Source organism: Myxine glutinosa, chromosome 13 (assembly GCF_964187855.1).
Source record: "Myxine glutinosa chromosome 13, kmMyxGlut1.1, whole genome shotgun sequence".
Lineage (NCBI taxonomy): Eukaryota > Metazoa > Chordata > Myxini > Myxiniformes > Myxinidae > Myxine > Myxine glutinosa.
Window position 1 is genome coordinate 33517729 of NC_136273.1, and position 57263 is coordinate 33574991.

The 57263-nt window shown below is 44.3% G+C and overlaps 2 protein-coding genes and 1 long non-coding RNA gene across 4 annotated transcripts; 2 read left to right on the top strand and 1 right to left on the bottom strand.

Annotated features, from left to right (window-relative positions):
• Positions 1–7746: 7746 nt before the first annotated feature.
• On the bottom strand, positions 7747–19187 carry LOC137438823 (syntaxin-binding protein 1). Its single transcript, XM_078767280.1, has 6 exons — positions 19040–19187; positions 18828–18937; positions 14331–14432; positions 13382–13458; positions 8172–8311; positions 7747–8014 (listed from the first exon to the last, which is right to left on the bottom strand). The coding sequence occupies exons 1-6, from the start codon at positions 19185–19187 to the stop codon at positions 7911–7913; spliced, it is 681 nt and encodes a 226-aa protein (XP_078623406.1). The 3' UTR covers positions 7747–7910.
• Positions 19188–27412: 8225 nt separating this feature from the next.
• Positions 27413–28673, top strand: LOC144888550 (uncharacterized). 2 transcript variants are annotated; one of them, XM_078766932.1, is made up of 2 exons: positions 27413–27786; positions 27919–28673. In XM_078766932.1, exons 1-2 carry the CDS (start codon positions 27418–27420, stop codon positions 28501–28503), a joined length of 954 nt encoding a protein of 317 aa, XP_078623058.1. In that variant the 5' UTR covers positions 27413–27417; the 3' UTR covers positions 28504–28673. The 2 variants fall into 2 exon arrangements, 1 of the variants encoding a protein (XP_078623058.1); XR_013621130.1 differs by lacking the exon at positions 27413–27786 and adding an exon at positions 27829–27852.
• Positions 28674–34471: 5798 nt separating this feature from the next.
• On the top strand, positions 34472–41436 carry LOC144888645 (uncharacterized). The gene is made up of 3 exons (XR_013621193.1): positions 34472–35469; positions 40962–41096; positions 41190–41436. It is a non-coding gene; the product is annotated as an uncharacterized LOC144888645 (long non-coding RNA).
• Positions 41437–57263: the final 15827 nt, after the last annotated feature.

The following is a 57263-nucleotide window of genomic DNA, read 5'->3' on the forward strand; positions in this document are numbered from 1 at the left end:
TGGGAAGTTCGACGACAAATTTGAGGGGTTAGACCACGGGATAAAAGAGGTAAAGAATGGGTTAATGGGGCTAGAAAATAGGATGGAAGACAAATTGCGGGAAATAGGGGAGCAATCCGCCCGGGAAATCGAACAGATGGGGAACCAGATAGAGGAGGTGAAAATCGGGTTAGAAAGTAAATTGGATGCTCAGAGGGATGAATTGGGACAGATGAGGGTAGCATCTACAAAAGAGAGGGAGGAGATGAAAGAGGAGATACGACGAGGTGTAAGTGAGGAGGTCTCGGGGGTACGCGAGGAGGTAAAGCGAGGCGAAAAGCGTATAGAGAAAGAGGTGAGAAATGGGACGGCAAAGTTACAAGGGGGAATAGAAGATCTGACGGAGGAGGTGGAACAGCTGACAGAGGGACAAACGGAGTTAGTGGAGCAGGTTCAAAGGAACACTGCGGTACTAGGAGGGTTAAAGGCGACACAAAAAGAAATTAAAAATGACTTAATAGCGACACAGAGGCAATGTCAGATGGTACGTGAGGGACTGACAATGAGGTTGGACGAGGTGACAGAGGTAATGGAGACAAAGGACCGGCAGGTGAGGATGCACATAGAGACGGTCACGGTAGCCTTAGAGGACGAACTTGAGGAGACGCACCGGGAAATAAAAGAGGTGAAGCAAAAATTAGAGGAAGTGGAAGAAGAGTTGAGTGAAATTAAGAAGAGACGGACAGAAACTAAAAGAGAAATCCAGGAGGAGGTGATGGAATATGTGCAAGGTCGGTGCTCAACTCATAATGATGTGCTCATTAACCAAATAAAGAGTTTGCAGGTGGCGAAAGAGGTGCGGAGACGAGGTGCCAAGGTGAGTGGCGATATACGAGGAAATGTACATGATGTGAGGGGAGCTTCAGTCGGCTTGGGGATTGATTTGGACCCGGGTGTTCGTGAGAGGCCGTTGGTGAAGTGTGCGACAGGTCTGGTGTGCGAAAAAAGAGGTGTGCGAGAATGTCCGACCATGGGGTGTGTGAGGAAAAAGTGCGTGCCGACCAGTGAGTGCGCTGTCGAGAGTGAGTCGGTAGTAGCGCGTGTGCGAGGGAGCACATGGAAGCGCGTAGTGAGGAGTGTTACAGAGGGTGTAACGGAAGAGTGTGCGCGAGAAAGGTGTGTAACGGACGTGTGCATGGGGAAAGAGTGCGCTGTCAAGAGTAGGGGAGAATGCATGCCTGTGGTGAGTGTTACAGAGGGTGTAACGGGAGAGTGTGCGCAAGAGTGTGCACGAGAAAGGTGTGTAACGGACAGGGGCATGAGGAAAGAGTGCGCTGTCGAGAGTAAGGGTGAGTGCGCTGTCAAGAATGGAGGTGAAAGTAGTGAGAGTGACACGGAGCGTGAGTTGGTTGTGACAGGTGAGCGAGGATGTACACCTGGAATGGAAGGATGCACACCTGGAATGGTAGAGCGTGTGTGGGAATGCACACTCGAGTTGGTAGTGAGGCACGTGGTTGGGTGTGCGAGTGAGAGCACACCTGTGATTGTCACAGAGGAGGTGACCGAGAAGGGAGCGCGAAGAGGTGTGTTGGTGAGGTGTGCGAGCAACGAGTGTGTGCAAAGGTGTTCGGTGGTCAGGTGTGTGACCAAGTCTGTGAGTGGAATGAGTGTACCTGGGTGTGTAAGAGAAGGTGCAATGACCAAGAGCAGGGAAACGGCTGGATGTATGAGCAAGAAAGGGGTAGCATATGCGTGTAAGAATGCAGGCGAGGCACCGACGGTAACCGGGTTAGCGGTTAGAACGACAGTTAGCCGAATCGGGCCCTCGGTGCGCGTCGGGCAGTTTCGCGTGCCGCGAGGACCAGCGGGGATCCGAGCCACGGTGGGTTCGAAAGGACCGCCGTACATGATCCACGCTGGGCCTCGCTTGGAACGGCCGCGTCCGTGCTCCACTAGGCGGAGCGGGCAGCCCGATAGGAAGGGTCGTCATGGCGACCACTTTTTATTGAGACATTCCGGCAGGTCGAGATCGGGCAATTGGATGGCTCCGCGCCGAGGTGGTGCGTGGGATCTCGGCACGGGTAAGCCCCTGTCCCTGCACCGAATGTCGGACGCATCCAGCCGCCGGCACCAAACAACCCACATTCATTGCTCGGCGTTACGAAGCCGGCTCTAGACGTGAATTGGCGCACCGAGAGGATCTAATAAGTAGACGGGTGATGAGGTTAGTGTTTTGGACCCAAAATTAGAAAAAGGCAAAATTTGATGATTGGCAAAGGATTGGCAGAGTGATGATTGGTAATGGTACGGTGATTGGCAGATGATTGGCAAAATTTTTGATTGGCTGAAATTTGACGAGCAAAATTAATAGTGAGAGACCCCCGATGTGGTGGGATGGCCAATCCACCATCCCTCACAGAAGCGGGGGGGGGGCAAAGAAGCACTAGATTATGGGGTTGATGGCAGTGTAAGCTCGCCGAGGGAGGGTTAGGATATAAAGTGTAGGGCCCTAGAGATTGACATTAGGTAACGGTAAGGTTAGTTAGTGACAATGACACCAGGTAGCTGGGGACGCAGGTAGCTTTGAGTGGATGATAATGACGTGGTATGTGCTTAGTTTAAAGGGAAGACGGGGAGCACTAAGTTAGCAGGGCAACAGGTAGTTCAGATGATGCCGTGTGAGTGTGGGAGGTGTATTGAGCAGTGTGTGAGGATTGAACAGGTGTGATTGAACAGGTGTGATTGCACAGGTGTGCAACTGAACAGGTGTATGGAGCAGTGTAGGAGGGAGTAGTGGTGATTGCGTGTGGTGTTGACCAAATGGTCCAGGAAAAGGAGGAGGGTGCAGGTGGCACCAGGTGATTGCACAGGTGTGCAACAACAGGTATGAGGAACAGGTGTATGGAGAATGGTTGTGTGAAATACGTGGAGTGTGGAATATCTGGAGTATTGGAATGGATGGTCGTGGAGTGAGTATGGTGGAAACTATGGAGTGGAGTGGATGGTGCGAAGGTGTGAATGGGGGAAGGATGGACCCCCATCACGAATACCCGGGGAGGGTAGTGTAAGTGTTAGGTAGAGGGTATAGGTAAATTCTGGTTGGATATTGGCATCTGTGGTGCGGGTGAAAGAATGGTATTTGGATGGGTGCATTAGTGTTGTGGAAATGGCTGGGCGTGTAGCCTGTTAGTGTGTGTAATTGGTTTGGGCACTCCACCACTGTGAGGATGTCGGCCAGGTGAGGCCGCAGGTGGGCTCTGGGAGCCGGTAGAGTTTTGTGGATGGGGCCCGAGGATCCGGAGGACGACCCGGGTAGCCCAGTGCCAGAGGGCACCAAGGGGTGACAGAGCCAGGAGGGGCCTTCCGCAGTTAGTTAGGTTAGGGTGAGGAGCTAGGTAAGCTCGGGTGGCAACTGCAGTGGTGGAGGTGTGCAGGTGGGTAGACCTGCTGGGAGAGCTACACGTCACAGCCCAGAAATTGTGCAAGGGCACCGGGAGATGAATCGGGGGAGTGAGACCCCAAATTGAGAAGCACCACAGTCTGGTCAATGGGAATTGGTTTTTAGAACCCATAGTGTAAGTGGCCAATGGATTGGCAGGGAGAGACCCCGGGTAGTGTAAAGTGTGTTAATGTCATTTAGAGGATAGATAGGATGAAGGATCTCCTTGCACCATCTGCATCCACTCACCTGAGGTGACAGGTACTCCGCACCATGCCATGTTTAATTATTTTTTATGTGCAAATGTTTTGGATTGTGAGACGCATCATGACGTGGGTGTGACATTGTGCTTGATGTTCCATCTCTTCCTCCTTATGAGGATTGATGACGAATTTGGGTGATGGCAAATTTTGAAGTAGAGGGATTGTGGAGACGAATTTGGTATTGAAGAAATATGGGGAAGACGTGACAGTAGCGACGAATTTGTAAATGTGTAGATTTTGTAAATATGGGGTAAGGGCAAGGGTAGTGTAGGTGACAGGGGGGGTGACTACGGTAGGGACGAGCTTTCTCACTTCGCCCTCCGTACGCATTTCGCCTTGCATTGCCTTATTGATGTGTACCCTTGTGACCTTACCCCTCGCTCATTTGTCTCTTTTGTCTCCCACATGACCTGTGCGCCATTGTGCGCCGAGGGGAGCGTGCGTGGGTCGGCCATTGTGCGCCCGAAATTCCCAGAACCAGCTGTCTGCATCGATGCACTACATTATGGACCACATGCCTGTGGCCGAGCACCACTGATGGACCCCATGGGTTGGGGCATGGCCCCTCTGCTGGAACCGGCCATGAGGGCCCGAAATCTTGCTGGCGGACCTTGGCCACAGGGCACCGATGCCCCACAGGTGAACCACACATAGTCGGCCCCTGTGGGCCATAAATAAAATAAAAAAGGACACATTGGGTGCATTTTTCAGTTTGAATAGGCCGCCAGTAAGAAAAGCAATGAAAGAAAGACAACAACTGGAAGACAATAATAATAACCAGCAGAGGGAGACGAAGAGCAAGAGACCACCTGCAGGGTTAGGGGTTGTTGATTTATTTTTATTATTGAACATGCATTGAACATTGATGAACTGTGGTGACTGCACCGATTGGTGCTTGAGGGTGTATTGGTGTGTTTTTGGGTGCTTTCATGGTGCGTCGATGCAGAGCAGACTGTCTCCCCCCCAGAAAGAACAATTACAGGTCCTGGGTTAGTTTTGTAAATAAAAGCAGAGTCATTGTAAATAATGCTCCCCACCGTCAGTGTGTAGTTTGAAGACCATTCCACAATTCGGTTAACTGTGGGCGTAAGTCTGTTAGGCAGGGTGCAATGGAGCAGCGGGACACATTTATTTATGTTTTAAAACTGTCGCACTCAGGATCAGGTTAAAAGTAGAGGGAACTACACCTACGTGTCACACTAAATAAAAGTTGTAGGCCCGGGACGTGCCTAAGAGGAGGAGGGTGCAGTGTTGCGGTTATGAGGACTGTATTTTTTTTGATTGTGTGTATTATTATTATTGTTTATTCTGCGCCTCCTGCCTCCGGAGCTGTGTAAAGGTCAAAGGGCATCCCATAATTAGTCCATAAAGCATCCACACCACAGCCAACCATAGAATACCCCTGTTCAATAGTTATATCTTATTATGTGTTTTAGGGTAAGGCTGTGTCTCCCATTAATTGAAATACTCCATTGCACCAGTGAAAGAAATAGATTCCCTTCATTCCCACTCCCAAAACTTCCATTCCCCCTTTTCGTCAATTGCCATTCGCATTGCCAACCAACAATTGCCGCCATTGACCACGAGGCAGGGTTGGGGAAGAAAGGCGGGTCCCCACCTTGTCATAGAGGGGAGGAGTGAGTCAGCCCCACTCAACCAACCACGAACAAGGGGTTGGACTTGGAGAGGGTGTGGAGAGAAACATCGAGGAGGTTCGCGAAGGTTGAGGGGCGGGGCCTATATAACCCACAGCTAGGGCGTTTCCAAAAAGAGATGAGCTTTGACAGATAGACGAGAGGGAGTCCAAGCGGTTGAGTCCAAGAGAGGCGCTTTGAGTGAGTCCGAAAGAAGTCCAGGGTTGAGCTGCAGCTCGAGCCACTGAAACTGCATTTACTGCAGCTCGAGCCACTGAAACTGCATTTACTGCAGCTCGAGCCACTGAAACTGCATTTACTGCAGCTGGAGCCACCGAAACTGCAGCCACAGCAGCGTGAGGCCTGGACGGCAGTTTGGAGCAGGGCCGCGAAGGGGCGGCGGCTGCCCAACGAGTCGATCGGTTGCAGGGCCAGTTGGACTTCCCTATCCCGCCAGCCATCCATCTCCCGCCAGTCCTATCATCATTCCCCGCGTGAGTCTGTCCTTGTTTGTTCTGTCCCTGGGTTAATTAAGACTGTAGGTAAGCTAGCGTTGCACTGTGTATCTAATCTCGTCTGTAAATAAACGTGCCTGCTTTCTTCCTACTTATATGTGTACATAATAAATCCAATTACTCTTCTGTACGTCTTCTTCCTCTTTCTATTCGGTCGCTTTAGAGTTTTCCCGATTGAATAGCGGTGGCGCGATCCGGCCAAAGTTTGGGGCAAATCAGGTATTAGTCGGGGAATAACTGTTCGGTCGCGGTAATACCACCGCTCGGTCAAAATAACATCTTAACCGCGTCCGTAACAATATTATAGGTGGGAATAATGTGAAACACCATCTGTAATAATCAACCCCCTCTGCTTTCCCTTTACCTTCCCCGACCCCTCCTGCCCCCCCAGCCCCCCCCACACCCACCCCCACACACAAGTAGTATGAAAAGGGGGGTTCTGAGATAAGATATCGAGCAGGTGAGTGAGCGATGGCGAGGGAAAACTAGTGGAACGAGCGAGAGCGTGTGGAACAAGTGTAAGCGAATGTACATGCGAGTGGTCCTGTGGAGATGTTTTGCCTCAGGACCCCCCCTTTTCATACTACTGCCCAGAGTAGTACCTTGAGTAACTCTAGCCTGGACAGGAAGAGGAAATGAGAGGATTCCATTTAGAGCAACACGTTGACGACGACAGGTTAGGAAGTCCGCCAGCCATAAGTGGAGATTTCCAAGGATACCATAAGAGGAGACTTTGATGAGAAGAGCGGGGTGCCAGACAGTATCAATGGCATGATATATGTCAAGGGAGACGGTCCTGATTTCCTGTCTGGCATTGAGGACCTCCATCCATCGTTTTCTCTCTCTTTCTTTCTCTCTTTCTCCAACTCTGTCGTGGCCCTCACTTTGTGAATGCGGGGGTGCACCATCCTGGATGTGGGGAATCTCTGGGTCGCTCTTGCAAAATCTATCAGCTGTCTCCATGCCGTGGACTTGTTCGAGAGAACTGTCTGGCGGTATACAACAACAACATCCGACCACGAGTTTAGGAAAGTAGACAAGAATAAGGAAGCTTTTGCAGGGTTCATGCTTTATTTCCTGCAGACAGGCATCCATGCATTTCAGTGACCAGGTCACACAAACACACCTATTCATTCAACATCTACAGCCTTCCTTGTCTCAGCATGCCATTTGATGTATCCAGGAAGGAACTTCATGAATGGATAGGCCAAGCGAAAGTCCAGAATTTCAAGCAGTTAAGGGGCTGCCTTCGAGTTTAGCAACATGGCTCTCAACCAGTGAAATGCATGGTCAGAGGACAATCACTTTGGAAACAGAATATTTTCACAAACGTGGGCGAAAGCTTATGGTGGACAGATGGTGGTGCAAGCATGCCTCAACTACGAAATAAACATGCCGTGACAAGTGCACAGCAACATATCACAAAATTCTAAAAGAACAGGACAGACTAACAAGTAAAACCTTTTCTCTACAGGTCCAGCACTCTTTCCCAGCCTGCTCACATTTGCATAGCTCAGGGAATACTCGAGGATGGTACGTGGACAGAGGTTGAAATACACTCCAGGACAAGCATAGGTGTACAATGAGCATGCTGGAAAACATGAAACAGGAGACATACAGGAAGCCCGCAGAATTCTAAAATTGGCTTTGTCCACCACTTGTCGGACTTGTAACTCCTGAATTGGTGATGCAGCCCATTTTGGTCCGAAGTAACATGATGTGCTTACTGCCATGCTTAAAAGAAACGGGGTGCAACTTACATGAGCAGGTGAGTAGACCATTGATGCCGAGTACCAACTCACATGTAGTTGTGAAACTCATTGAAAAATTGGGCTAGATCTGAGGTTATTCTCAGGTAAACAGATATGCATTTTGGGGTTAAAGCTGTAAGACCAGGCGTTGAGCTGAAGTTTTTTGGGGGTTGGGTGAGAGGGGAATGGGTGGAAGCAGCGTCTCTTGTGTTAAAATATTGAAATACGGGAATGTCAGGAAAGACGGAAAATGCTTCGGATGAAGCTTGCACTTAGGCCTCGGCAAATGACCAGGACTTGGATGCCCATTGTGCCAAGTGAGGGGGAGGTTATGCTTGACTAGAGTCTGAAAAGCCAACTCGACTTCCTGGCCTAAAATCTGGGTGTCGAAGATCGGTTATCAGGTCCTTGGGAGTCATCAAGTGGGTGGATCCTGATGAGGAGAATAGGGAGGGATACATGGATAAGAGAAATCAAGATCAGCATTACATTTCCCAGGAGGTGTATGAGGAAAGGCAAGGGGTGTGATGGTGAGATTAGTAATGAGAGTGCTATTTTATTGAAATAAAATGTAAAGGTTAAAAACCCACCCATAAGGACCTCCCAGTTTCCATTGGTTGCGGTGACCTCGTAAGCGCAACGCGTTTCTGCGTAGGTTGCTCCGCCGAGAACAAAGAGCAACAGTCGTGGACCGCTGCGGCCTTCATGCCAGCGGCCATACATTCTTCCACTGGAGGGGTCAAATAGGCGAGATTTCAGAGGTCATAATAAATAAGGAAAATTGCCATAAAGTATGAACGCTCAAGAAAGGTCTTCAAAGAAATTCTTAAAGGTCACGTGGGTTTGTGCGTGGGATCATTTAAATATTACTTTTACAAAATGGTGGAATTTTTCCCCCTCCACTCTTCCCTACCCCTTCTCAATGTTTTCATATACATTATTTACCTTTTCTTCTTTACCCCACTGTCCGAGTTTTTCCTTTTCTAAATTTTGCAACCCCTTCTCCATTCCCTGGACCAAGCAATATCGATATCTATATTTCCTCTTGGAAGGCAAATCCAACTGAAGGCAATCTCAGTTCCTTCCACCAAGCTTGGAACAAGTGTTTGTCTACCCTCAGGAGTGCCAGGAAGCACTATCTCTCCACACTCAAGATTGAAATCTCAAACCTGTCTCCTTCCTCCAAATCCTGGTGGCGTCTTGTCAAATCCGTTTCTGGTGTTTGTTCCCCCTCCATCCCCTCCCTTACCTCAAATGGCGACACATTTGACACCGCACGTGACAAAGCCGAATGCCTCAACTCTGTGTTTGCGTCAAAATTTTGTGTCCCAAACCCATCTCTCTCTGTTCCCACCTTTCCCAGTCGAACCCAACTGCTCCTGGACTCTGTGTCCTTCTCTCCTGACAAGGTGAAGAAATTTTTGTCAAACCTCGACTCTGATTCTGCAACTGGACCAGACGGCATCAGCCCACGGGTCCGAAAATCCTCCTCTGCCGCTCTATCTCAACCTTTCTCTGGTCTTTTCACCCTCTCTTTTGCTCAAGGTCATCTGCCAGCATCTTGGAAATCAGCAAACATTACCGCTTTACACAAAAAATGTGCAAAAACAGATCCTTGCAACTGCAGACCAATCAGCCTGCTTATCAGCAAATTATCAGCAAAATCATGGAATCCATCATTGCTTCGGATATCAAATCCTTCCTCTTCTCCAATGGCTTGATCTCTGATCATCAATTTGGATTCAGACCAGGCCATTCTACTCTGGACATGCTGCTTCTGCTGTCTCAACGATGGATGGAGGTCCTCAATGCCAAACAGGAAATCAGAGCCGTCTCCCTTGACATATCACGTGCCTTCGATACGGTCTGGCACCCAGCTCTGCTCACCAAACTCTCCTCCTGTGGTATCCATGGAAAGCTCCACTCATGGCTTGCGGACTTCCTCTCTGGTCGTAGGCAACGGGTGGCCCTGAATGGATTTCTCTCATCTCCTCTTCCTGTTCTGGCTGGAGTTCCCCAAGGCAGTGTTCTGGGCCCTGTGCTATTTCTGGTCTTCATGATGATCTCTCTGACTCTCCGGAAAATCCTCTCTATCTCTTTGCTGATGACTCCACTCTCTGCCGCTCCATTCCTCATCCCTCAGATCGGCAGTCTGCAGCCTCCTCACTCTCTGCAGACCTGGATAAAATCACAGACTGGTCAAACAAGTGGAACATGTCTTTCAATCCTGACAAATCCCACACTCTTACTATGTCTCTCCGAAAAGACCGACTGGAAAACCCTCCCATCTACTTTCTCAACAATCCTCTCCAAAAAGTTCTGTCGCTCAAGCTTTTGGGTCTCACTATCTGCCATGATCTTTCCTGGGATAACCACATTTCCAAGCTGGCCTCCAAAGCCAGTCGCCGACTGGGCATCCTCCTGTCGTGCGAAGTCCTTCCTTGGCACACCTGAGCTCCTCACCACATACAAGGCTTTCATCCGCAGCTCAATGGAAGAAAGCTCTCCCCTCTGGGCCGGTGCTCCTGCCTCACACCGAGCTCGGCTTCACGCTGTTGAAACCAAAGCTTTTTTTTGTTTTTTTTGTTTTTTGTATCCTGAATCGAGGCTCGTGAAAGAGCTGACATTTACTTCACAAACAAATCAACCAGACAAATAAAATATATAAAAAGAGGGAGCGGAAGACAAGAGAAGGGGAAGCACACAAACACTTGAGAGCACACAACATTTAAGAGCAGGGAGATGTGTGGGAGGGAGAGGGCTTGGGGGGAGGAGGCGTGGGAACGGGGGGGAGTGGGATCATTTCAGAATCATTGGAATCTCCTGCGATGAAGCTAACTCCGAGGGCCTTTCACTCACTCACCGCAGGCTGGTTGGTGGTTTTTCTGTCTTCTACCGACTCCTCTCCAGCCTTGCTCCCCCAGCTCTCTCTGTGCTCTGTCCCCCTAATATTCCTACAGGTCGCACAAGATCTTCCAGCAACCCTCTTATGGTGAAACTGCCAAAATCTAGGCTCTCTGCTCACCTTCACTCTTTCATTCCCCTTTTTTCCCGCCTCTGGAATAAACTCCCCCACTCCCTTCAATCCCACTCCTCCCTCCTCGTCTTTAAAACAGCTGTTCACCACCATCTCTTATCTTCCCCCATCCAAAACCTTGATCTTTTCTACCCCTGTTAATTCACCCCAGATACACTTTTTTTGAAATTCCAACTTCTTTCCTGGAAGTCCTTGCAGTGTTGATGTGTTTTATACCTATCCCACCTCCCCGCAAGCCCTCCCCCTCCCACATTTCTCTCGATGTCCTTGCTCTCAAATGTTGTGTTTGTGTCCTTCCCCCTCTCTCCCCATCTTGTGTTCCGCTCCTCTTATTTTGTGTTTTATGTGTCGGTTGCCTTTTTGTGTGATTAATGTCAGCTCTTTCACGAGCCACGATCTTGTATACAAAAAAAAGAAGATCATTAAATTCCAAAATAATTTAGCTGGTGTCAATGATAGAATGGATCTTGAAGACGGACCCTTTCCTCACCCTATAAAATGACAGGAAATAGAGATCCCCACAGGGCTCGTGCAAATACAGGAAATAGAACAAATATATATTGAATCTGTTGATTTTTAATGCGGAACTTTTGAAATGACATATTCCGCCACAGAATACCTGGCATGCATGCGCAGAAACCTTAATAAATGGCGGCATTCACAGCATCATAAAGTATATAGTGTGTCGGAGATAAGGATTGTTAATTAAAATGGTTCACCAAGCTTCTAAAATAAGCTGAAAATACTTGTAAAAGTACCAGAGAGGAAGTGCTGTGCCTTTGTACAACGAAAGACTTGGAAAACTTTCTCAGCTCGCCAAACGGGGAGCTGCCCTTCATGAAAACTCCCGATGATGTAGACTGGGGCAAGGCCCAAGTGTAAATCCCCGAAGGATTGCTACCATTGAATGGACTGTGTATCTGGATTGATTGTTTATGAACACCAATGGGAAGGACATATCTAGGGTTTATGAATGTTTAAGGTAAGTTGAAAATAACGACATTTACTATGCATTATGTTGGAAAAGAGGGTGGGATTCGGCAGGTGGGATATACGGCCTACAGGAGCTGAGACGGCTGTCGTAAATACATTGTTTGTTTGGTTACGTAGCAACAAGAGAAATTAAACTACATTTTTGCATCAATGGCTAAAAGTTGAAGTGTCCGTCTATGTGTGTATATGTTTTTTTTTCGGCTTTCGTAGATCACGTGATTTTACCACGCCCCTCTCGTTCGCCAGACCTTTCGCAAACTGCAAGCGGGATGCTTCGCAGCCTTTCTCGCATATGCAGGAAGTGATATGTTGGAACAAGGAACTTTAGTGAACAAAGCAACTTCATTTATCAACATTATACACCTCCTAACCAGGCACTGCTTAGTTTTGTCTCCACACCAGTCACCACTACTGTGGCATTCGAGCGGCGACACTGGCGGGTCTTCTCTGTGCTGCTGCCGGCAGTTGAGGCTGGCCAGCCCGGCGACGCTTTAGGGCTGCCTGGTCCACGTACTTACCGAGCTGATCGTTGAAGGCCTTCTTCATGTTCGGCACTGCGTTGAGCGCAGAGAGTGTCCTGAAGGGTTCACCTGCATATGTGGACTCACTTGCTTCGCGCATATCTGGTTACCTTGAGAACGAGTTTCCAAGAACAACGTGAAGAACAAGCTTGCTGTGATCTTCCTTCCCGATATCCATGTTTTCACTGTGGGTCATCTTCACAATGTAGTCAAGGAATCTACTTGAACTTTCCTTCCCAGGAGCAAGCTCTGCTTATCCTTGATATAGAGCGCTTTTAGCTGCATGTGTTTTGTTTGTTCTTGTCATTTGTTGTATATTTTTGTGATATTTTTCATGTTGTTTTATTTTAATTTTATATTTCTTTATTTTATTATACTTTATTTCCTTTTTCTACATCAAATGTTGTCATTTTATTTATCAGTTTTCAAATTTTCATAACAATCGGCAACGGATTTTCATTAAATTTTCATAACAATCGGCAAACAAACTTTTTAACATTGGACGAACTTTTTAACAATGGACGCTATTTTGTTGAACAAACCAAATTCCGTGTTGACTTGAACATTTCGAAAAGGTTGTGACTCACTCGGAACATGCGCAGGCAAAACACAAAGAGGATCTCAGGGTGGTATTCATGAACAAAAGCAAATTAAGGTTCAGCTCAGTAATCAAAGAATGAAAAATCACTCATCGAGCGACGCTTGCCAAAAGATAATAAAGCAGAATGGCACTCAGTGGAGCATCCTTTTGACCTCAAAAATAATTGGTGGTTGAATTCAGTGACCTGATATGCAAATCGTCTTCAAATTTTAAGTTAATCAAATTAAAATTGACAATTTTAGAAATCTGAAAAAAGTGCTTGACCTTTGGACTATGTTGACCTTTTGACCTCAATAAATAGGATTCTGTGAGACCACCAAATCTACCATTTGGTGAAGTTTCGTGAAGATTGGTTTGAAGAAGATTGATTCCTTTCATTGATCTTCATTCAAACAATCTGTATAATGTAAATCAGATCATCATGTCTCAAGCTTCACAAAGGGTTATGTTGTCATAGGTAGGAGAGCTCCTTGATGGCTGGCGTGTACAAATAAAGAGTTTTCAGAAGGAATTGCTGTTTGTTTTTATAATCATGATGGAAGTTTCTATCATGCAAAATTGCTTTGGCATCATTTAACAGCTTCAAAATAATTTTGAAAATGAAAATACCATCACATGTCATGGCCTTAAACAGTGGACATAGCCTACCTTCCGGCAGCTCCTCCCGCAGTGCTACGCGACACAAAGGGCCACTGTCGAGCGTCCAGCTTGTCCTCGATCGCATCCTGAATGACGAAATTAACAATAACAGGAACAACTCAAGAGTTCATGGAATCCATTACACCAATGCTGTCTTGAGAAACAAGGACATGGGTGGTGCCGACGAGTGGCAAATTGAATTGGTCGTTATGATGTAAAATGTCATAATATTTTGTCAAAGTACAACTCAACGAAAGGGGTTTTGAAAGTGTCAACAAGGTGATTTGTGTTCTACATTGTTCGGCTTTATAGAATTTTAAATAAAATAAAGATTTTAAAGGTTGTAAAAAAAAAATTCCGGAATTTTACCGCTGTTGATGCAGTGTCTTTTACATCACCTGGGTTAACACATTTCATTCGGTCTCCGTGCCTGTTGTTTGTGTCCTTTATGACGTCCTTAAAAACAGGAAGGTTCCTGTTTGGAATGATTTTCAATTTTTTTGGACTGCCAGACAGGTAGACAGAGTAATAAACACTGACTCCTCTCTGCGCGTGCGCAATCGGGATTAATTGAAGCCAAAGACCTGCTAAACTGCAGGTTTGTTTTCCGATTCATGTTCCGATTAGTGTTCAAAACATAACATTCAATTGAAATCAAGTTGTTCCTGAATCATAAACTGCCGTTTGTAGATAGAAGGACAGACAGACAGACAGAAGTGAACCAATTGATTAACCCTGTTTTTCGCTTCACGTGCGCGGGGTGACAATATTGATATAACGAAAAAGAAAATAAATTATTATATATTCCCTGATTACTTCTTAATTTATTTGATTCTTTTCCAGCAGAGACAGCAGGGAGAAAAATAACAATAAAAGAGAAGCAATATATAGTGCAGACTATTGCAATGACCAGTGGTGGTCATTTCAAATGCAGGGTAAGAGGGAGTGGATGACTTGCTTGCATGACATCCTTGAGCAGAGGAACCCAGCGTGAAAGCTGATACGTCTTTTCACCTGGCCACTCTCGGCGTTCTGGTCCACGCCGGCGCCTGGTCGTAGACTAGAAAGCAGAAAGCAGTATTACAGGGTTTGAACCACCTTTAGAGGCCATTTTTTTCTGCAGAGCTTCCCTGCAGGGCAGGGGTTGGCCTTTTTTGCCTTTTTTGGGCACCGTGATCCCATTTTTAAAGCAATGTTTTATGGCAGGATGCTCTTCCTGCCGCCAACCCTGTTCGTCGCCTCTTGCAACACACAGGGAATTGCCAGTGAACTGGTACTCAATTTGCCGACCCCGGAAGGATGACAGGCTGAGTCAACCCCCCTGGCGTTAATTCAGCGATTGACCCGGATTTGAACCTCGAATCCTAGGATCCCCAGCCGGCACCCTAACCGCTAAGCCAACACCAGGCTCAGTATTACAAGGTGTGATGTCGTAAACAGAATTTGCTTTTCCAAACCCTTGCTTTCAAAAAAACATGATTGAGGGTCCATCTATCTTTTACTTGTGCAACTAGTAGGGCACTCGGTCGAGGGCATACCTCTGCCCGGATGAACAGTTTACATTTTGTATCCCACTTTTGGTGTGAGTCGTCGTTTTTTGACGAATCTCTTCCCTTCGTTGGCGTGCTCACTCAGCATTGTGCGACATCTGTATAGTCCAATGCGGGACCCACAGCGTCTACCACAAACATCACAGGTATAGCCTGGGCCTTGCAGAGATGGACATTGGCAGATTTTCCTTTCTTGCCTCCACCGTCTCGCGGTAGCAAGTGTCCCACATTCAAAGTGGCCCAGGTCTTTGCGGCAAATGTTATGGCAAGCTAACCTGTTTGTGGCCTGATGTTCACAGGTGGCAGCTGGAATGGCCCAAGACTTGAGTATAGTTGTCCAAATTTACCAAATTTACCAAATTTAAGTTGTCCATAGAAAAGCGCTCCTGGGATTATCTGGTCCTCCATGCGTGTGAGGTGTCCTGACCAACGAAGCTGGGCTTGCATCAGGAAATACTCAATTCCTTGGATGCGACAGTTGTCTAGGATTGTGGTGTTTGGTATTCTGTCTCGCCGGGTGATGCCAGAATCTTGCGAAGGCATCGCATATGGAATTGATCAAGGTGTTTCATATGGTGATGATAAGGATGTTCAAGATCCCACTGATAGGCCATATCTGGATCCGGACCTGAACAAAAATCTAATCGGCTTGTTCTCGTCACCGAACCAACTCATCCAACTTGTTTTGTCACGACTCGTCCACAACATTATGAGATACCCTGCTCACAGACAAACAAATAGACAGGGTTGAAAATCCAACCTCCGTCCATCTTTAATGGCTGGCAGAGGTAAAGATGGTGGGAGTGTTCACACCTTCTCATACTTTCCTTTCCGTGTCCTATCACTCCTCCCTCTCTTTCCGTCAATTTTACTTTTCGCTGTTTAGTGCCCCCTCGACCTCACTTAGGCATTTACAGTCACGTGAAAAAGTAAGTACACCCCATGTAAAGTTTTGACTTTCAACATATTTCAACATACAGCTATTTGATCTTCATTTCAACAATATTGATAGATAAAGGTGATATAATATAACAAATATCATGAAACATTTACATTTTGTAGTCCATTGTATAATTTAAATAAACATAAATGCAAATTTCACATGTGGAAAAGGTAAGTACACCCTTGGCTCTCATAGGTGGTATTGCCCCCTTTGGCAGAAACAACCTCAAGTAGGCGTTTCTTATAACTGTCGACCAGTCTCTGACATCAACTGGGAGAAATTTTTGCCCACTCCTCCATGCAGAATTCTTTCAGCTGTGCGATGTTTGAGGGGTTTATTGCATGCACAGCTCGTTTCAAATCCCCCCACAACATCTCGATGGGATTTAGAGCCGGGCTTTGACTTGGCCATTCCAGAACCCTCCATTTCTTTCTTTTCAGCCATTCCTTGGTGGATTTACTAGTATGTTTCGGGACATTGTCATGTTGCAAGGTCCACCTTCGGTTGAGCTTCAAATTTCTGCCAGATGGCCTCACATTATCCTCAAGCACCCTCTGGTACAATGAAGAATTCATAGTGGATTCTACGATGGTGAGCTGCCCAGGCCCTGATGCAGCAAAGCTGCCCCAAACCATAATATTTCCACCACCATGCTTTACCGTTGGTATCAGGTTCTTGTGGTCAAATGCTGTCTTTGGTTTTCGCCAAACATGTCTTCTGGTACTGTGGCCAAATAGCTTAACCGTTGACTCATCTGTCCAGAGCACATTGTTCCAGAAGTGCTAGTCTTTGCCTAGGTGTTCATAGGCAAACTTTAGTCTTGCCCTGATGTTCTTTCCGGACAGCAAAGGTTTCCTCCTGGCACACCACCCATGTATATCAAATTTGTGCAGCATCTGTCTCATGGTAGACTCGTGCACTTTGACATCAACAGTGGCAAGAGCTTGCTGTAGGTCCCGTGATGACATTCTGGGGTTCTTAGAGACTTCTTTCAGCATATTGCGGTCTGCTCTCAGGCTGTGCTTGCTGGGGCGGCCTGGCCTGAGCAAGTTGGCAGTTGTTTGGAATCTTCTCCACTTGTATATGATCTTCCGGACAGTCGAATGATTGATTTCAAATTGTTTGGAGATCTTTTTAAATCCCTTCCCAGACTCGTAGGCATCCACAGTCATGTGAAAAAGTCAGTACACCCCATGTAAAGTTTTTACTTTTCAACATATTTCAACATGCAGCTCTTTGATCTTCATTTCAACAATATTGTTAGATAAAGGTGATATAATGTAACAAATATCATGAAACATTTACATTTTGTAGTCCATTGTATATTTTAAATAAACATAAATGCAAATTTCGCATGTGGAAAAAGTAGGTACACCCCTCCATTTATCACTACTTCAAATACCTAAAATTAGAATCAGGTGCACCAGCTCAGGTGCAAATGATTAAAACATCGTCAGAGAGGATCTTGGAGGAACCTGTCTTATTTAAACCTCAGACATTTAGTTTGGTTTGCTCTTTGTTGTTGAAGTGTGCAGCATCACCATGCCTAGATCAAAAGAGCTCTCTGACCCCTTCAGAAAGAAGGTTATAGATGCCTACGAGTCTGGGAAGGGATTTAAAAAGATCTCCAAACAATTTGAAATCAATCATTCGACTGTCCGGAAGATCATCTCCAAGACAGTGGAGAAGATTCCAAACAACTGCCAACTTGTTCAGGCCAGGCGCCCCAGCAAGTTCAGCCCGAGAGCAGACCGCAATATGCTGAAAGAAGTCTCTAAGAACCCCAGAATGTCATCACGGGACCTACAGGTAGCTCTTGCCACTGTTGATGTCAAAGTGCACGAGTCTACCATTAGAAAGAGGCTGCACAAATTTGATCTGCATGGGAGGTGTGCCAGGAGGAAACCTTTGCTGTCCAGAAAGAACATCAGGGCAAGACTAAAGTTTGCCAATGAACACCGAGGCAAAGACCAGCACTTCTGGAACAATGTGCTCTGGACAGATGAGTCAAAGGTAGAGCTATTTGTTTGGCCACAGTACCAGAAGACATGTTTGGTGAAAACCAAAGACAGCATTTGACCACAAGAACCTGATACCAACTGCAAAGCATGGTGCTGGAAATATTATGGTTTTGGGGCAGCTTTGCTGCATCAGGGCCTGGGCAGCTCACCATCATAGAATCCACTATGAATTCTTCATTGTACCAGACGGTGCTTGAGGATAATGCGAGGCCATCTGTCGGAAAGTTGAAGCTCAACCGAAGGTGGACCTTGCAACATGGCAATGACCCTAAACATACCAGTAAATCCACCAAGGAATGGCTGGAAAGAAAGAAATGGAGGGTTCTGGAATGGCTAAGTCAAAGCCCGGATCTAAATCCCATCGAGATGTTGTGGGGGGGTTTGAAACGAGCTGTGCATGCAAGAAACCCCTCAAACATCGCACAGCTGAAATAATTCTGCATGGAGGAGTGAGCAAAAATTTCTCCCAGTCGGTGTCAGAGACTGGTAGACAGTTATAAGAAACGCCTACTTGAGGTTGTTTCTGCCAAAGGGGGCAATACCACCGATTAGAGCCAAGGGTGTACTTACTTTTTTCACATGCGAAATTTGCATTTATGTTTATTTAAATTATACAATGGGCTACAAAATGTAAATGTTTCATGATATTTGTTATATTATATCACCTTTATCTGTCAGTATTGTTGAAATGAAGATCAAATAGCTGTATGTTGAAATACGTTGAAAAAGTCAAAACTTTACATGGGGTGTACTTACTTTTTCACGTGACTGTATGTACTAAGTAGACAGCCTATTTTTTACAACTGGAATGAATGGAGGATTTTTTTCCCTTGATTTTCAGTTGCTCTATCAATGGAAGCCATTATGGATAAAAGACTCAAGGAAAGGAAGGTGGGATAGAACGGTAATAATCTCCAGCATAGTGAACATTTGATACCTACATTGCTGATGATGGGCACGCCAAGGTGGGCCATGTTGGTGATTATCTCAGCATCTTCCGGGGGAATTTTGGCGTGCTCAATCAACCGCTGAAGGTTCTCCTCCGTCACACCTGGTGGGACAAACGTTGCTTAACACTCACACTAGACAGCAACTTGTTAACGACGTAAACTGAACAGAAATTGAAGCTGTCGTTGTGCCCGGAGAGACTCACCATTTTTGTTCAGTATGTACAGCAGGATGACACGGATCTTGTCATGGACGGAGACCGTTCCATCAAGCAGGACGGGTACGATGAGCCGCATCGGGTCCTTAAGTTTCTCACCATCTGCGTCCGTGCCCGTTGCCAGGTCCTTTTTCATGGTAACATGATACAGCTCAGTTCAACAAGTGCCAAATAGTCATGTCATCACTCAATTTCATGAATACAAAAGTGACATCAAACATATACCCTTTGGCAATGATCATCTTATTGCTGGGAAATATTCGAATTGGTCAGTAATATCAAACAAATCTGTCAAACTTATCAAATATATTTACTAATTTCGAGATCATTTGAGGAAATCAACCAGGATAGAAATGTGGAATTTATTGAAATTTTTTTTAACACTTACATTCTTTTCCTCGCCAGAGGAGAGGGTATTGCATTTGAGCCCGTTTGTTACTTTGCAAATTTATTTTTTGACAAGTTCACTACATGGCCAAAAGTATGCGGACACCCCTTCTAATGAGTGAATTTGGCTGTTTCAGCCACACCCATTGCTGACAGGTATATCTAATCAAGCACACAGCCATGCAATCTCCATAGACAAACATTGGCAGAAGAATGGGCCGTACTGAAGAGCTCAGTGACTTTAAACGTGGCACCGTCATAGGATGCCAACTTTCCAACAAGTCAGTTCGTCAAATTTCTGCCCTGCGAGAGCTGCCCCAGTCAACTGTAAGAGCTGTTATTGTGAAGTGGAAACGTCTAGGAGCAACAACAGCTCAGCCACGAAGTGGTAGGCCATACAAGCTCGCAGAACTGGACCATCGAGTGTCGAAATGCGTAAAAATCGTCTGTCCCCAGTTGCAACACTCACGGCGGAGTTCCAAACTGCCTCTGGAAGCAATGAGAACTGTGGTCAACGGTAAGACTTAAAAAAAAACCCCACTGAAAACACGTCCTGGTGAAGGTCTGCAATCTCTGATTGCTCTTTCTCGTTTGCTAATTACTATCCCCACCCGGGTCATACTATCCTCTGCAGCTAAAGTATCAAACAAACCCGGCTACGCCATTGTTAGACGAGCAGTCTTGTTTTTTTGAAGAAGCAGAATGTGATGTGTGATGAGACCTGGGTCAATCATTTCACATCAGAGTCAAGTTGAGACAACATGCAATGGAGACATTGTTGGTTGCCACCACCAAAAAATTCGAGCTTCAGCCAATAGGAGGAAAGATTTGGGCAAAAGTGTTTTGGGACCTTCATGATCTCATTCACCTGGACACCCAGTTTAACGTACATCCAAAGGACAGCACACGCATATTGATGATTCAATCTACCTGTGAAACACCAGTATCATAATTCATAATTATTAGCTGGGTTGGGATTGAAACCCCAGCTGGACAGCTCGAAGGCCAGGGTGCATACCTCCAGGACCTGGGCAATCCTGTCAGCCCATTAATGTTTTTTGAATGAAGAAGACATCAAAGCACGAGTCCTGAAATATCTGCGTGCCCGTCCCATTTTTTACACAGATGGTATCGTGTGCTACAGTATCATTGGGACAGGTGTGACGTGCAAGAGGGAAATACCGCGAGAAATGTCGGATGTTTCATCAACCCTATGATACCTTTTCATTTTCGCAAAAAAAAATAATCCATATAATTACATACAACATGCGACACAGCGATTGTGAACACGATTATCGATCACGATTCGCGATCATCACGATCATAGGGTATCGATCACGATTTGAAACACGATGGAATAATATTTACCGATATGAACAGTGATGTGGCTTTTATTGAAATTCTAAAGATACTGTTTAGACTTTGATGATTTGCGTGTAATATGATTCAACGGATGTTTATATGAATCGTTTAAAATAAAGAAACCTTCAATTTCTGATATTTTGCCTTTTCATTTGGGCCTCCCAATTGAACCCCGCCCATGGGGCGGGTACCGTTGCTAGTTATTAATAATAACATCAATTAAATGAACAGGTGTCTGTCATGGAATGTCGGTAACTTGAGTGTCCCAACTTATGACCTGAACGTTTTAAAAATTCTCTACTCGGTGTAAAATATTTGAAAAATAGAAAACTCGTGGTGTTCAAACTTTGGACCACGTGGTTTTCACCGAAAGAGAGTAATCGGATCAATAAATAAATAAATGAATATACAGGTTATTAATATAAAAAATGCATAGGGGGCGTGGCCACAGTCCAATGTGACGTCACTTTGTTTGCTATTTGTCACAATGAGAATTCCTGCAATAGAGAACTCTTAAGACAAAGCTCTGTGGTTAAAGCTTCATTCGTGGATTGGTGTGGACGAGAGATGTGGTTCATTCCCATTGTGGTGTTCATGCTGGTTCGTTGTGCGACATCCCGACCACCACAGCAGGTAAGCCGTAAGCGGGGATTGTAAGAGACAACAGGTACACAACGTACGTGCTCGGACAAGGTACACAACGGACGCACTCGTTTTGGGTCGATGGGAAAGCGAACAGGTGGTGTGTTCCGTGTTAAATTTCTAATGTTTTCGATTGGAGAGGGAATTGGATTCGACGAAAAAACTGTGCAAAGGCCTGAGTGATCTGCCGCGGCATCATCTTGTCTTGGATTAGATAACATGCAAATATGGTCGAGTGCTCTGATCGAGGGATTTCCGGTGCCGGGTCAACTCTTACTTGGGTGTTTCTTGCCTTTCACCCCTTTGTCATGTATGAAGCTGTAAATATTCACCGTTGTATCCCTACACCGTGACCGCATGGTATCCCTCCGCCCCAGCTCGGATGGCGCTGCAGGTAATCGGGCCTGTATCGGCAGAGTCAATAAACGCATACCTGCGAACGTTTTTGAAAGAAAAGCGGTAGGCTGCCGTGCGACGCTAGTCCCTAGGGGGGTCCGGGGGCATGCCCCCCCGGGAAATTTTCAAAAAAATGAAGCAAAATGGTGCAATCTCCTGCATTTTGAGACCACAGTTTGCTGAAATATATCAACATATTTTTAGAGTGAAAAAGAGAAAACTTGGGTGAAAATGAGTGTCGGGTGAAAATATTTGCACTTGTTCAAACCTGTCGAACCAGACGATTCGTTTGTAGCATTCCGAATGGGTGTGAGCAGAAATTTATGAGGATCGAGTTACGTGGAAGTGCATTGGATCTTATGAGAGATTTTTTCATTCCCACATCATGAAAACGAAATTTGTGTGTAAGTGACCTGCCTCTGGTCAACCAAAGATATTTTCGATTCTGATTTAACATTTCATTACATATTTCCTCAGCCCCAATAAATGGAGGGTTGAGAAGAAGAAGAAGAAGAAGAGGTAGAGGTTGGGTAGCAGAGGAAGAAGAAGACATATTGCATTGAATCAGCCCTGGCAACGCCGGGTATTTCAGCTTGTAACACATAATACAGAAATTAATTGTAAACGAAGAGTGCGAAACAATTGGTTAAGAAACGAACTCGAAATTAAATACCATTTTGGTATCCAATTCGAACTGACAAGAAACCGTTTTTTTATCGTGACGTCACAAAACGGTGGAATCACGATTGTCGTGTCGCATTGTCGCATTGTTGTCACACAGTTGAAGTTTTTTCGACATGATGCGGCAGCAAGTCTTCATTCTCGCTTTGCTCTCGTCTTTATTTTTGATATACTACCTCGGCTATCTGACAAAACTTCCACAGGTGAGTTTTAAACGAGTAGGAACATTCAGATGTTCAAAATCAGAACATTCAGAACATTCAGATGGACAAAATGTCGGGGAGAGCGTTATTTTAAACTCAATGCTCTGACTTCATCCGTGCCTACTCCACCAATCAATAGTCCCATCTTAGCAGTCCTTGCGCCAATCAATCCCGGAGCAATCACTGCTCTTCGGGGCGTCGCCTCCCGGACCTCCTGTGCCTGTGTGCTCACCAGGTCGGTGGTATCAGCGGTAGTTTTTAATGTCCTGCTTCCAGTTCGTTTTTATTTCGTGTTATAAATGCGCGATTGCCTGGCTATCTGTGTGTGTTGCTGGTGTCATAAGAAACAGAGGAAAAATAACAGAGGGATTAATTACATACAAGGGATTAATTACCCATAATCCTTAACCAATTAACATAACCCCACCCCTCGTGATGGGAACGAAGATACGCTCTTGTACAACATACGGTCTACTCGATCCCTACTTATGATACATGGGGCTTCTTCTTCTTCATGACAATCAGAGCACACTACCTATGCAAATCTACCTGGGCAAAGGTATTGCCTACCGTCCCCCCTCCCCCCACAAACGTAACATTATTTTCAAAATAAAAACTTTTCAAGAATTTTCCCAAAACAAATTTTTTTAACACAATGTTGGGCTTCTGCCAATTTAGATGACCTTTTGACCTCTGTAGACATAAATTTAATTTATTGCTAAGCTATTATGTTTCTACTTTGTGCTTATACAACTTATTTCACACGAAGATTGTTAATAAAGGAGTATAAGTTGTGGGTGGATTGGTGCTGTAGCGGTTACCGCTGGATGCACACAATCGCCTTGCACCGGCCAGAACACGGCCAGACGCGCCTCTCCCGGGCATGCCCGGACTCACTGTTCCCGGGCACGCCCGAACCTCCCGGGCACGCCCGGTCTCGTCTTTCCCGGGCATGCCCGCTCTCGCCTTTCCAGGGCTCGCCCAGAGCGTCCGGGCATGCCCAGCCTCGACTTGCCAGGCCGCAGCCAAACACGCCCGGGCAGGTCCAGACTCGCCTTTCCAGGGCTCGCCCAGAGCGTCCGGGCATGCCCAGCCTCGACTTGCCAGGCCGCAGCCAAACACGCCCGGGCAGGTCCAGACTCGCCTTTCCAGGGCTCGCCCAGAGCGTCCGGGCATGCCCGCTATCGCCTTTCCAGGGCTCGCCCAGAGCGTCCGGGCATGCCCGCTATCGCCTTTCCAGGGCTCGCCCAGAGCGTCCGGGCATGCCCGCTCTCGCCTTTCCAGGGCTCGCCCAGAGCGTCCGGGCATGCCCGCTCTCGCCTTTCCAGGGCTCGCCCAGAGCGTCCGGGCATGCCCGCTATCGCCTTTCCAGGGCTCGCCCAGAGCGTCCGGGCATGCCCGCTATCGCCTTTTCAGGGCTCGCCCAGAGCGTCCGGGCATGCCCGCTATCGCCTTTCCAGGGCTCGCCCAGAGCGTCCAGGCATGCCCAGCCTCGACTTGCCAGGCTGCAGCCAAACACGCCCGGGCAGGTCCAGACTCGCCTTTCCAAGGCTCACCCTTGACACCCGGGCATGCCCGGTATAGCTTTTGCCGGGCAAACTTCCCGACATAAATGTGTATATATATTGCTGCCCGATAAACGGGCTTGAGAGAATACCTGAGCTGTTTTGTTTCAATAAAGCAACTCGGACGAATTCCGTCTTTGGTCGCGTCAATTCTTTCGACTCGCGTTGGAGCGCAGTTCCTTCAGTGCCAAACTTCATTTCCCCTACTCCTGAAAAAGGAGACGTTTTAAGACTCGATCCCGGTATTTTTAAAATACCTGTATATATATATATATATAAGACATGTTTAATGATGATAGAGTATTGTGATGCAGTTTCTGATTCAGGAGACCTTAAATCACCAGAAACCATTTAAAAACATTTTATGTGCACAATTTCATGTACCGATCTAAAATATATGCATCTGGCAACTGGACTATGAAATATAGGTCCCAGAATGCTTTGCCTCCATTCCCTTTGGATTTCCTCTCATCAAAACACAGTTAAATAGTTTATTCAGGACCTGAACCCCATATTCACCTAGGCAGGTCCATACTTCACTCGTATCTCATCAGGTCCTACTGATTTGCTAATTTTCATCACTCTTAAATCGGCTGTCTTGTCTTGCAGTACTTTTTTGTACAAATCAAAGATTCCAGGAGCAGCGTTTAAAAAGGAGTAGGTCAGTGAGTGTTGGTACACAGTTTAAATCCCATATCCAATCTTCCTTGTCTGACATTTAAATCGTTGCGATCCATCTTTGCCATGAGGATGTGATGAGCAATATAAAGAGATTTATCTTCAGTTGGAAACTTCAGGTTAACTTTCCCCACCAAGTGAAGTTGGAATTTGTCCCATCAAGGCAAAATCTTCTTCATGGTCGTGTCGATGGAGGAATCTTCATGGTGTACTTTTTCTGTAAATAGTAACACACATTGCACTCGTTTGTGTCGTGGAAATTGATACCGACAAACTACATATCAGGGCTGGCAGACCTAAGCAGTTTGTACACTCATCTCTGAGCTGTCTTACCTGTGTTCGAATCTCGAGCCACTGTGAATGCACTCTAAAACACTTCAAGAACATCTTGTTCTTACCTTGTCACGACCTTTTTGGTTTTGTAAAATAATTGTAAACATATTGTATCGTTTAATATACAATTAAACAACCATTTCTCCTTCCCCTGCCCTTGTCTAATTTCCATACATTTTCCAGAATCATGCTGTGGAGGAAGGAGGGATGTCCATGGTTCGTGATGTCGTGCTCGTCACGATCACCTTACTCTTGTTTATAGGAGTAATTATATTTGAAACATCACGTTGGTTCAAGAAGAAGAGTAACAGAAAAAAGCCCTGCAGTCACAGGTAAAGAACACAAGTGACTTTTTATCAATATTTATGATGATTTAATCCAATGGGACAAGATAGCTCAGAAATTTGAAACGTGTTTACATAAAAATTTTTATGAATAATCAAAGGTTCAGATGGTCCAAGGAGAGCAGAGGGCCGATATGTCGCTCTACCGTACTTGGGTGGAACGTCTGAGATGGTCGAGCGATGTGCTGGTACTTCCCTCATGCCTGGCACCGAATTGGCGGCACTTTTCATCAATATTTATAGTGCCTTCATCAAAGGGGCCAAGATTGTTCAGAGATTTTAAAAAGGAGTTTACATTAAATGCTTTTGCGTAATCAAGTCTTGGAATTACACAGGTTGATCACAGTATAATGCAGGAAGATATGGGATTCAGCGGCAAAATGGAATGGTGAAAAATTTGTATTATTTAAGAGAAATCTTGGAGGGCAATGAAGGAACAGGACTTGGATAAAAGTATCTTGGAATAAATGTGAAGAGTTTGGAGGTATCCCGACAAACAAGTGCATTTAGCCTGTATAAGGGCAGCCGTAGTGTATGGAAGTGAAACTGGGGCCATGGGGATGGAAGGTGAAAGAAGAATAGAAGGAAGACACAGGATGTCGAGAAGGATTTTTGGTCTTTCATTGAACGATAAATGGCGGAGCGTAGATCTTGAAGAAATACGACAACATTTCAAGTATGGAGATTGAATTGAGAAAGAGAAGGTTTAGATCATTAAGTCATGCAGCCAGAAGGACAGATGATGAAACAATTAAGAAGATTGTAAGTTTGCAGAAAGAAAATGCAAATGGAGATATTCCATGAATCGACCAACTGCCTGAAATAGGTGGAATGTGGTTTAAGGAATCTGATGATGAAATATTTGCTTGTTTTATGTTTTGGGTTCATCGTTCCACACTTGTTTACGAACCTTGTTTAAGTTACATCTGCACGCTTGATATTCCGTATCCCATAGCATTTCAACACTCGTGGAACATGTTTGTTTCTGTTTTACAAAAGCATGCATTCAATACTTTACATGTTGTGAAATACTTCATTTTAGCTTGAACTGAGAATCTTTGTTTTTATCTTGCAGTTTACGATGTGGACGCAAACGAAAAGGGAAAGAAGAATTGAAGGACGACCCACCATTGGTAAACGGGATTCAGGAAAATGAACACCTTGAGATGCAGAAAACAGAGGAAAAGGAAGAAGAGGTTCTGGAGATGAAGGAAACAATTGATTTCACAAAAAAACAAGACTCTGTTAATAAAGAACAAGCTGAAGAACAAGAAGAAGAAGAAAAATTGCGGGAAGAGGAAGAAAATCTGCAGGAATTGAAGGAGAGGTTGGTCCAAAACGAAATAAATCTGACAAAAAGAGAGCAGTTGGTTCAGGAAAAAGAAGAGGAGTTGAAGGAAAAGGCCGTGCGACTGAAATTAGGAAAAGTATTATGGCTAATGGAGGAAGAAGAACAGAAAAAAGACGAGGAAGAACAGCAGAGAGAGAAAGAGGAAGCAGAGCAGAGGAAAATAAATGAACAGGAGCGGAAAAAACAAGAAGAGCTTCGGATAAGAAATGAGGAAGAATGCAGACATGCAAAACAGAAAAAGTATTTTCAGGAAGAAAAAGTCAAATTCGGGATCTGGGAAACACAGACAAACACAGAACTTAAGCAGAGAATGATTGCTGTGGAAAAAATCGTTAAAAACAGGATGAAAAAAGTGCGGCAATTGAAAGATGTGCAGAAACGTACGGAACAGAAGCTGAAGCAAGAAGAGGGCTTTGAAACGTTGATGATGAAAACAAAAGATGAAAACCTACGGGAAAAACAGCTTCATATCGACAAAAAATCTGAGGAGCTCAAAGATCGAGAGCGCAACCTGCAGACATTAGAGGAAGAGAATAGTCGAAGAGAGGGAAAGCAACAGGAAGAACGAGGGGGATGTGAAATGGTATGGAAAACGAAAGAGTTGATTTTATTGAAAAGAGAACAAGAGATGAGAGAAAGAAAACACAATGTGGAGATAAAGACGCAGGAGCTGTTGGTGAGGGAGACGAAAGTGAAAAAACTAGAAATGCTTGATTATCAACAAATCCAAGAAGTGCTTGAAACAACAGATGAAGGGTTACAGCAGCAACAGAAACATCAGGATGTTCATCAGGTGCCGCCCGAACCAAAGCTTAAAGGTGACGACCGGTTGATGCAGCAACATCAGGATGTTCATCAGGTGCCGCCCGAACCAAAGCTTAAAGGTGACGACGGGGTGCAGCGGCAACATAAGGATGTTCATCAGGTGCCGCCCGAACCAAAGCTTAAAGGTGACGACTGGGTGGTGCAACGAAAGAAACAGAAGCATGTTCATTCGTTGCGCAAACTGAATCCTCACGGTGGTGATGGGGTGCAGCAGCAACAGCAGGATGTTCATCGGCGGCCGCCTGAACCGAAGCCTCTTCGCAGGGATGAACCAGCGGAGCTTGAAAACCGAAAAAAGAATCTCATGTTCCGAGGACTAAACGAAAGCAAAAATGACATGCAGCTTGTGGCAAAGTTGCTCAGCGTTATGAACTTGAACATCAAACCTGAATGTACTTTCCGCGTGGGATACCATGTTGGGAAAAGACCGGTGAAAGTTGTTTTCAGATCCGTCTCTGATCGGAATCTCGTTCTTTATAACAACAATAAGGTACGGAATTTCAATGATCCGTCTCAATGCTCCAAAAACATTTTTATCACTCCAGATTACACTTTTGTTGAAAGAGAAGAGCAGGCAAAGCTGCAGGATCATCTTCAGGAAATGAGGGAAATTGACCCAAACGGTCAATATACCATCAAAAGAGGCAAAGTGGTCAAGCAGGCCAAGGGCATCCATAGATGGTGACCCTCCCTCCTTATCTCCCACAATCCACTCGGTAGAACACATACCTCCGCCAGGCTGAACAGTTTATGGTTTTTATCCCACTGATAGGCCAAATCAGGATTCGGACCTGAACCACAATCAAATCATTTCGTCCGTGTCACATACCCAACCTCTCCACAAAATTTCGTCCAAATCCGTTCACAACTTTTTGAGACATCTTGTTCACAAACAATCAGACAAAAAACAGACAGAGGTGAAATCATAACCTCCATCCACCTTCGGTGGCAGAGGTAAAAAAAAAAAGAAAAAAAGAAGAGGATAATGTACATATGAAGACAATGTACTCCGCCATATGAAGACCTCACAGTGAAGACCTGCTGTAAAGGAAGCCCAGCCGTCATGTCGGGCTGCAACAACAACAGTTCAGTTTTGTCCTCCAACGACAACAGAGGACCTGATGGAAGGGAATCCCAGGCGTGATGACTGGCAGCAACAACATTACCTACAACAGGTAAGCCCTCCTCAATACTATGGGGCAGATGAGATGAACACACTGGGTGCAAACACAACCAACACAAAGATGAAGACATTAAATTTGAAATAAATTTGGCACTTCTTCTTTTACAGACATTACTGTTCGTGCTTCCTTTGATGAAGAAGACCATCCTTAATTGTGGAGTTAATTGTAATTCTAATTTCGCTGGGAAAGGTAATTTATTGGCATGGTCATCCCCATGCAGAATAAATAACAAGAACTTTAACTCCATACATTTCTTTTTGTACCCTTTCCTGAACAAGTTATCAGACTGATGAACATGTCAATGTGTTTAATCTTTCATTTTTCATAGAAGAGGAGCTCGTTGCCTCCTCCACACCCTCACCTGAAACCATCCTACCTGTTGGAACGTAAGTTGTCAAGATTCTTGCCTTACATTACAAATTATTCCAGACTTTGTCCAAACTGCATGTCCTTCACCTCCATTGTGTCTATCATTTTGTCTCTGCCTCAGAAATGTTGAACAAGTGAATATTTTGCTGCACTCTAATCCAGCCGATCACCGAACCAATCTTCCAATTTTTTTTTTTTTTTTTTTTTTTTTTTTGTATACAAGATCGAGGCTCGTGAAAGAGCGAACATTAATCACACAGAAAGACAAACAGACACACAAAACAAATAACATCGGGAGCGGTAGACAAGATGGGGAGAGAGGGGGAAGGACACAAACACAACATTTGAGAGCAGGGACCGAGAGACATGGAGACATCGAGAGAACTGTGGGAGGGAGAGGGCTTTGGGGGGGAGGCATGGGAAGGGGCGGGGGGTGGGAGAGGTATAAAACATATGGACACTGCCAAGACTTCCAGGAAAGAAGTTGGAATTTCAAACAAGGTGGATCTGGGGTGAATTAGTGGGGGTAGAAAAGATCAAGGTTTTGGATGGGGGAAGATAAGAGATGGTGGTGAACAGCTGTTTTGAAGACCTGGAGGGAGGAGTGTGATTGAAGTGAGTGTGGGAGTTTGTTCCAGAGGCGGGAGAAAAGAGGAATGAAAGAGTGAAGGTGAGCAGAGAGCCGAGATTTCGGCAGTTTAACCATCAGAGGGTGGCTGGCAGATCTTGTGCGACCTGTAGGAATATTTGGGGGACAGAGCACAGAGAGAGCTGGGGGAGCAAGGCCGGAGAGGAGTCGGTAGAAGACAGAAAGACCACCTACCTGCCTGCGGTGAGTGAGTGAAAGGCCCTCAGAGATAGCTTCATCGCGGGAGATTCCAATGATTCTGAAAGCTTTGGATTCAACAGCGTGAAGCCGAGCCAGGTGTGAGGCAGGAGCACCAGCCCATAGGGGAGAACAGTATTCCATTGAGCTGCGGATGAAAGCCTTGTATGTGGTGAGGAGCTCAGGTGTGCCTAGGAAGGACTTCGCACGACGGAGGATGCCCAGTCGGCGACTGGCTTTGGAGGCCAGCTTGGAAATGTGGTTTTCCCAAGAAAGATCATGGCAGATGGTGAGACCCAAAAGCTTGAGCGACAGAACTTCTTGGAGAGGATTGTTGAGAAAGTAGATGGGAGGGTTGTCCAGTCGATCTTTTCGGAGAGACATAGTAAGAGTGTGAGATTTGTCAGGATTGAAAGACATGTTCCACATGTTTGACCAGTCTGTGATTTTGTCCAGGTCTTCAGAGAGTGAGGAGGCTGCAGACTGCCGATCTGAGGGAAGAGGAATGGAGCGGCAGAGAGTGGAGTCATCAGCAAAGAGATACAGAGGATTTTCCAGAGAGTCGGAGAGATCATTGATAAAGACCAGAAAAAGCACAGGGCCCAGCACACTGCCTTGGGGAACTCCAGCCTGAACGGGAAGGGGAGATGAGAGAAATCCATTCAGGGCCACACGTTGACTACGACCAGAGAGGAAGTCCGCAAGCCATGCATGGAGATTTCCATGGATACCATAGGAGGAGAGTTTGGTGAGCAGAGCTGGGTGCCAGACCGTATCGAAGGCACGTGATATGTCAAGGGAGACAGCTCTGATTTCCTGTTTGGCATTGAGGACCTCCATCCATTGTTGAGACAGCAGAAGGAGCATGTCCAGAGTAGAGTGACCTGGTCTGAAACCAAATTGATGATCAGAGATCAAGCCATTGGAGAAGAGGAAAGATTTCATATCCGAAGCAATGATGGATTCCATGACTTTGCTGATAATTGGGAGCAGGCTGATTGGTCTGTAGTTGCAAGGATCTGTTTTTGCACCTTTTTTGTGTAAAGCGGTAATGTTTGCTGATTTCCAGGATGCTGGCAGATGACCTTGAGCAAAGGATAGGGTGAAAAGAACAGAGAGAGGGTGAGATAGAGCGGCAGAGCAGGATTTTAGGACCCGTGGGCTGATGCCATCTGGTCCAGTTGCAGAATCAGAGTCGAGGTTTGACAAAAACTCCTCCACCTTGTCAGGAGAGAAGGTCACAGAGTCCAGGAGCAGTTTGGTTCGAGTGGGAAAGGTGGGAACAGAGAGAGATGGGTTTGGGACTAAGGATTTTGAGGCAAACACAGAGTTGAGGCATTCGGCTTTGTCACGTGCGATGTCAACTGTGTGGCCATTTGAGGTAAGGGAGGGGATGGAGGGGGAACAAACTCCAGAAACGGATTTGACCAGACGCCACCAGGATTTGGAGGAAGGAGACAGGTTTGAGAGTTCATTCTTGAGTGAGGAGAGATAGTGCTTCCTGGCACTCCTGAGGGTAGACACACACTTGTTCCGAGCTTGGTGGAAGGAACTGAGATTTCCTTCAGTTGGATTAGCCTTCCAAGAGGCAAAGGCAAGTTGTTTCAGGGCAACTGCCTCACCACAAGATTCAGTGTACCATGGACGGGAGGAAGGGTAAGACAACTGAAGGCGAGATGGGATAAATCTGTGCATGAGAGAGATCAGTTTGCTTTGGAAGAATTCCCAGGAAGAATTGATGTCAGAGGCAGTGGAGATGGGAGACCAATCCAGACGATTGATGGCTGCTTGAAGACCGTCCCAGTCGGCCTGAGTGAAATGCCAGACTCGTCGACGCTGAGGAGGCTCTCTGAGAATGGCCAGAGAGATGTCCACTTTGACAAGCACATGATCAGAAGAACCGATTTGAGCAGAAGAAGAGCAGCAGACATTAGCAGGGAAGTTAGTCATAACCAAGTCTAGAAGAGAAGATACTCCATTGGCTGAGATCCGGGTCGGGAAATTGACAGATTGTGTCAATCCCAGTGAGTGACAGAAGTCCTTTGCTGAGGTGCCATGACTGGTGAGAGAGGAACCTACACCCAACCAGGTGGCATGATGACAATTGAAGTCACCACATATGAGGAAGAGAGAGTTGGGATGAGTGGATAGAAGTTGGTCCATGTTGTCAGACAGTGAAATGTAGATGGAGTCATCACTGTTTGGGGGACGGTACAGAACACATATGAACAAAAGGTGGGAGCGGAGAGGAAGCCGTAGCCAGAGGTACTCCTGGGGGTGAGGAGGAGAGAGGGCAGTGCAAGGAGAGTGAGGAAGAGAGTTTTTGATAAAGATAGCCACCTCACCACCAGGCCGAGGCTCAGGTCTATCATACCGGAGGAGGGAGTAACCAGGAAGAGATATTAAGGAATCAGAGACATCTTGAAGGAGGAAAGTCTCTGTTAAGCAGATCAAGTCTGGATTGTCAGAAGCAACCTGTATGGAGAGATCAGTCAGGTTTGAGCGAAGGCCCCGGATGTTTGAGGTCCATACCGTTAATGAAGAGAGAGGGGGAGCATCGGGTACAGGACAGGGGAGGGGAGGAGTAGGGTAAGATGAAGGATGAGAGGGGGAGGTAGGGAGAGCAGTTGTTAGTGTGTCAGCGATTGCAGAAGAGTTCCAAGAAAGGGAAGGATGAGGAGGATGAAAGGTTTGAAGGTGAAGGGATGAGGCACAGAGAGGGGTTGTTTGAGGGGGGGCAGAGGAAAGAAGAAGGTTGGGGGGGGGGTGGAGGTATGAGATAGAAGGGAGACGAAGTGGGGAGGAGGCAGCTTTGAGGAGGAGGGGGGAGGAGGGAGAATTGGAGAGGAATGGTATGGGGGGAGATTTGAATGGGAGGGGTTGGGGGGGAGTTTTGAAGGGGAGGAGTGAGGGGGGAGTTTAGGAGGGGAAGGGCAAGGGGGGAGTTCAGGAGTGGAAGGGCAAGGGGGGAGTTCAGGAGTGGAAGGGCAAGGGGGGAGTTCAGGAGTGGAGGGGTAGGGGGGGAGTTTAAGAGTGGCGGGGCAAGGGGGGAGTTTATGAGTGTAGGTGCAAGGGGAGGGATTTGGATGGGAGGGGCAAGAGGGGAGTTTAGAAAGTGGATGATTAATGAAAGACGAACATTGAAAACAAATTGGGTTTGTTGTGATTTTCAAGTTAGCAATCCGGTTCAGAATGATGGAGGAGGGATGGAATGAATGTGAATTTAGACCATGTAGTGAGGGAGACGTATAAGATATTGAATTTCTTTTTTTTGAGGTGGAATGAGTTGGAGAGGAAATTGAGAAAAGCCTTTTAAATAGGAAGAAAAACAGCGTGTTGTAAAATACCACCGAGTAAAACACTGAAGGGGAAAGGTTATACATATTTAAATAATATTTAAACAGAACCGTGAACAATCTTATGTGCACAAAAATACCAACGGGGGGAGAGCCGAGAGGGACCACCACGAGTCACGTGAAGGGCAAACGGACCACCACGAGTCACGTGAAGGGCAAAATTGGTGGAAGACTGGCATGAGTGTTAATGTACCCATATAAAGGTCATTGTGAACACCTGGATGAGCATTAATTAATTGTTTGAAATTTTTTCTGGCAAATCCAGTGGGAGTTTGTGATGAAGAAAATCAAGATGTGAAATTGAAGGTGAAATAAAATAAAAATTCAATTGCGATTCAGAAAGGAATGCAGACAATGCAGTATTTCCAGGATTGCGGTTGTTAAGCATGATAACAATAATAATAATAATAATAATAATAATAATAATAATAATAATGCTAATAATGAATTTATTGTCACATATATGCAATTGTCGAAGAAGAGAATTGTCTTCAACTCAGAGGGTGTACAAAACAAATTTATTTAATGATCACAGAGAACTGAAACATAGTACGCTTAACAATATGATCCGTTCTCACTGACATCTTCTCTCGAGTGGCCTTCTATTTCCTGGTGGACCCGTGGGTGGGAGGGAAAAATGTGAAGGCCACGCAAAGACATACCCCTCTGTTTGCCAGAGTTATAAAACTCATGATTACAATCAAGGCTGCCAAGTTATCACAGAAGGATTCATGAATCTGATCGGATAGCCCTGAGGAAAGAAAGGTTTTTACAATTGAGACATTCCATCACATGCTGAGAGAGAGAGAGACATATGCAGATGTGACCGAAGATTAAAACAATGAAAGTTGTAAATGTTGAGAGTTAATCCGTTGCAACCCCAGACAAGTTGGCGCCAGTCTATCATCATTCCGGCAACTCACTGACGAACGCTTTGGCACAGGGATAATTATGGACTTTTTCAAAACATGGAGAATTTTACAAAGCTGAAGTGACCAGTTGAAAAGTAAAGTAAAAATGGGCGACAGTTCATCAGCATGAGAGACCGCAGCAGCCCGGGGCTGGCACAATCAGGACCAGTCACTTTCCTGACCTTCAGGTTCATCAGAACACGCCGAGTGTCATTTCTGGAGATCACAAAAGCTTGAGCAGTCACTTCCACTGTGGTTGGTGCTGTGCCCACCGGGTGATCGAATTGGCTGTAAAAATGAGTCAGTTTGGCTGGCAATGTGTGTCGTCATTCCTTGGATATTTCAACTTCGGCTTGTAACGAGTGATCGTGGGGAGATCCTGCCAGAGTTATTTGGCATTCGCACTCATGATTCGCACTCCTCCAGCAATTTTCTTGATTTCTGCATTATTTAGGCTGAAATCGCCGGGTACTTGACATCTCAATGAGCAACGTTGGCTTTTCCTTTTTGTTCCTGAGTACTATCTCTGTCACAGTCCTTTGCTTTCTCTGTTCACGCTGGATGGCATCATCAGGTCGTGAGCATTATGTCCTTCTTTACAATGATTGCTTTTCTTTCATGTTTCCATGAGTTTTGTGAAACTGGGATATTGAAATTTCTGCAGATGTGCCAGTAGATTACTCCACATAACTTGTGTCTTTGGGTGTACAGCTGTTCTGACATGAGTTTTTTTTGTTTTTTTTTTACATCCAGATAGGATGTGACTCCTGGTTTCTGTTTCTACCTTGCAGAACATTCTCTGTCCCAGTTGAGCTGCCTCTTCTTCGCTATTCCAGTGATCCTTCTTTGTCTATCCAAAATCTGTCCAACTCTTTTTTTGTATTTTCCAGCTCTTTTGTCTTTCTCCCAGTTGTCAGTTGTTGCATGCAGGGGAAGAAGGTGTCGTAGCGGCCACTGAAGAAGAAGATGCGATATTTTGCCGTGGATCTATCATCACTCCGTCATGTAAGTGCTCCAGGAATGTAAGACAAAATATCAGACTCTCACAGATCTCAAGTTAAATCTTAAGGTTCTACTTTAATGACTCAGCATTCACGTTATACCTTGATGACCCAACATTCGTGTTCTAACTTGGTGACCCAGCATTCACGTTCTACCTTGATGACCCAGCATTCGTGTTCTAACTTGGTGACCCAGCATTCACGTTCTACCTTGATGACCCAGCATTCGTGTTCTAACTTGGTGACCTGGCATTCGTGTGCTACCTTGATGACCCAGCATTCGTGTTCTACCTTGATGACCCAGTATTCGTGTGCTACCTTGATGACCCAGCATTCCTGTTCTAATTTGATGACCCAGCATTCATGTTCTACCTTGATGACCTGGCATTCGTGTTCTACCGTGATGACCCAGCATTCGTGTGCTGCATTGATGACCCAGCATTCGTGTTTTAACTTGATGACCTGGCATTTGTGTGCTACCTTGATGACCCAGCATTCGTGTTCCACCTTGATGACCCGGCATTCGTGTTCTACCTTGATGACCCAGCATTCGCGTTCTATCTTGATGACCCAAAAAACAAGTTCCACCTTTATGATGCACAAAACGAGTTCTACCTTGATGACTCATCATACGAGTTCTACTTTGCAGACCGACAAAATTCGGGACAAATCAAGAAGTGAGTTCTGCCTCGATAGCTCAGAATGTGAGACCTATGTAAGAGACTCAGGGGAAAAGAGTTCTGCCCAGATGGCTCACAAAATAGGCCCGTGTGAATCCCGTAACAATGGCGGACTATGTGTGACCTCGGTTGGTACATTTGAAAGCTTGGACAGTTTTATTTATTTTTTTGTATACAAGATCGGGGCTCGTGTAAGAGCTAACATCGATCACAAAAAAACAACAACAAACGGACACACAAAATATACAATAAAAGGGAGCGGGAGACAAGATGGGGAGAGAGAGAGAAGCACACAAGAACAACAGCAGAGAACAGGGACAACGGAAGATCTGTGGGAGGGAAAGGGCTTGGGGGGAGGAGGCATGGGAAGGTGGGAGGGGGGGTGGGGGGGGGGGGAGAGGTATAATTGCTAGAACTTCCAGGAAAGAAAGAAGTCGGGATTTCAAAGAAAGTGGATCTGGGGTGAATTAACGGGGATAGAAGAGATCAAGGTTTTGGATGGGGGAGTTGATCATGGAGTGCCTAAGGGTGTTGATTTTGCTTCTGGTTCATAATTTAGTTATCATTAATTACCTCTTTATAAATTTTTTTTAAAATTCCTATTAAGGGAAAATGTTGTAATGTTAAAACAATGTTAGAGGTAAAGGGGATGCAATTGCAGTACTTTGAGGTTGTACACTCCATGTGGTGGGTGTGCAAGCGCGGATCCACACTGGCGGGAATGGCGATGCTTGTGAAAGGTGCAGAAGCTGGTTCATTAAAGCCTGAATGATCCACTGATCTGTGGTCTTGAACTTTGCCTGAAATAGACCCCCTTCATGACCTTACTATCCTCATCCTTGTCGTGAGCCAAATTTCTAGATCATCTTCCTCCCACCACCCTCTTCAAGTTTTTTTTTTTTTTTTTTTTTTTACACCTCTTCTCTATCATTATTTTGTTGTTGTATTTCTTCTGTTTTATAATATACATAGGTTATAAATACCTAACTGAAATGTTTATGAATGACCCTTAAGCTCAAGGTTCAGCTCCAGCGTGAATGCAATTTGTTTTTGACTTCCATTGACATGAAGCAAATTCTGTCGTCATCGTTTTTTTAACGACATTTGCTCTTATTTTATAGCGTTGGTCGATGGATTCGCACGACTCCATTTTGTTATTTCGTTCACATCTTTCTTTAAAGCAGTTATTTTCATGTCATTGTTGATACCTTCCTGCCATGTTTTCCTGGCCGAGCTGCCTCTTCGTCTTTTTCATTTGCCTTAAAACCTACTATCTTCCTATTAGGTGCATCCTCTATAGTTCTAGCCTACTATCTTCCGATTCGATTCATCCTCTATAGTTCTAGCTACATTACCTGTCCGAACAACCGAAGCCTTCTCTGTCTCAATTGAATTTCTATGCTGCTACTTTTGAGTGTATTTATCAACTGCGCCAGCACTCTATGTAGGGATGGCGTGGTACCATGAAAAATTCCTCCGGTCCCATTTGCTACATCCAAAACTAAAGTTGGCATATCTTCTCCCACCAATCGCTTTGGCTACATAAGAGAGCCTACCTGGTCTGTTCAGCTGATTGTCCAGGTAGAGATCACTTTTTAGTTCTCCAGACGATGGCAAAAGCTAGAAAATAAAGCATAAAATAATAACAATCTTTATTGTCCCATATCCAAGGAAACTATTATTTGGTGACACCGTAAGTTTAACCATCATAAAAAACATAAAACACAAAGGGAATAAGAAAACAAACAAAAATATATATATAAAAATAACCGAGATCGGTCAAACTGGAAAATCATCTCGTTCATCCTAATAATCATCTTCAGACGGCGTATTTCCGAGCTGCCTCTCTCAATGGCAATGACTCTGGTGCCGTCCGACAATGTTACTTGGTGCAGCATACTTTACCACTGCAATTTTTATAGATTGAAAGGATTCCCCGAAAAGTTTGAAATAGCAAAGCACTTACCTGGTTGCACTTACCTTAAGAAGTTGCTCGACCACACTAATTTGACATTCTGTTCACAAGATAGTTCCTTCAGTGTAATCCTTACCTTGCACTCAAGGACACGCGTCATGCACTCAAAAAACTTTTATTCTCCACTAGCTGGGTTACCTGTTCTATGAACAGAAATAATTAGTAAGTGTTGATGCCAACTTTTTTGCAAAACTGCACCACACCACAATATTCATAACTCGTGAAAACCTGAGGCTTTACCATGAAAAGTTTAATTGAGAATTCTTCTTACATGCAAGAGTTATGTTGCCACTGTTGGGATCTCTATTTATTACCTTCGCAAAAGCGGAAGGTTATGTTTTGATCGCTGTGTATTTATTTGTATGTCTGTGTGTGTGTGTGTGTGTGTGTGTGTGTATGTTATTCGCATAACTCAAAAAGTATTCAACCGAATTGCATGAAATTTGGTGGGATGATTGGCTATTATACGGGACACATTTGATTAGATTTTGGGAGCAATCGGGTCAAAGGTCAAGGTCAAGGTCACGAAAAGGTCAAAATCGTATTTTTACCATAGCGCGGTCAATTTTTATCCAATTGGCATGCAACTAATGCCAAAATGTTCAGAATTCAATGCCCGATCTTGTGATATACGACATGACCCAGTGAAGACATTACCCTTGTTAGCGGTTGGGGGTCAAAAGTCAGGGGGGTCACGACCTTGCAAAATGTGCGTTTTTTGTCATAACTCGGTCAATTCTTATCCGATTTGCATGAAATCAGCACCAAACTGTTCACTGTTCTGTTCCCTACACTCCCATGCCAAGTACAGAACAGTAGCTGCGGCGAAGGTATGCGCTCTACCGAGTGCCCGTTCTAGTTGTGCTTGAAATCCTTCCCAAAGAGCTAGATGTGGGATGGTTTGATGGATGTAGGAGGTGGGATGGTTTGGGAATCGGGACCGCCTCGAAGGCAGGCCCCATGTGACGTAAAAGAACCCGCTGTTGCAGCCGGTCCTGTACATTTGAAAAAAATTATCATCAGATTGTTCAATTTGACAATTTAATTGTTCGCACCACCACTGATTCCACGAGGTGCCAACCTTGAGGTTGTGGAGCTTCTGTGCAACAGACATTGAGGTTCAGAGGTGTGGAAGAAATTTGTCAATGGAAAACTGTCGCTCCCAGAAGAAAAACCCCAGGCAGTGTATAAGCATGAACCTCACTCGAGGGCTGAAGGCCAAAAGGCTGAGGCCTATAGGTGCTAGTATGGGCTCAGGTTTGCTTTACAATGAAGGACAAACATAGGAAAGGTACGGCAATTGTGAATATACTGTATAACACTTACCATAGCAGATGGTTTCAGCTTAACGCAGCATGAAAATGGCGAACTTATTAATTAGTTAGTTTACAATTGTGGGTGGAGTCAGGCCTGCTGTCCAGCCAATGGGTGGAATACACAGCTCGGCTAATTACATATGCTGGCCTTCACCCGTGCTATGTCCTGTGATAGCTGTTAACCAATCAGATTGTGTATAATTTTTTTTTTAAAGATGGAAAAGTAGGCTTTAAAGGCTGAGGTGATGGATGAAAATACCCTTCGGACTTTGGTCTGTGTGCCAAATGTGTTCATTGTAGGACTAGCGGCACTTGTCTTTAGTCTGAAATATTTTCTTATTCATTGCATGGTCAACTGTACTACCAACACAGTAGCTCTGGGTAATCCATTTGATCCTAACTCTGCAAATTGGCTAAGTGGAGGAACAAATCCATTATCAATATGTTCATCCTCAACCGAAGCTCGTTTGTCGCTACATTGATGACTGTATTGGCACAACAGTAGGGGAAGAATGTTGGTTGTAAGACACAACCATTTTTACATGTAAGTGAATGGGGAAAATGCGTTGGAACTTTTGGGCCACCCACCAAAAACCAAAAAAACCCCGTCTATTTCTCCCTTCCCCATTTAAGCCATCAACAAAGGTTAAATCCTAAATAGACCCCAAAACCATTTTTCGGTTCTAAAACACTCATATTTTCGTTATTCTCGAATAGAGAACCACGAATATTGGTTTATGTTTTATTTTAGGGAAAAACTTAATTTTCTGCTTTTATGGTTTCGCACGAGTCAAGAGCATTTAATCCTTTAAAAAAATGTTAATCCTTCCAAACTCTCTCAGTCAAGAGATATTTATAACTAATTCTATAAATAATTTTAATCCCTTCCTCTTACACAGGAAGGTTATTGTTCTAACTCTATTTTGTCATCATTTTTTAAAATATAAGATGAACCAAGGTCCAGTGCGCTTCATGGAGACGGAGGATGTCAATCGAAGAGTTATTTGACCTTGAAGATGAGTTTCAATCTTTTCCACAACAAGACTGGTGAGCTATGTTTAAACCTACTAGCAACGGTACCTGCCCTATGGGCGGGGCTTCAATTGGGAGGCCCAAATGAAAAGGCAAAATATCAGAAATTTAAGGCTCTTTTTATTTTAAACGATTCATATAAACATCCGTTAAATCATATCACATGGAAATCATCAAAATCTAAACAGTATTTGTAGAATTTCAATAAAAGCCACATCACTGTTCATATCGGTAAATATTATTCCATCGTGTTTGGAAAAACAGGGAAATTGGAAAAATTGGAAAAACAATATAGCCTATTTTACTCCTAGGGGTCCCAGGATTACCCACCCAAAATTTCATAGCGATCGGTTCAGCCGTTTTTTGCGGTACCTGGGAACGGACGACAGACAGACATTTGGTGAATTATAATAAGATTAATTATATATTGTTTTATACAGAACCAAATAACTGCACATTTAACAACTATTGCCTTTCCTTTTTTTTATTCCAGTTTAGCCCCCAACTCTTCAATAACAGAGTTGATGGTTGAGGTTGAAAATCAAGTCAATGAATATCACGACCTTGAATGGGACTACTATGAGGTTCCAACCTGTGCTGATTTTCACCCACTATCACAACAAGACTGGTAAGCTATGTTTAAACCTATTAATTATATATTGTTTTATACAGACCCAAATAATATACGAATAATAATTATGTTTTTTTCTTTTTATCACAGCATCTCTTCAATAACAGAGTTGATGGTTGAGGTTGAAGATCAAGTCAATGAATATCACAACTTTGAATGGGATTACTTTGAGGTTCCAAAGAGTGCTTATTCATTTCCAACCTGTGCTGTTTTAAACCTCCATCTTGATGAACTTAACACAAAACTCGATCTTCCACAAGCAGACTGTGATTTGTATCGGGAAAGAATCATCATTTCCACAATTGAATATTTACTCCCACCCAAATAAAAATGTTTAAAGAATGTAAAGGTTTTAATGTTGTATGGTTTTAATTATATTTGTTTTGCCTCCAATTATTTCATCATTAATTACAAAAAGAGAATAAAGGAGGGGAAAAAGGGAATACTGTTCTCCCCTATGGGCTGGTGCTCCTGCCTCACACCTAGCTCGGCTTCACGCTGTTGAATCCAAAGCTTTCAGAATCATTGGAATCTCCCGCGATGAAGCTATCTCTGAGGGCCTTTCACTCACTCACCGCAGGCAGGTAGGTGGTCTTTCTGTCTTCTACCGACTCCTCTCCGGCCTTGCTCCCCCAGCTCTCTCTGTGCTCTGTCCCCCAAATATTCCTACAGGTCGCACAAGATCTGCCAGCAACCCTCTGATGGTTAAACTGCCGAAATGTCGGCTCTCTGCTCACCTTCACTCTTTCATTCGTCTTTTCTCCCGCCTCTGTTCGCTCTTTCACGAGCCTCGATCTTGTATACAAAAAAAAAAGAAAAAAAGGGAAGTGCACTCCCTCCAATGACCCACCACCTCCCTTGTCCCATCCCTTTCCCCTCTACGTGTGTGTGTGGAGAAGGGTGGGGGTGGGATGAGGTGGGTGGTGGTGCACAAGGGGGAGGGGGATTATGGGGATTATGGGTGTGGTTTGTGTGTGCGTGGTTTGTGGGTGGAGACAAAAAGGGGGGCCGAGTCAATTTTTTGAAAATTATTTATTTATTTATCATCTTTGTCTTTTGTAATTAATGTGAATAAAATGTACTGTACACAAGATTTCTTCTCCCTTTAAATCACTTAATTTGTAGGTCCAAGGAACTGTATTCATTGCATCAACAATTTAAAGAAAGTTAATTAGTCCATCTCTTTGTATAACCCTTCTCAAAATGGCTTCTCCATCTGTATATTCTAGCAATATCACCAACTTTGAACTTGGTTTTTCTCAAATGAATTTCCTTTTCATATTCTAATTTTGTAAATGTTTCCGATGGTTTTGATTTTGTTGATGAATGAACTGTATTGAATGATCGTTTTAAGGCCATTTTCCCCGCTAGAGTGGGGGTTAGCCTTGCGGGCCCCATGACAATCATGGTTCCCTGTTTGAGGCAATGTTTTTATGGCCGGATGCCCTTCCTGGCGCCAACCCTTTGTTACCCCTTACGATGCGCAGGGATACGGTGTACCTATTCTAAACCGGGGTACACACCGGGACAACTGTATTATTGTAATTATCTACAATGTCCTAAATGAAAGATACTCATTGTTGAGAACCGAGTTGTGTGAATTTTTTTATATACTAGGGCATGCCCGTACTATATATATAGGACGTGCCCGTAAGTGCGTGATGTTACCGTACAATGAATGTATCGTCCCGACGCCGCAGCTCGGATGGCGCTGCAGTTAATCGGGCCCCCAAATTCCTCATCGACGATAACTAAACAATATATTATATGAATCGCACCGTACATACCTCCTTCTAGATCTTGTTCTTGTCTTGATATACTCACTCAGGCTCACTCTATCACGACTGAGTCCTCCCAGCTCCTCCAAATGGCGCCCGCTAGCCGCTACGTAAGTCCGGAAGTGACGTCCTCATTTGACTGTCCGGAAGTTCGCAAATCGCAGTTACGATGAATCGCAAATTAGTTTTAATTAGTTCTATAATTAGTTTTAAAACATAGTTTAACGGCAACATAGTTTGCCGACGGGAAATAAATGAATACGCTCTCAAATGTGCCATCCGAGGCAGAGTGTGTTCGCCACGTTCGGCACACGTGATAGCTCGCTGCTCTCTGATTGGTTGAATCGTTTTTTGGACATAGCTCGGTAACTACTTCTGCGATTAATTTAAAACCTTGAAAAGGCACATCCTCGGGTCCCCAGCAATATACCTGGCAAGTTTCAAGTATATCGGACCGGTAGTTGTCGAGAAACAGCGGTCACAGACATACAAACAAACAAACAAATGTACAAACAAACATACACACAGAGATTAGTGGAATTATAGATAGAAGATAATCTCTCTTTCAAAGTGCGATTAAAATGCTCAATAACAACTGCCTTTCCTTCATTAAAGGTGCTGTATAATGTTATACCATTATCTTTGAGAAATTTCACAAATGTTTTGTGATGGAACTCTGTTCCCTCATCAGTCCATAACTTCTTTGGTTTCCTTTTGCTTTTACTAAATATTCTACTGAAAGCTAACATTAGAGTGTTACCCCTTTTGTTTTTCAAAGGAACAACCCATGCATATCTACTCCTCAAATCAATAACGGTTAAAGCATACCTGTATCCCTTATCATTATTTAGTTCAATTAAATCAGCGGACCAGATGTAATCAACACCTTTGGAATAAACTCTCCTTCTTTTAAACTTTGTGATTGTAGGTTTACGTAATTCGACAGCTAAAACTATTTGCTCCTCAGTGTTGATGACATCATTAGAGTTTAATAGTTTTTTTTGATAACTATTGGGCTGGGCCCATTTCCCAATAAATCTTCTTCTTCTTTCAAAATTCTCTTGAAGTACAACTTATGCACTTAATAGGAATATCCGACTCATTGCAACACATGCTTTCAAAATTCTCTCTCGCGGGGCCCGACAGAAGAAAGAACAAATAATCGTTGAGCACTAACTGACACTGGGCTCACGTCAGACCGATGCACAGAAGATTAAATTCATTCAAAAAGAACCCGGGCAACGTTGGGTGCATTCAGCTAATCTATATATATAAAACACAGTTTGTGTGTGTGTGTGTGTGTGTGTGTGTGTGTGTGTGTGTGTAATGTTACCGGTAGACTCCTAAACGGAGAGGCTCACGTACTTGATATTTGGCACAGACATGGCCATTGAGCCTGGTAAGAACATGGCCGACCTAAAAATTTATTTCATAATATTTTTAAACCATATTTTTACCTCAGCGCATTTCAGCGAGGAATATTATGCACGGATTCTGACCGGTCACAGAGCAGCGCGCCGATTCGCTCAGAGCGATCACGTGATGTTCCTTGCCGCCATTAACTCAGTTACGCGTTCGCACGTATTTCAGAGCGAAAAGCGATTGCCTTTTTTCACATTTGAGCGACGAACATTGCCATTCACACCACATAGGTTTTTTCCCCTTTCATCTTTAGATTCATATTTTTTGCCATAACGTAGCGCATTATGGCTCTCTCGAGCTCGAGTTAGCCAATCACCTGGGAGCATGAGGCCACGTTGGCCACGCCCACGACACGACGCAGAGTTGCAATCGATCGCTCAGAGCGATCACGTGATGTTCCTTGCCGCGCGACTATATATATATCACTCAGATCCCTCACAATCGACCACCACCACCTCCTCCTGCAATACTAAATATCACTCAGATCCCTCACAATCGACCACCACCCCCTGCTACAATACTATATATCACTCAGATCCCTTGGAATCGACCACCACCTCCTCCTACAATACTAAATATCACTCAGATCCCTCACAATCGACCACCACCCCCTCCTACAATACTATATATCACTCAGATCCCTCACAATCGACCACCACCTCCTCCTACAATACTAAATATCACTCAGATCCCTCACAATCGACCACCACCTCCTCCTACAATACTAAATATCACTCAGATCCCTCACAATCGACCACCACCCCCTCCTACAATACTATATATCACTCAGATCCCTCACAATCGACCACCACCTCCTCCTACAAGACTAAATATCACTCAGATCCCTCACAATCGACCACCACCCCCTCCTACAATACTATATATCACTCAGATCCCTTGGAATCGACCACCACCTCCTCCTGCAATACTAAATATCACTCAGATCCCTCACAATCGACCACCACCCCCTCCTACAATACTATATATCACTCAGATCCCTTGGAATCGACCACCACCTCCTCCTACAATACTATATATCACTCAGATCCCTTGGAATCGACCACCACCTCCTCCTACAATACTATATATCACTCAGATCCCTTGGAATCGACCACCACCCCCTCCTGCAATACTATATATCACTCAGATCCCTCGGAATCGACCACCACCCCCTCCTACAATACTATATATATATCACTCAGATCCCTCACAATCGACCACCACCCCTCCTACAATACTGTATATATCACTCAGATCCCTCACAATCGACCACCACCACCTCCTCCTGCAAAACTAAATATCACTCAGATCCCTCACAATCGACCACCACCCCCTCCTACAATACTATATATATCACTCAGATCCCTCACAATCGACCACCACCCCTCCTACAATACTGTATATATCAATCAGATCCCTTACAATCGACCACCACCCCCTCCTACAATACTGTATATATCACTCAGATCCCTCACAATCGACCACCACCCCCTCCTACAATACTGTATATATCACTCAGATCCCTCACAATCGACCACCACCCCTCCTACAATACTGTATATATCACTCAGATCCCTCACAATCGACCACCACCACCTCCTCCTGCAATACTAAATATCACTCAGATCCCTCACAATCGACCACCACCCCCTGCTACAATACTATATATCACTCAGATCCCTTGGAATCGACCACCACCTCCTCCTACAATACTAAATATCACTCAGATCCCTCACAATCGACCACCACCCCCTCCTACAATACTATATATCACTCAGATCCCTCACAATCGACCACCACCCCTCCTACAATACTGTATATATCACTCAGATCCCTCACAATCGACCACCACCTCCTCCTACAATACTGTATATATCACTCAGATCCCTCACAATCGACCACCATCCCCTACGAAAATACTAAATGTCACTCAGATCCCTCACAATCGACCACCACCTCCTCCTGGAATACTAAATATCACTCAGATCCCTGACAATCGACCACCATCCCCGCCCCTTTCCCCCTCCCCCCTCCCCCTCTTCTCCACCTCTCCCCGTCCCCCTCCCCCTCTTCTCCCCTCCCCCCCTCTTCTTCCCTCCCCCCCGTTCCCCTCCCCTTTCCCCCTCCCCCCCTTGCCCCTCCCCCTTCCCCCCTACCCCTCCCCTCCCCCTTCCTCCCACTCCCCTCCCCCTTCCTCCCACCCCCTCCCCCTTCCTCCCACCCCCTCCCATCCCTCATCCTCCCCATCCCCCCTCTTCTCCCCTCTCCCCCTCCCCCTCCCCCTCTTCTCCACCTCTCCCCCTCCCCTCCCCCCCTCTTCTTCCCTCCCCCCCCCGTTCCCCTCCCCTCCCCCGCCCGGCAATGCCGGGTACTTCTGCTAGTTATTTATAAATAAAATATATATATCATCAAGTGTCTCATCTTGTTTCACAACAATATATTTATATTTTCTGGTCGTGTGTTCATACAATCCTCATATTCCTTTTTCTACATAATGTCAAACAATTATCTCTCCAAAAATTATTCATACTTCTTGAATTTAACTTGAACTAGAACGGCACTCTTTGACGTAACAACGTCGACTGATATGCCTCCGCCCACATTATTATATAATTACAATACTTGTACCAAGTTTGATTTAAATCCATTCAGCTATTCTCAAGTTATGACATTTCTACCTGACATGACCTGACCTTTGACCTCTTGACCCCAAAATTTAATCTGTTTATGTTTACATCATTATACACACATACCTGCACCAAGTTTTAATTTAAATCCCTTCAGCTGTTCACAAGTTATCACATTTTTACCTGACATGACATCTGACCTTTGACCTTGAGATCCCAAAATATAATCATTTAATCTTTACATCATTATATATACCTGTACAAAGTTTGAATTAGATCACTTCAGCCGTTCTCAAGTTATAGACTTATAACAGACTTTGACCTGTTCGCCCCAAATTATAATCAGTTGATCTTTACATCATTATACATATCTGTACCAAGTTTGAATCAAATCAATTCAGCCGTTCTCATGTTACAGACCCATTGAGGACTTTGACCTTTGACCTTGGGATCCCAAAATATAATCAGTTCATCTTTACCTCATTATACATACCTGCACCAAGTTTTAATTTAAATCCCTTCAGCTGTTCACAAGTTATCACATTTTTACCTGATATGACCTCTGACCTTTGGCTTTTGACCTTGGGACACCAAAATCGAATCATTTAATCTTTACATCATTATACATACCTCTACCAAGTTTTAATTTAAATCCCTTCAGCTGTTCACAAGTTATCACATTTTTACCTGATATGACCTCTGACCTTTGGCTTTTGACCTTGGGACACCAAAATCGAATCATTTAATCTTTACATCATTATACATACCTGTACCAAGTTTTAATTTAAATCCCTTCAGCTGTTCACAAGTTATCACATTTTTACCTGACATGACGTCTGACCTTTGACCTTGAGATCCCAAAATATAATCATTTAATATTTACATCATTATATATACCTGTACAAAGTTTGAATTAGATCACTTCAGCCGTTCTCAAGTTATAGACTTATAACAGACTTTGACCTGTTAGCCCCAAATATTATAATCAGTTGATTTTTACATCATTATACATACCTGTACCAAGTTTGAATCAAATCAATGCAGCCGTTCTCATGTTACAGACCCATTGAGGACTTTGACCTTTGACCTCTTGATCCCAAAATATAATCAGTTCATCTTTACCTCATTATACATACCTGCACCAAGTTTTAATTTAAATCCCTTCAGCTGTTCACAAGTTATCACATTTTTACCTGACATGACCTCTGACCTTTGACCTTGGGATCCCAAAATATAATCAGTTCATCTTTACCTCATTATACATACCTGCACCAAGTTTGTCTAAGATCCCTTCAGCCGTTCTCAACTTATCGCGGTAACGAAAACCTATCACGGATGGACGGACGGACGGACGGACGGACAACCTGAAAACATAATACATTTGGCGACTTTGTCAACGGAGGCTTAATAACATAAAAGTGTTGGCATTGTTTCTTATTGACCGATTGACCGACCGATGATTGACTGAGATTAATACAATTACAAGAAGAATGTCTCCCTCTTGTGTAGCCGCCATCCATAACCGTTTGGTTTCTCTCATTAACACGATCATCAAAGATAACGAGGTTCTTTTTTGATTTATCTAAATCTTGGGGTGAAGGTATATCATCCGTATTATCGCTGAGAATACAAGTTATGGGTTTTATCCAATAATTATTATAATTGTCTTTCTTCAATTATTCTTGGTTGTTATCTTCTAAAGATAATGATATCTTCCATCAAGCTATTCTCTTCTGAAGAGATGGAATTACATTCATCTTTTGTTTGTTCAAAAGCTTTAATATCTTGATCCATTTTCTCTATTTATTTAGTAATAAAACTTATGGAGGACGAATAGTTTAAATTTCATCAAGAACATTATGTTTTAAGTGGAAAAGTATCAATAAATTACCACAAGATTTTCATCAACTAAATTATATTTTAAGTGGAAAATTATCTCTAAACTAACACGAGATTTTCCTCAAGAAATTTTATTTGAAGTGAAGTTATGCTATATAAATATGGTGAACACAACGTATTGCGACGTTTCGAATCGTGAATATAAATGTTATAACAAACACCTTAAACCCACAAACATACATTGAATTTGCTTCAACTAATATCTCCATCAGAACGAGAATTAAAACATTGAGATGTCTTAAAAGAGAGTTATATAAGAAACACATCCGCAAATCCAATCAAGAAGGAGATGTGGGATACACTCTAAATTACCCCTTTAATGGGGACATTGAAAACGCTGATGAAGCATTTAAGGGACAAACAAAAATAAGATTGTTTCGCTTTAAAGAACCAGCACCAATATGAATCATTGAGGCAATTGATATGGTTAAACTGGCTATTGAAACTAATTAAAAACACATTTAGTGAAATGAATACTTTTAAGTTTTTTTGAGAGGAAAAATGAATATGACAAGAGAAGGTGATGAAGAAACACCCCATATGAGAACAAACCCTCACTTTATCACAACATTCCAAGACTTCTTAGTTTGTGATGCCTGTGATGAACTCCATCGACAATAACTAAATGTTGATAATAGTGTGGTAGGTACTGGATTTGTTATTGAAAAAATCATTATTTTAGATATATACATCTTAAAATCAGACTCTTTATTCTTCTTCCTACAAAGATTTACCAATGTAAATAAAGCGTAAAAAGGCGGTTGTTAATAATTAAAGCATTGACAAAAAATGCTTTCTATGGTCTGCTCTTGCTCACATACATCCTCCAAAATGGAATCCTGAAAGACTGTCTTGTAGGAGTTGCGGGCAACGAGAGGTTAAAAACTTATTGACTTGTTCAACGCTCCTTTATTTCCAAAGACTTATTTCCCGACCGGAACTCCTCTCTTTTTATATCCCCCATCACTTCCGCCCGATCCTCTTAAAGTGGCGTGGCACCAACAACCGAGCACCCGCCACGCCCATACCATCAATAGTCCCACTGGTCCCGTGCTAGTGAATTACGGACACCTCTATGGGTATCCCCCACATGCGCCCCCACAGAATTCACTCGAACTGGCAATGTCAGTTGTTGGGGGGCCTTAACCACCTGGTCGAAACGACCCCTGATGACCCGAGCAAGGACTGTTAGAGGCTTGGTAGTAGGCGGGCCAACCAGGGGCTTACCCGACGGGGGACAGCCCCTCCGTTGGGGTTGGGCCAACCGAGGGGGCTGGTCTCAGTCCAAGTGAGCCAGCTTGAGGCGGTCCACCGAAAGGTGGTCCGGTTTGCCACCCATCTCGACCACGAAGGACTTGTCCCCGGTCTCCAAAACACGGAAAGGCCCGTCATAAGGCGGCTGAAGCGCCCCCGGTGTGCGTCATGGTGAACAAAGACGTACTCCGCTGTACATAGATCCGGTGGGATGTGGGACTGAGGCAAACTATGTTGAGATGTGGACACCGGTGCAAACATCTTGGCAATCTCCCGGAGAACCGACCGCTGACAGGCGACGGACCAGGGGCTTGTGGCGTCAGGAAAGAAATCCCCGGGAACCCGCAGCGGCTGGCCATAGACGAGCTCAGTGGATGAGGACTGGAGGTCTTCCTTAGGGGCTCTCCTGAGGCCCAACATGACCCACAGGAGTCTGTCGGCCCAACTGTCACCCCCTAGGCTGGCCCTGAGAGCAGCTTTCATAGAGCGATGGAACCTCTCACACAATCAATTAGTCTGGGGATGATATGCAGTCGTACGATGGAACTTTACCCCCAACCCCTGGGCAACAGCACCCCAGAGCTCTGAAGTGAACTGGGGCCCCCTGTCTGAAGAGATGTCCGAGGGGGCGCCAAAACGGGCAACCCAAGTGCCGATGAACGCCCAGGCCACATCGGCAGATGTCGTAGATGTAAGCGGGATGGCCTCTGGCCACCTGGTGGTCCTATCGACCATCGTGAGGAGGTGGGTGAATCCCTGCGAGAGGGGAAGGGGCCCCACCAGGTCCACGTTAACATGGTCAAACCATCGCTCGGGCACTGGGAATGTCGCCAACGGGGCCTGGGTATGGCGATGCACCTTTGAGCGTTAGCACTCGACGCAGGTGTTGGCCCAGTCGCGCATATCCTTCCTGAGCCCGTGCCAAAACGAACTTCGCCGCCACCAACTTTTGCGATTCCTTCCTGCCCGGGTGAGAAAGACCGTGGACTGCAATGAACACCAGCCATCTCCAGCCGGTGGGTACGATGGGGCGAGACTCGGAGATGAAGCATGTGCTCCGTCCTGGAAGCGCTGGCGATGAGAACATCATCCAGATAGACAAACAGAAACGGCAAGTCCTGTAACACGCTGTCCATCAGGCGCTGGAAAGCCTGGGCCGCGTTCTTGAGTTGTTCGTTTTTACAATAGTCTGCACTATATATCGCTTCTCTTTTATTGTTATTTTACTTCCTGCTGTCTCTGCTCGAAAAGCATCAAATAAATCAGGGAATTTATAATAACATATTTTCTTTATCGTTGTATCAATATTGTTACCCCGTGCACATGAAGCGAAAAGCAGGGTTAATCAATTGGTTCACTTCTGTCTGTCTGTCTGTCTGTCCTGTCTACAAACGTCAGTTTATGATTCAAGAACAACTTGATTTCAATTGAATGTTATATTTTGAACACGAATCAGAACATGAATCGGAAAACAAACCTGTAGTTCGGCAGGTCTTTGGCTTCAATCAATCCCGATTGCGCATGCGCAGAGAGGAGTCCGTTTTATTACTCTGTCTACCTGTCTGGCAGTGAAAAACAATTGAAAATCATTCCAAACAGGAACCGTCCTGTTTTTAAGGATGTATTAAAGGAAAAATGACAAAACAACCATTGGAATTAATCAGTGATATAGATATGCTTATGATGATAGAGAACGCTAAAAGAGACGGAATATCACAAACTTGTTCGAAGAGATATGCCAAAGCAAACAACAAATATCTTCCTAACTATGATGCTTAAAAAGATAGTTCTTACTTGATGTATTATAAAAACCACCTTTAGAGGCCATTTTTCCCCACAAGCGCAAGCTTGCAAGTGCAAGCAAGCAAGCAAGCGCAAGCAAGCGGGCCCAAGGTTGCAAGCGCAAGCAAGGGGGTTGGCCTTTTTCGGGAACTGTGGTTGTTGTTGTTTTTCGGTCCCCTTTTTGAAGCAATATTTTACGGCCGGATGCCCTTCCTGACGCCAACCCTTTTTGCCGCCTTTAACGACAAGCAGGGAACTTTGTATTATGTATGTATTACATACATACATACATTACATTGCAGGCATTACATTACATTGCAGGGAATTTTGTATGTATTATGATGCTAACAATTTGTATGGATGGATTTGTCTCAATATTTACTGTGTGGAAAACTCAAATGGGTAAAAGAGAAAGATTCTGAAAAAGTTATTTAAACATCATAATCTCTTCTCAAAAATAATTGGATAAAGCAGAAATTGGGTAATATTTTGAGGTTGTTTGAAATATCCAGAAGAATTCCACAACAAACATAAAGACCTGCCATATGCGCCTGATAAAGTCTGAGAAAGGAATGGCTTTGCGGTTATCAACAATCATTTATTACTACGAGGGAGATACCCGTGCTACACACGGGTGGGAGGCCAGAAGCAAACAGGCAATGCAGATACCGCGAATGCTAAAGCATGAAACCAATAAATTCCACATTCCTGTAGCACCTTCAGTCGCACGTCAGACATGGACAGCAAGTTCGTGAAGGACTTCCATGAAAAACGTACCTGTTCGCAAACAAACGGGTACGTTCACGGAGAGAAACATCGATCATGGGACCGTGGTGAATCTGCATATGGCGATCCGCGAAGTTCACGTTCAGAAAATAGAAACCATCACAGCATGTCGTCATTCACTTGACCTCGATATCTCTTTTTAAATTCCAAACAACATATCTCCAATCACAAATTAATCACAAAATAAACTTTTAACAACATTGTTAATGTTTCCTTCATTGGAAAAACTTCCAAATCAATAGTTAAAAGGATTTTGAGCCGATAGCTGTTACGGCCTTGGTAAGATCGATGGAAACAGCAATCTGTTAGCGTATTCACTGCCCAAATAGCTATGTGGAATTCTCTCATGTAGAGATTAAATGGCGTTTGAACTTTGGCAGTGGTCATTATTTACTTTTAATGATCTTTATATATGAATCAAAAAGAAGATAATTGGTTTTGGGTCGTCCTTTCCGCATATCTCGTGGGATTGTGAGTTGGAGAGACGGCCATGATGGCGGGGAGCGATTTGGAATTCTCTCAAGCAGGGATTCAACCCGTGTCCTTGTAAAAGGTCTTTGGCCAAGGTCACCGAGTCTGATCGGTGCAGCCGTTTGTGCGGCACACGGGAAAGCAACATCGTCATGAGAACAATGAACGTCATGCGAACACGAATGTTGTGCGGGAGTCCAAAGCTGAGAATGCTGGAGACTAAAGCTGAAATTGCGAAAACTAAATAGCCTATTTTACTCCCGGAGATCCCAGGATTTATCCACCCAAAATATCGTTGAGATCGGTTCAGCAGTTTTTACGGTACCTACGAACAGACAGAGAGACAGACGGATGGACATTTGGTGAAATAGTAAGATGAGCAGGAAACCAGCAGAAAAATTACTTACTACATTATATGATAAAAGGAATTATGTTTTCCATCAAAGGAATTTAAGACAATATTTATCTGCTGGGTTGAGAGTAAAAAAATTCATAGACTTTTAAAGTTTAAACAAAGTCATTGGTTAAAGACCAATATTGATTTTAATACAAAAAGGAGGACGGAAGCAAAAACAGATTTTGAGAAGGACTTTTTAAAATTGATGAATAATGCTGTATTTGGAAGAAAGAAAAAAACTATGGGTAATGTTACGAATAGACAAACATAAGACTTGCTACATCTTGGAAACATCAAACAAGCATCTAAATTAATTAATAAACCACGTTTTCAAAGAGTGAAGGTGTTTTCAGAGAACTTTTGTGCTGTTCATGTGAATAAAGAGAGTATTGAAATGGATATACGTACTTTTAATATGGGAACATCAATTCTTGAGTTGTCAAAGTTGTTAATGTATGACTACTTTTACAACAACTTAAAGAAGAAATATATGGATGGAGTTAATCTACTCCATATGGATACAGACAGTTTTATTTTCAAAATCAATGTGGAAGATATTTATTAGAATATGTCTGAGGATGTTGATATTTATGATACAAGCAATTATAAATCAGATATCAAACTATTCTCCACAAAGAATAAAAAGGTTATTGCAAAGTTTAAAGATGAATTGGGTGGAAAGATAATGAATGAATTTGTGGGATTGAGAGCAAAGCCTTATGCTTATAAATATATTGATAATAATATTGAAAAGTGATAAAAATTTAAAGGGGGTAAAGAAAAATGTAATCAAAGAAACAATAAACTTTGAACATTATTACAGCTGTTTAACCTTTAAGAAAGAAGAGTATAGAAAATGAATACAATAAAAAGTTATAAACATCAATTATATATAGAGGAGGTAAATAAGAAGGCATTTGGGGCTTTTGATGATGAGGTTTATTTTCGAAAATGGAATTGACAGCCTCCCTTATGGATATGTAGATATTTAAAGGATAAGTTTTAATAAGGATTAATAAAAAAAATGGGTTGATGGGGTTTTACTGTGATATAAATGATAGAACCAAGCAATAACTAAACCAAAGAGTGCAGAAAATCACAGCCTTGGTATTAAAATGGAAACATAACGAATGTGGTAAATATCAAAAAATTATTATTGAAGAGATAACCAAAGCAAGCCTAAACAAGAAAGAGCAGTCAAAGACTGCAGACCCGTGCCAGGACGTGTTTTCAGTGTTCTTTTTAAGGCTTTTGTGTTAAAACAAACAAGGTGGCCGAACCACATGACCGATAACATCATCGTTATTTTTTCTCTTCACCAATTTATCCCTAGATGATGCTCAATAAATTTCATCTTGATCGGAAGAAGTTTCGTGCCTGTCGAATTATGACGTCATAATGGAGGCACCTATGACATCATCATTAACATATGTTATTCCACATGGAGATTTCATTTCAATGAGCCATGTCTCCATTTTTTCTATGCAGCGTTTTCGGAGATATAGAAGTGCAATTTTTTTCGGTTTTTCAAAGATGGCGGCCGAAACACGTGACCGATGACGTCGTAATTATCATTAAAAAATTATATCGGTGGAGTTGCACCTATCGTAAAAATTTCCTGTCAATCGGACCAACGGTTGCAGAGAAAATCATATTTATTCTGTGCGGAAAAACAAACAAACAGACAGACAAACAAACGCACTCAAATGCCACGCCCTCTCCTCTGGCGAGGGTAATAAAGCATGCAGGTTGAAGGGTTTAAAATATTTAATAGATGTCAAGAGGTCAATGGAAAAATAATTTTCTACAATCTCAAAGTGATATGTGGCTCAGGAGGTTCTCAGAGAAGAACATTGAGAGAGGTTTATAATTTCACCTCTGCTCAGGAACGATATTTAAACCAAGAAACAAGTTTCACTTCATATTTTGTAAATATAATTGACGGTGACAGAAGCCAACAGAAAATTAAGCTATTCCCGAAAATAGAACAAAAACAAATATTCGTTGGTTCGCAGTTCGAGTATAATGAAAATATTGTTGCGGATATGAGGACTGTATTTTTTTTGATTGTGTGTATTATTATTATTGTTTATTCTGCGCCTCCTGCCTCCGGAGCTGTGTAAAGGTCAAAGGGCGTCCCATAATTAGTCCATAAAGCATCCACACCACAGCCAATCATAGAATACCCCTGTTCAATAGTTATATCTTATTATGTGTTTTAGGGTAAGGCTGTGTCTCCCATTAATTGAAATACTCCATTGCACCAGTGAAAGAAATAGATTCCCTTCATTCCCACTCCAAAAACTTCCATTCCCCCTTTTCGTCAATTGCCATTCGCATGGCCAACCAACAATTGCCGCCATTGACCACGAGGCAGGGTTGGGGAAGAAAGGCGGGTCCCCACCTCGTCATAGAGGGGAGGAGTGAGTCAGCCCCACTCAACCAACCACGAACAAGGGGTTGGACTTGGAGAGGGTGTGGAGAGAAACATCGAGGAGGTTTGCGAAGGTTGAGGGGCGGGGCCTATATAACCCGCAGCTAGGGCGTTTCCAAAAAGAGATGAGCTTTGACAGAGAGACGAGAGGGAGTCCAAGCGGTTGAGTCCAAGAGAGGTGCTTTGAGTGAGTCCGAAAGAAGTCCAGGGTTGAGCTGCAGCTCGAGCCACTGAAACTGCATTTACTGCAGCTCGAGCCACTGAAACTGCATTTACTGCATCTCGAGCCACTGAAACTGCATTTACTGCAGCTGGAGCCACCGAAACTGCAGCCACAGCAGCGTGAGGCCTGGACGGCAGTTTGGAGCAGGGCCGCGAAGGGGCGGCGGCTGCCCAACGAGTCGATCGGTTGCAGGACCAGTTGGACCTCCCTATCCCGCCAGCCATACATCTCCCGCCAGTCCTATCATCATTCCCCGCGTGAGTCTGTCCTTGTTTGTTCTGTCCCTGGGTTAATTAAGACTGTAGGTAAGCTAGCGTTGCACTGTGTATCTAATCTCGTCTGTAAATAAACGCGCCTGCTTTCTTCCTACTTATATGTGTACATAATAAATCCAATTACTCTTCTGTACGTCTTCTTCCTCTTTGTATTCGGTCGCTTTAGAGTTTTCCCGATTGAATAGCGGTGGCGCGATCCGGCCAAAGTTTGGGGCAAATCGGGTATTAGTCGGGGAATAACTGTTCGGTCGCGGTAATACCACCGCTCGGTCAAAATAACATCTTAACCGCGTCCGTAACAATTGGTGTCTGGGAGTGAGATACGAGGCCCGAAGCGCACTTAACGCGCTCAAAATTACAAGCAGTTGGAAATTGTTGTGTTTTAAAGCAAAAACCCGAATTTTGAAATCGCGCCATGGCTGGTCAAGGCGATCGGATGCCGGTGGGTGAGCTAGAGGAGGGGTTAGGAGTAACCCAGGATCAGAGGGACGAAGTAGAGGAGAACATTGGCAATGTGGTTGAGGGAGTATCAGACGCACAAAATGGCGCTATCGCGCACGTGGTTGAAGCGGCACCAAATTTTGCTGCGCCCGTGACCGTAGCAGCACCAAGTTGCGCTGCGCACGTGGTCGCGGCAGCCGAGCCAGAAATGCCAGAGTACATGCGAGTCTTTATGATTCAAATGATGGCAAAAATGGATGCCCAAAATGATAAGTCCACCCGAGAGCGAAGAGAAATGGGTGAGCGGTTGGGAAACCAAATTGTGGGATTGAGGGCTGATAGTGAGCGACAGGGTGAGCAATTGGGGGTAATGAG

Excerpts from the sequence above, each read along its gene's own strand:
- LOC137438823 (XM_078767280.1), bottom strand. The coding sequence starts at position 19,187 with ATGAAAAAGGACCTGGCAACGGGCACGGACGCAGATGGTGAGAAACTT. Across the intron at positions 8,312-13,381 it reads GCGGGAGGAGCTGCCGGAAG|TGGAAGAATGTATGGCCGCT; the intron begins GTAGGCTATGTC and ends TGACCCCTCCAG. Across the intron at positions 8,015-8,171 it reads AAACTGGGAGGTCCTTATGG|GATCCACCCACTTGATGACT; the intron begins GTGGGTTTTTAA and ends TCTCCTCATCAG.
- LOC144888550 (XM_078766932.1), top strand. The coding sequence starts at position 27,418 with ATGATGAAAACAAAAGATGAAAACCTACGGGAAAAACAGCTTCATATC. Across the intron at positions 27,787-27,918 it reads AACATCAGGATGTTCATCAG|GTGCCGCCCGAACCAAAGCT; the intron begins GTGCCGCCCGAA and ends GATGTTCATCAG.